The 72,089-nt window shown below is 36.9% G+C and overlaps 1 protein-coding gene across 1 annotated transcript; it reads left to right on the top strand.

Moving 5' to 3' along the window:
- The first annotated feature begins 44,253 nt into the window (after window positions 1–44,253).
- Window positions 44,254–66,370, top strand: LOC103039256 (delta-type opioid receptor-like). Its single transcript, XM_007240031.4, has 4 exons — window positions 44,254–44,408; window positions 47,237–47,554; window positions 56,122–56,474; window positions 59,112–66,370. Exons 2-4 carry the CDS (start codon window positions 47,319–47,321, stop codon window positions 59,642–59,644), a joined length of 1,122 nt encoding a protein of 373 aa, XP_007240093.1. The 5' UTR covers window positions 44,254–44,408; window positions 47,237–47,318; the 3' UTR covers window positions 59,645–66,370.
- Window positions 66,371–72,089: the final 5,719 nt, after the last annotated feature.

Genomic DNA, 72,089 nt, shown 5'->3' with positions numbered 1-72,089 from the left:
GATATTGTGGGGATGCTTTATGATCCATGGCCTTTTCTACAATTGATTGAAATGAAAGCATTTAGCAAAAGTTTTACCAATAGACTCTTATGCTAAGTTTTTAAGCCTTTAAAATCAGATGCTGAGGTTTCGTCTTCCCCACATTCCTCCCCACTGCTTAGTCCTGCCCTCCAAAGACTTAATAATACTATTCTTAAATTGTTAACTTATGCAAAATTAAATATTTAATCTTCCATGATTATCTCCAAAGTTGTACTGATGGAACTGGGAATCCTGCTCTAAAATATTCTGCAGAAAAATGTTAAGACATTCGTCCATGATCTAATACCCAAGAGATACCCAAGAGCAGTCTACCTCTAAATGGTTTAACATAAACAAAATAAAGGGGTTAGATTGCTGATTGAACAGCACTGAGAAGGCAGTTCATGCTTAAACGACTTTCACAGTGATTGAAGGGGTCACATTTTCATGCAAGGCATGAAAAAACCTGTTGACAGGTGTAATATAGTAAAGAGCATCGCAACACTCCTTGTGCAGGGTATACAATATGGCTCATGGTGTCTGTGTGTGTTTGTTTAGAGCAGGGGTGTCCAAACTTTTTTTGTTGGGGGCCAGAAGGAGAAATATATGTGCAGTCACGGGCCACAGACTCTATTATAAAACAAATAATGAAAAATACCACTCATAATAATACCTTTTCTTGATAACTATCATTTACACACCATTTTACTTAAGTTACTATCTTTATCTATCTTTGACAGAGTTGTGTAAACTAAGATTTTTCTATTTTTCTATTACTAATTACGCTACTAATTAGGCAACTGATCCCTGAAAAATTAAACATACACAATTCCCTCTGAGCTGCCTAAAATGTTCTGCATTTGTTGTCCATTTCTAATTTCTTTGAAGTTGTTAGACTACTTTGCCAGTTTTCTGCCCCACAACTGAGCACTCTCGCCGCTTTGGCCCGTTTTCTGTGCTTCCATGGCGCACTATCACCACTTTTATAGTCTTTGGCCCATTTTCTGCACTACAACTGCGCACTCTTGCTGATTCTTGAAGCTTTTAGACTCTTTAGCCCCTTTTGTTGCGCTACAACTGCACATTCTTGTCGCTTATAGACTCTTTGGTCCGTTTCCCACACTACAACTTTGGCACGTTTTCTGACACCTATCCTTTAAACTTTGAATCTCACATCATAAAAACCTGCTTAATAGCCGGCCAACTTTCATTTTTATTTCTAAAATACCTTGCGGGCCTCTTCCCGCAGGCCGTAGTTTGGACACCCCTGGTTTAGAGTCTCCGAATGTCATGTATTTGGAAGAATTGGTAACACGTACACTTATTTTACCAGCTCTTTTTTGAGTAAAAATAAAAAATACATATAAATGGAGCTATTTAGTAATAGAGTCATGTTCCATCCTGGAACTTTCTGCTTCATGCTTCTACTTCTATGAGAGTTATAAAATACTTTGTGTTGTAATTATTTGTCTGCAGAGAGGGAGTGAAATAAAACAAAGTTGCGGGTGGAAGACCCTGGAAATGAAAAACAAAATGACACAAACTTTTTTCTTACACTAATTTTCTGCCTCTGTGATTCTTGAACTTTCTTCTCTCTAGTGGCAACGACAACGAACAAAACCTGATCAGAAGAAAATCTCATCTGTATTCATCAAGAAGACAAAGCTGATTCCAATCTAACATTCTTTCAGAAGTCTCAAAGATTACTTACTCTGTGTGCAGTGGTGCGTGTGGTGTGGTGTAGCTGTAAATGTTGATTTCTATTTTTTTTAATAATATTGTGAATGCATGGAAACAATGCAATAGTATAAATGTCACATTTTCTTCCCTTTTCAAAAACAAAAAAATAATTAATTAAATTACAAGAAAATATTATACACATTAATAATGTATATTAGGAATGAATTAATGATACACAGCCTGGCTAAAAAGAAACGGTCACACTCCATTATTTGTTTAGAGAGCTTTTCAGGCTTAATTTGAGCAGATGAATCCTGACATTTTCATTTTGGAATATGGCCGGGTCATCAGGGAAGAAAAAATCCGTTGATGAAATAACCTGCTCTATATTTAGTATATTCAGGTAGTCACCTGATCTCATTCTTTCAGCACATACTGTTGCTGAACCTAGACCTGACCAACTGCAGCAACACCAGATCATAGTATGTTCTACCCATGATGGGAACTTCTTTTTGTACCCTAATGCACCAACTGAAACAGTCTAAATCTTGACTCATCAGACCACTTAACCGCGTGTCTAACGTTGTTCCAGCTGTTTAGTCCAAATCTCTTCCCATCACTTTGCGCCTGTGGCAATGCTCTTACTTTCCCTATTAAACATATAATTGAGTTATATTGCTGTTTTCTATCATTTGGTTTCCCCAAATGTTTTAATGATCACTAATCACAATCACTATTTTTTTTCTGTGTTGGACACTTCTCAAACCAATTTTAGCAGTTTCAGCAATCTCTTTGTGTTTTTTTCTTTTTGATACATGCCAATAATTTAGCCCTTCGGAAACAGATAAACATATTTTCCACAACCACAGGATGTGTTCTTCCACATGGTTGTTTAACAAATGAGAAGCTACTCACTGCATCAATTAGGGTTAAAGAGCTTGTTGCCAGCTGAAACATAAATCCCCCATTCAGTGTTTATCCAATAGGACGCTCTTAACTATTTGCTTAGGTTAATCCAGGTGGTGATGTTTTTTTACCAGGCAGTTTATAAACACTTATAAACAAAAAAAGTTGGGATTGGATGTCAATAGGTGACTGTAATTACGATTTGTTACAAAAGCAGTATCCACAAAAGACTACATGTTTAAAGAGCGAAGGTGATCAGAGGGTTATTGAAATCTTTTAAAACAGTGTTCTTTAAGAGAAAGATTAGAAGTGGTTTTCTTATCTGAATGTCTACAGTTCGAACTATCCTTAAATGTTTTAAGGAATTAGGAGGAATTGTGTTATGTGAATAGTGCAGGGGTGCAGTGCTGTAAAAGCCAATATTTGAAAAAATAAAAAGGATAATGAACAACTTATCATGATCCATGTCTATTAATTGATTTTATACAAGGTCATTGCAGAGGTCTCCTGTATTTTGATTTTGGATTCCGTTAAAGCTACATTTAAAACAAGCCCTTAATAGTTGAGACCTCTAAATAACTTTGAGGATTTTACTCACAAAAGTCTTGTCTTAGTTTAAGTAAAGTGACTGGTTGCTGTTGCGAGTCATCAGTATGCTGTTTGGAACTATTAATTGAGTAATTGGTAGCCCACTGTGGGTAGAATTACATGGACTGGCATGTGCAAAGTTCTATATTCTTATCTGTAAAACATATTTAATGTATTCAATGCCGTTTTAATGGGTCCCTGCGATTAGTGATTCTTAAAGAGCTGTCAGTAATAAAATGCACTGTGCATACTAACAAACGTTGTGCCCACCCTTCACCAAACCTCCCCCAATCCTCCATGCAGCACTGATGAGACCAAGAAGTGAATTTTTCATGCAGAAATTGAACATTTTTAGCTGAAAGGACACGCAGCGAGTGGTTTCGCTGATACCAGAATACTATTCAACATGGAAATTAAAGTCACTGGAAAGGACCTTTAATGAAAAAAAAGGAACAGAAGAGAAAAGATGGTCTTAAATGAAACCCACTGGAGAATTTGATTAACTTTGCTTTATGTCTTTCCTTTTTTTTGTTTGCCCTTAGAACTTTCCTGGAGCCACTTGCTTTAGATATGAAGTCTTAGCTAAAGGGCATAGCGGTTCACATACTAAAGGCACATATAGTTATTCCCTGTTAACTGCAGAACAGTATATTTACTGAAACTCCACCCAGACTTGAGTTTTTCCTAATAGCATGCAGAGAATGTTTGTCTCATGCTGCACAGAAAGGGTTCCAGTTGCACAACGGCAATGTCATTAGGTTTTGGAGAGCTTCATTTCTTGTCTAGGTTCAAACTAACTACTTCCTAAAAATTTCCTTCTTCCCCTCCTTCACTCCTCTATCCCATTATTTCCCTTCAATCTCCTTTAAGCCCTAACTAAAGATGTTTTTACCTTTAACTTCTATTACTTCTGTACTTCACTGTTGTAGGTCGATTTGGACAAAAGCGTCTGCCAAATGTAATGTAATGTAATGTAATGTAATGAGTTAATATCCCTCTTATCAGAGCACAGAAGTCACACAAGTTCACATAAGTTGAAAGTATGTTTTTTCCCCATCCAAACATATGATACATGATACATATTATATATGATACATATGATCTGAATAGGTTTTAAGATCAAGAACAAAACACATCTTAATATGATTTTAAAGTGATAAAAAGAATAAAGATTTTTTTACTTGAAGTGGAAGGGGTGATGTTAAAGGAATATTTCATTGTTTTTCAGTAACATCTCAAATATTAATATCTGAAGCATATAGTCATTTACCACTGGCAACAATCTCTAACTTTCTCCATATTTTGAAAACAGCCTTAAATTTGTTTGTATTTGAAGCCAATGGGACATTATAGAATTCAATCAGTTGACATTTATATCAAGAATTTAGTATTTTGTACACATATTTCAGTCAACACTATTTGCATAATCCGGTTCAATTATCTTTTCCTCCATTGTAACTTGGTCATACCTCTTATTTGTGGCTTTAACTTTCAGAGGGGGGAAGCTTGTCTAAAAGAATACAAAAATTAGAAAATTTTTATTCCGATATTCATTCACTCATGTCTCTTTCTTCTCCAGAGTTGTATTGTTAGAGTGTAATTGTTATGGTTTTTGAGTTTGTGTGACACAGTCTTGTTCTATTCAATCATTTATTCATTAAATTCAACAACAGCAGATCTGTCCTGTCCTTGTTTTGTCTGATTTTCCCTGTGTTTATTTCCCACTGGCGATGTGGTTCTTTATGTTTTGGTTCTGTGCTGTAACCCCTGCTCTCCCTCTTCCCCGTTTGTGTCATTCCCTTCACCTGTATCCAGTTCATTGTCTCTCTCTATTCTCAGGTGGTTTTAGTCTGGCCTTGTGTATTAGCAGTCTCTTTGTTGCAGTGCTTTCTTTTGTCTGATTTTGGGCTGTCTATTTTGTGGCATGTTTAGCTTAAGTTTGTTCAGGGTTTTCTCTCTTTTGCTTTCACAGTATTTCAATCAGTTTTATTAGGCCTATATCCAGCAGAAATGTCTGTCTGTTTTAGGATGATTTTAAGACTTATTTGCTCTTTTGGACAATTGCAAAAAGTCTCCCGATTTCAGGGTGATCATAAATACTGATCTTCAGGGGCGTTGCCTGGCCTGGGCTACCGGGCTTTAGCCTCAAATCATTTTATAGCAGCCCCGAATCGTTTTGCTCAGCTGAGCTGTTTTATTAATGAGGAGACAGGCCATTTGCCGTGTGTAATTAAAAAATTCTTAACGCCAATCATGGAGCCAGTTTAAGGATAAAGTTCCGCCTTTCAGGAGAAACAGCCAATCAGCTTGCTGGTATAATGTTGATGTACCTGATCAGCAAATAATTATTTCATTTTTAAGTTGTTTTTATTAATTTAGGATTTCAGGACGTACTGTAAGCTATAATTACCTAAAATTAATTTAGCTCACCAGTTAGCTAGAAGCTGGATGTTGTGGATAGCCAGAATTTAGTGCAATACTTAGTTTAAATGAGTTTCTTAACCCTGGTCTCTGCCCTAAAACTTGAATTCCAAAAAATTGTTTTCCAACTGATCAGCTAATAAGCTACACATTATAGTGTTAAACATTATATTTCAGGATACTTAATGCAATGTATATATAGCTGTAGTCTTATATATAATAAAAAATAATATAAAAAAAAATTGAATATATATAATTATCTGGGCTGAGCCCCGGATCTTTACATACCCAGGCAACTCTCCGGCTAATCTTCCCAGATTATTTTATATGAGCCTGGTGTGGAGTCTATAATCCAATCTTTACTCCTCGGATCTTCTCCCAGAGCAGTTGGGTTAACCCTGATTGGGACTCATATTCATAATCATTCATATACAGCTCTGGAAAAAATAAGAGACCACTTTAGTTTCTCAGATTTTTCTATTTATAGGTATATGTTTGAGTAAAATGAAAAAACTACAGACAACATTTATTCCAAATTCTTGCCCAAAATATTGTCATTTGGAACTGTTATTTACAGAAAATGAGAAATAATGAAATAATAAAAAGCTGCAGGGCTCTCAGACCTCAAATAATGCAAAGAAAACAAGTTCATATTCATAAAGATTTAAGAGTTCAGAAATCAATATTTGGTGGAATAACCCTGGTTTTAATTACAGACACAGGTATGTTCTTCTCCACCAGTCTTACACACTGCTTTTGGATAACCTTATGCCACTCCTGGTGCAAAAATTCAAGCAGTTCAACTTGGTTTGATGGTTTAAGATCATCCATTTTCCTCTTAGTTATATTTCAGAGGTTTTCATTTTAGGTGGTCTCTTATTTTATTTCCAGAGCTGTAGATGTGTATAGGGTGGTTTTAATTGTGATAACTTTACACCTGGTATTTAAACCAATTTTAAACCAAATACATTTAGCTACCTATAGTTAGACTCTATGTCTACAATTTATGTGTGCAGTGTATGTAGCTATGTATGTATTTGTTCTTTTTTTGTTGTTCTGCTGACTTGTTCTTTTCAGAAATGGTTTCATCCATATCCTTTTCTTTTCTCTTGGCATTCACAACTAACATAGCAATGATTTCACTTTAATCCGACATGTTAGTTTACATCCAGTTTAAAAATTTTCACCTGTTCTCGCAATGTAACAGTTTTCAAGAAACTCTTTCAAGGTTTTGAAGATCATAGTGGGTGTGCATATTCTTAATGGTGTGTGGCGTTTCATTCAGGGAAGATTATGCATGTGTGAGTGATGTCGGATCTATGGGGTCAACTATTAAAATCTGTGGAAAATATCTGACAAATACAGCTCTGGCAGAAAATAAGAGACCACTTAAAAATGATGAGTTTCTTTGGTTTTACCCAATTAAAAACTTTTGGAAAATACACAAGAGGAAGATGGATGATCACAAGCCATTAAACCAAGCTAAACTGCTTGAATTTTGCACCAGGAGTGGCATGAAGTCATCCAAAAGCAGTGTGTAAGACTGGTGGAGGAGAACACGCCAAGATACATGAAAACTGTTTGAAAACCAGGGTTATTCCACCAAATAATGATTTCTGAACTGTCTTTGCATTATTTGAGGTCTGAAAGCTCTGCATCTTTTTTGTTATTTCAGCCATTTCTCCTTTTCTGCAAATAAATGCTTTAAATGACAAATGTTGTTATTTGGAATTTGGGAGAAATGTTGTCAGTAGTTTATAGAACAAATCAACAATGTTCATTTTACTTAAACATATACCTATAACTAGCAAAGTCAGAGAAACTGAAGTGGTTTTCCAGCGCTGTATGTGGGAGTCTCACATTTTCAACATCAGTGATCATCTCATTGTCAACCGCTGGCTGCCAGGCATAGACAGCGAAAGTGATGTTTTTTCCCTCCATTGTTAGATTTGATTTAAGAAAGTTAAAGCTAATTTTGACAGTATTGTAATACTGTACTAAAGTTGACAGTTTTTAGTATGCAGAAAGGTATGTTTAATAAAAAATGATAAAAAGATATGCAAAAAATAAGGAGACTTTTATAAAACAATGTTGGTAATTTCCATTGTAGATAGAGTATTTGAATGACTGACTCAGGGTCATCTAATGAAAAACTGGTAGCAGTTTTTTTTTTTACCAATAAAGCCCTTGCACAACTAATTCCACTTATTTAATCAATTCTCAAGTCCTTAAATGTCTAATGAGTTTTAATGCTGTGCATGCAGTTGGTTGGTTGATTAGATTAAAAGCCAGTAGCCACATCAGTTTTTAGCAGATAAGATTGAATGCTGTGGCTATTGAGCACAGTGGGCATCCTGAGTATAAAACTCATTGAAATTCACAGCAACCACAACAACTTTACAGAGGTCATATCCTACATTTTTAAGGCCTATTTGTAGTGGTTGTGTGGACTGGTATTCCACAAATAGAAACAAATAAACAGTCATGGCTAAAACTGTGTTGTATTTGAACAATACAAATAACAGAGAAAAAAAGCCAAAATGTATATAATTTCACACAAACTCCCAAAAATTACTTCAAGCATGTGATGCTGTGGCAAGTAAAAGGTATGGGCAATATAAAATTCACACCTGAAACCATATAAAAAGGAGAATTTGGTGTTAAACAGTTTTGCTAGCTTTGACTAGGGCTAGCAAGGCTCTCTAGTGTGCTGGATGTAACTGCTCATTTTGGTTAAACTGGATTTTTTTTTTTTATTAAAACACAGCAGTTTTGGGTGTTTATGGTGTACACTTGTCAAGTTTGTTATTTAACTATGCCAAGATAAATACAATTTTGCATTTTAGGGCACCTTTATAGTGTACAGAAATAATAATGTTTCATATTTACCCTATTATTATATATACTAGGTTAATTATGAATTAACCTAGACAACAGTCAACTGTCAAGCGTTCATTGCTATTTTGACAACACGGATACACCCTTACTCATTACACACACACATGTACACACAGAAGTGCAAAAACCCAACTTTTACATTAACAATAAACAGAATACAAAATAAAAATAGCTTTGCTGTGCCTGTAAGTTAACTGCATATGCACCTACACAGCATCAGGAAAAGCACAGAAGAGCTGCACTGTTAAAATAGCAATCTAGAAAAGTCAGAGCGCACCTGGCTCTGAAATTAAATAGTAAGATAGTAACACACTGATTGGTTTATTTCACGTTATGCCCAAAACACACCCATGATTTATGAAGAGAATTCTTTGCTTACCTATTTTGAGCTGTACAAAGTATGTACTTTTCCCGTTGTTACGATAGCAAAGATACACTGACACCCTAAATCAAGCTGCATGGTTGACGGCTTGCCTATAGATCACTAAAATAGGGCCCATTGTCTTTTCAGACACATTGACAACTCATTGACTATGGAAAAAAGAAAAATACAAAACAGGCCAAGAAAAGTATAATGCATGAAAAAGAATGAATAATTTTAGTAACAGACCCCCTCCCCCCAAACCCATCCCTACAACAGCTGTGGGACTGATTTGATTTTATGGTTTTGAGCGGAATGTGTTTGATTTGAGCACCTTATGACTGACTTCACATAATATATTCAACAGCTGAATGTATGCGGTCACCCATGCGCAATCAGACGCTCATACACACACACACACACACACACACACACACACACACACTGAAGCACATACACACACTACTGCACAATGGACTAAAGCCTGAGCCTAAAACAAAACTCGAATCATTAAACACATTTTAAACAGGCTTTCATTTTTGTTGTAATGAATGAGCCGCACTTAATTAGCAGTATTTTAGCGAGAGGCTTAATTAAACGTCAGAGAAAGTGAGAGAGTATATGAAAGAGAGAGAGAGAGAGTGAGAAGAGAGAGAAAGAGTGATAGGGACAGGGGGAGAGGTGGTACTTCATTCTGGGTGAAGGAAATGAGAAGATGCATTTAATCCAGACATTCAATCAGTCCTCCACTGCTGTCTGCTGCACACACACGCCACGGCTGCCAGAGATAGTGTGTGTGTGTGTGTGTGTGTGTGTAGAGGGCTCTGCTGGGAGTTAGAGCAGAGCAGTATGAGAGAAGCACAGGGATTAGAGACCCAGGGAGGATGAAATGATACTCACTTTCTCTCTCTCTAAGTCATGGGCTGCCAATCCATCTCTCTAAATTAAATTCTAAAGTTGCTTTGTTGACATGGCATCACATACTGTGACAAAGACAAAGACATGGGCGAGTTTATAAGTATAAGCATATACAGTAAGTCTTCTTGTTATTCACAAAATCTGATAAGTCTTTTCACTAAGATTTATTTTTTGACCTGTCTAAACATTCATCTTTTAGCAAACCACATGCATACCTGAGATTCTTAATTGATCATATTGTCTAAAAGACATGCCACAATGCAGTTTGGTGTTTGTGTCATGTACATAGAGCTACAGCCTCTACCTATTTTATTACAATAAAACAAGAGAAATTCCAGAAAACAAAAATCAGTTTAAATCAGAAGATTTTTCTGCTCCTTTTCCCACCATCACTTAGTGGAATGCCAACTATAGCAAGTTTACTGAAAAAAAAAAAAAATATATATATATATTAATTTGAAGTCACGTCTCAATAAAGTATCAAGGTGAAATAATATATTGCAAAAACCAGTGGCATGCACAGACATTTTGGGGGGCAAGTGCTCAGGGGGGAAAGGGGCACTTTTTAGAGCACGTGACACTTCATTATAAAAAAAATGACACGCACATGTTGAACGAAATTTGACTTTTATTTGTAACATTCTCTAAACGTGAGTTTTCAATGGAAATATGTCACACCACCAACTGATAAAATACATATACAATATTAACTATATACAGTCATTGTTAAGTCCTTCAGTTAACGTCTGTTTACCTTCCACTGTCTTTAAAGCAGCATCCTCCTTGGTGCAACATGAATATCAACATGCCCACTTAATTTTACTGCCCCCCCAAGCAAGTCAGTCCAGAACCGGGGCTGTATGTGGTCGTCCTCACGTTATCTATCATTGATTTGGGCTAGAGTGGCTAGTTTATCTGGTGACCAGTCGGCTAAAGATGCTTAGTAGTTTGGGGCTGTATGAGACATTTTACTGCACAACAAACTGATTTCAGGTTGGGCTTAGAGGGCAAACGGTAGGATTTTACTTGATGTGTATGTTACCTGGCTGGTGGGACACGGGGGAGAAGAAGCCTATCTGTTGTCGTGCGTGCTCTAATTCAGCTGGAGTTGGGACAATAGAGAGTCAGAATCAGATACAGAACCAATTAGAATCTTTATTTTAGCTGGAGGTGGGACAATAGAGAGTCAAACTCAGAAGCAAAAGCAATCAGATTCTTTATTTCAGTTAGGGATTGGGCAATAGAGAGTCAAAATCAGAGACAGAACCAATTGGACTCTCTATTTTAGCTGGAGGTGGAACAATAGAGAGTCAAACCCAGAAGCAAGACCAATCAGATTCTTTATTTCAGCTGGAGGTGGGCAATAGATCAGAGAGAAACCCAATTAAAATCTCTATTTCAAAGTTCAAAGGCATCAATCAGAATGTTTATTTCAATTGGAGGTTAAACAATAGGCAGTCAAACTCAGAGACCAAACCAATCAAAATTTCTATTTTAGATAGGGGCAGACAACAGATTGTAAAACTCAGGATATAACCAATTGTAATCTCTTTTTTAGTTGGAGGTGGGACAAAAGAGAGTCAAAATCAGAGGCAGAGCCAATCAGAATTTCTAATTCAGCAGAGGGTGGGACAACCGAGTGTCAAATTAGAGTCTCTATCTTTGCTTAAAGTAGAACAACAAAAAGTCAAACTCAGAGGCAATAAACAGTTAAAATTAAAAAATAGAATCAATCAGTATCTTTATTTTATATGGGGGTGGGACAAGAGTCAAACTCAGAGGTAGAACCAATTAGTTTCTTTATTTCCGCTGGGAATGGAAAAACAAAGAGTGAAATTTCAGAGGCAGAACCAATTAGATTTGTTATTTGAGCTGGGGGTGGAACAACAAACGGTCAATATTCAGAGACAAAACTAAACAAAATCTCTTTCACAACAGGGGTGAATCAACAGAGAGTCCAGACTCAGAGGCAGAACCAATCAGAATCTCTATTTCAGCTGGGGGTGGGGCAACAAAAAATCAAAACTCAGAGACAGAACCAATTACAATCTTCATTTAAGGGAGAGGGATTTCAACATGCAAATAAGGGAGTTCCACTTTAAGCACTGTGGCTGCTTTACTGTTTAAATGTAATACGGTTATCGCATATTTATATTTTCCACAATAAAAGTTTGTAAACAAAGTAATGAGCTTTTAGCAGTTTCACATCAGAAGAAAATACCCAACAAATGTGTGGAATGGATTGAAAGAAAGTCCAAATTTCCCTGTTTGACTCTTCTTGGCAAAGATACGTTGTGCTGAAAACAGATCCTTAAAGAAATGGTTAAAGAACATAACGCAGTAACAAGAGAAATACATTACAACAGTAGATTATATTCCACATCTTAAAGGGCTTCCAGACACATATTGCGCTTTCTCTTCCACTAAATTACACAATCAATGGCACATCTCCTAAGTAAATCTGTTTTTTAGAGCTGAACTGGGCTTAAGATTGGTCCCCCTGGGCACAGCAATGGGCCAATGACTAACACAACGTTTGCCTTTGAGAGCCATCACACTCAACTGGAAGATGAGTCATACGACAGTGTCAGAAGAGCCGAATTAAGAACGGTTGATGAAACAGGGGGAGGCTCAGCAAACAGCCCACTGTATGTCTCATGAGCATCACAGTGATGTCACATATCTTACAGCTGTGGTTCCTGGGTTTACTGTCCTAGAAAAATCTTATTTCTCATCCTCATTCGTTCTCCTGAGTACACCTGTCAGAAACAGAAGCTTTATTTTTTAGCAATAAATTCACATCAGTCTTAGTTTTTAACAGTGCGTGTGTTAACATGTACTCAAAAATACTTTAAAAAAACTGAAAATTTCATGCCATTTTGCTGCACTAGATTTTTAAGTCTTGCTTTAAATCTTGAAGAAATCCAACACCAGTTGTGCCAGCTAGTAATCTGTATTTTAGATCATTCATTTTTGATTATGAAAAGTATAAAAAATGTTACCAGCTGTATCCAGGCATCATATAGTCACAATCAGCAAAACAAAACATAGCAACTTGCTCTTAAAGTCTTGAACACTGAGGCCAGGGCAGTTAGCTATTATATTACACAAAAATAAAAGCCAAGAGAAGGCAGCCTATGGAGACTAACTATGTGCAATTTTTCACAATTTGTAAATTTTGACAATACATATTATTTAGTTTGACCAACTTTTGACAAGAAACTCAATAAGTTAGTTGAGGCAATTAGTTTCTTAGATTGCAGTAATGTCTAAAATTCAGATTAAAAAAAAAAAAATAAACAGATGGATTTTAGATCAGAAATCAGATTTCTTTGTACATATATACTTATACATAAGATGAGTATTTTTTGTGTTTCTCAAACTGTGCATGACAGACCATGGATTTTCAACTTTCATCTTTTAGCTAATACAGTTCTGGAAAAAAAATAGGAGACCACTTTAAAATGATGAGTTTCTTTGATTTTACCAATTTGAAAACCTCTGAAATATAATCAAGAGGAAGATGGATGATCACAAGCCATCAAACCAAGCTAAATGATTCTTTTTTTTTTTTTTTTGGAATTTGAGAGAAATGTTGTCTGTAGTTTATAGAATAAAACAACAATGTTCATTTTACTCAAACATGAACCTATAAATAAAAAAATCAGAAAAAATAAGTGGTCTCCTATTTTTTTGGTGTATGTTCATATTGCCATTTAATATGTTAAAGAAAATATATGACACATTATGTTGTAAGTTAATTGGCAGGTCACAAATAAAAATCCAAATTACTGCCTGTCACATGTAGGCTTTACCATGACATCACCTTATTAAGCTTTAATCAATATCAGAAGGAATAAAGCACATGAAGTTTTATGTATACATATCTCTACCTCCACATCTTAAAGGGCTTCCGGACACAGATTGCACTTTCTCTTTTATTAAATTACACAGTCAATGGCACATCTTCTAAGTTAATCTGTTTCTGGAGCTCAACTGGGCTTAGTATTGGTCTCTCTGGGCACAGCGATGGGACGATGACTAACACAACGTTTGCCTTTGAGAGCCATCATACTCAACTGGAAGATGAGATTCTATCGATCGTAGCTGTGACATACAGCAAAAACAGAATTGTGCTGAAATATTAAGAATGTGGGCCCTGTCTTAAACCCTGCACAAGCCACGTCGCAATGCTCATTACTATCTTTCACCCTGCCAACAGTTTATTTTTATGTCGTCCACAAATCGTTTAAATAGCAATCACCTGTGAAGAACATTCTGACTAACTTTATGTATAAATGTAATTGTCCAATCCTATCTCTGTCCCTTTAAACATTAACACATTAAATAGGGGTCAGTCTTGTCCGTTCAGCTAACGAGAATGATGAGCAGACGTCACAGCAAACTGACACCTGGAGTGTCCTCTACTGCTCGTTTCCCTCACATTATGCTACATCACTCAATGACGCAGGGCAAGTTGCAGTGTGTGTATGCGAGTGTGTCTGTCTGTGACGGGGCTTATTACGAAGACAAATGCCCGCTGTTATGGTTTTGACCTTTGACCAAAGAACTGATTGCACAATGTAACAGTGGAAGAACACAGAATTTAAATGAAGGCTATTGCACGTCACGCAAGAACGAGGAAAAAAAATGATATGAGATGAAGAAGATAGCGTTACTTATTTTTCACCTAAATTCATCTTCTTGTTTTGTCATAGATATTTGAACAGTAAGAAAATCTTTGTTATTTTTTACCTCAGTGTACTCTAGTGCTGGGCGATATGGGAAAAATCATATATTACGATATGGATTTTTTTATGATAACCATATATATTATGATATACCACATTTGTATAAATAAATTATTAATAAATTAACAAACAGTTATTTTTCCTTTTTTCTTTTAATTACGTTTTTTATTAGTTTCAGTTAAGGAGAACTTTCTCTTTCAGTTTTTGTTATTTCGTTCATTTCCGTTAACAATAAGACTTGGTTACTTAGCTATATGGTGATTATCATACCATAGCTTTATATGAAATAAAATAGTATTAAAAAACAGATGACTACATCACAGGCTATGTCCTGGTCCGGGCAGAGAAATAAAAGTCAAATATCCTGCTATTTAAAAGAATGAAAAATTAATAATAATAATATAGTTCTGCATACTAGAGTTTGGATTGGCTGCCCCAACCCGAGCCAGAACGTCAGCCTGACTGACCCGATGCCCGAATTTGGACCGGCAAGAATTTACACCGCTTTCCTGGCGCGCTGTCGCTTCGGTGGAAGAAAATGGTCTGTGGCGTGACATAGAACTATGTTCTATGTAACAAATCACACTGTGACTTTTGTGCTGATCCAAAAGTTATAGCTCCTCCGCGCGTTTAAAGCTCCGCAGGTGGATTAATGGGTGTGCGGCTCGCTGGGATTTGGCGCTTCTTCTACTGCTTACGGGCTTCATGACGTTCAATCTCTCTGCTTGCCAGTCAGACTTTAGTGTCAGCATATAAATCGCGTGCATTTTCCTACAGCACAAACCATTCAAACATGCGGATGAGCTCTCCACACCCGATTAAAAAATTAAACAGTGTCTGCCTGGCTTAAAATAGTTAGATACAGCTATTAAATTAATAAATCAACATTCATTGAAAAGACCAGTGAGATGTTCTGTATGCTAAATAACAAAGAAGGCAACAATTGGATAAAAGTCTCTGAGCATAAAAAATAGCTCTATTTGTGTGTGTGTGGTAAGAAGTAGTGACAAGAAGGTGGGACTTAAACAGACGCACACTGTTTTAAGATGTAAACTGAATAAACTTCCCCTTCTGCACCTGCCCACCAGTTTCCTTGCTCTGATATTCAAAGTGCTCCAACCTTTCTTGTGCCTCCTTTTTAAGACTTTTAAAGTTCTTTTACTAGTTAGTTGTAATTACACTTTCCTTCTTGGGCAATTATATTTCCATCTGTGGCCACGCATTAAGTACACAGATATAGTCTTAGGATATAAATATGTCTTTCTTGATCTCTGAGCACACACATTAGGATTAGGAATTGCCCCAATTCACCCAGTAAGCTTGATCATCAATCCTGCCTCAGGGTCTTTGGAATGAAAAAACTTCAGTCATACTTTTCTGATGTCTGGACCCACTGGAAGGCCACAGTGACATATTTGCTTTGTGACAGTCTGACATATTCCCCACATTTTTTTCATTTCAATAACTCCATTACAGAGTGTCTGCAGTAAGAACACTCTGTATCATATCACATAGAATGAGTAGAGTAAACTGATGCCTCAAGTTTCTCTATTTGGACAGAGTGACCTCGGGGAGTCAATGATTCATTTAATTTTAGTAAAAATGACAAAAAAATATTGCATAAAACATTTAACATTTACGCTGAAAAACAGAGCCTAGAGACTTTAATTCCTATATTAATAGATAGCAGACATGGTCAGTTCTAAAGTATTTTTTGCACTATAAGGCGCACTTTAAATCCTTTAGTTTTTCAAAAAATTGTCAGTGCGCCTTATGTATTCTACCAGTCAGGTTGTAAGAAGCAGTAAAGCCACTCCGCTGAAGTACAGCATTACACAGGAGTTTCAGTGAAGTTTCTCCAGCACTGGGGCTAGAGCAGTATGAGCATTAGCCACAAACTGTGCTAAGCGCTAGTTCTTTCGCCGTTCAGAGGTGAGTATAATCAGAATGCAGCCTTCTGCTAACCCCGTATAGCACTGCTGGAGCAGCATTAGCATTAGCCGCTAATGGTGCTAAGTGTTAGCTCTTTTGTTTTTCAGAGGTGAGTATTATCAGACTGTAGCCTGCTGCTAACCCTGGATAGCACTGCTGGAGCAGCATTAGCATTAGCCTCTAATGGTTTAAGTGCTAGCTCTTTTGTTGTTCAGAGGTGAGTATTATCAGCCTATAGCCTGCAAGTGTACCATGTTAAAATACGCTAATATCACCCTGGCTTACCGGAACACTTCCTGTTCCTCAGTGTAGCGCTGTCAGGTGGCATTTACTAGCGCTAAACGTGGCTAGTGCTACCGGTTAGCTGCTAATGCTAATGCTAATGCTGCTGCACCCAGTCTAAGTAAAAAACTGTAAATCTAAGCTTACTGTAAATAAACGGAAGCACTTTACTCACCAAAATAAACATTTTTCAGGAATGAAATCTCTGTAGATTAACATCCAGCACTCGTTTGACTTTAAAAGAAAGTTTTTTTTTTTAAGAATTACAGTTGTTGTTTACTTAGCCTAGCTTTACTTAACTTAGTTGTTCCCCCCTCCCCACCACCCAGCGGCAAGACCTGCTGAATAAGAAGAAAAACATCCCTGTTTCTTTCTAGTGTTGCATTATGCGCCTTATAATCCGGTGCGCCTTATGTACAAAAATAGACCAGAAAATAGACCTTATAGTGGGAAAAATAATAAGTGGTAATTCAACACTTTAGTACCAGCTTTGAACCAGGGCTCAGTTTTTGCAAAACCATGTTAGTGTCATGAACCTGTTTGCATAGTGGGTATGTCTTCTCTCCTCACTTACCATCAATGTGTAGTCTTTCCCTCCAGCTACCTTCCCCTATGTTTTTTTTTTTTTTTTTTTTTAGTTTTATTTGTAATTTAGACCCATTATTACTGGAGTTTAGTTTTGGGCAACTTTCCCCACCACTATTTGCCGTATTTAATATTGGAGGAGAGTAAGCGCACCTCTGAAAAGTTTAGTCTGGATTCTATTGGGAGTGTAATAAGGACGTCTGAAACTCATTTCAAAGCTATCAATAGAACAAAGTATCCGCAGCCGTCCACAGGAAAACTGTATGCAGCCCACAACTCCTGCTTCTCTTGAGCGAGAAAGTGAAGAGGTGGTCTGTGGGGATACATACAGTATATTCCCATATCAGGAAAGCACTTCTGCCTGCAGGCACCACTGAATGAGAGCTTCATGAATCAGGATGAAATATTGCACTTCCTTATCTGTTTTTCCGAGAGAAAGCCTACCGACTTTAAGAATTCCTTCCATTCACCTTATTTTACTCTCTGAGTCACACAAAATGATGGCTTTGATCTCATAGTTCAGCCCCAACCCCCATTTGAGTTATCAGTTCTTTTGTATTCCACCCCCGCAAAACCACAAAGGAGAAGAAAAGGGAGAAAAAGGAATTAATGAGAACATGGAGCACAGCTTCGGAGTCGCTCTCGTCGTAATCAGGTTGTATTAATGTGCCATATTTATCTCATTTACAATACAAAGTGTGTGCTATAGTCTCTTTTCGATTTTCACTTATTTGTTCTTTGACAAATTAAACAAAACCGAAGTGAACTTGGAGGTAATATGTAGGTGAAATATTATGTTCTGTGTGCTGTGCTGGTTTTCTGTACAATACCTAAAGTTAATATTATATGCATGCATTGTTTTGGATTAGACATGCTATGGTAACCAGGCTATTGCAGGCACAGCAGCAGAAATGGATTAAAGGGCATTACCATTTTTTACTTATCTGCATTCCTTTTGGACTTTACCAGATGTTTGTTTGTTTCTTAATGATTACAATGTTTCTGGTTTATTTTAGAACTACATTATGATGTTTACAGGCTATTTTGTAATTTTTTGCATTAATTGGAAAAAACAAAACTGATATGTAGGGGTGTAAGAAAATACATTTCAATATGACAATATAACATTTTCACACTGTATTGATTAATGTTTACATGTAAAGCCCTGAACGCTACGTAAAAAACTTTTCTATTACTTAGATTTTCTGGCCATCTTTGCAAATCGATCAAAATCACTTTTTGATGTCATGGGCTCTGCTCTTTGCTATCTTACACCATATCAACAGTCTATTTTAGCGTAGGAGTTTAGGAATAAATCTAAACTGAGGGGCGTGGTGGTGTGGAAGTGAGGTGTGTTCAGGTACATTTCTGGCATGTCGCTATTTTGGTGGCAACACGCTTCCACCACGCTGCAGAGTGCAATAATAAACAGAATAAAGAATAAAATAACATTGCTGTTCCCTTAAATGTGCTGTTAGCGTACCTTCACAGTGTGAACGTGCAGGTCAGTGTCCTCTGCTGAGACGCGCAAAAGCACAGAGCTCACCTGCCTCTTAAAAGGAATGACAACAGGCACACTGATGTATTTTCTGCGCCCTGATTGTGTGAATTGGAATGTGTTGCAGGCCTGAAATTCAGGAATGGATGAATTTTAACAAATGAAATGAAGTTGACAAGTCAAAGATAGAATATCATGGTTTTATACTGTCTGCAATGAAATGCCATAAAAGTAAAAGTCAGAATACACTGCAAAAAAAAAAAAAAAGTAATTTCAAAGCAATACATTTTTTTTCCTGATAAGAAATTTTTGTCTTACTAAGCACTGTAAGATTATTGTGCTTGATTTTAGGAGTAATGATCTTAATCAGTCGTACTTGAACACAAAATAAGCACAAAACAAAAATCTACAGTCAAGTTATTCTGATTCTTGTGTCCAAATGTAAGCCAAAATTAGGTCTTAACTCAAGTCTTAGTTCATTTTGAGACTTTGAGAATAAGACTTTTAGATTTAGAGTTTAAGAAACCTTTATAAGGAAAAGTAGCTTAACCCTTTGGCCGTTTTTTGTTGTAGTTAATATGTGCATACAGGTCTCATTTTTTTATATATTGTGTCTAGTTTTTGCCAATTACTTTTTTGCAGTGAAGAAAGACTGTCTTTTTTAACGCTTTCCATTTAGTCTCAACGTTTTGGATTAGGGTTATAAAAAACAAAATCGAACTTTTGTTTTTAGCAGTTTGAGCAGTACTCTGAAGGTTTCAATCCATTGCTGACAAATGTTTGATCTGTTTTACACTGATACATCCTGAGAAACACTCTCACGTCTCACAGTACGTGTATTTTTGATGATGTGATGTAACACGTGGATATCTACTGCTTCCTATTTCTCTCTTGTTTCTGACTGGCATAGCGCCAAAGTGAAATGCCACAAAAAAGTGTAGGGAGGCATGGGTAAGGTGTAAGATAGATGCTTAGTGCCAATGTTTGCTTTTTTATTTAGCTGTACAGAGTATATTAATGTAATGTGTACATCATTTTCTTATGAATAAAAACTATTAAGTCTACATGCATTGCTAAAAGTGAGTAAACTAGAGGGCATAACTGTGCTGGAGTTTTATATTTTATTCATGTGGAAAGGAATGTAGAATGGAGTAGTTTAATTTGGTACTGTTTCACAATGCAGTCTGTCTGCGGCCTTTTCTTCAAACTGGGCTCAGGAAGGAGGTTTAAAAAAAACGTGGGGAACACAAACACAAACATACAGAACACAGAGTGTAATTTAACTCCCGGTGCGTGACGCTAGATGTGCTAAAGATGATATGAATTCTTCATAAACGCTGTCTGACATTTATAAATGATGTAGGTTTATGAGTGTATTTGTGGGTGTGGAAGCCAAGAGGCATTTAAATGCAAGCTTTACACTCAGGCACTTCTATGGGCATTCTACTAAACTGAGCACGAGTAGTCAAACTTAATTAAATATCGATGAGCGTTTTCTTTTTCAACCCTGTTTAATTATTCACGATTTCCTCCTTGGCCCAGGCCCACGCCTGTACTTCCTGTCTCCGGAGGTCACTGGAAGTGGATGACCCTCTGTAGATTTTTGTGTTGGGTACGTATATACGAGTGTCTGTGTGTTGCATGCGTGTATTGTCTACTCGCCTCCAGCTTTGTATCTATGTTCTACCTGTCAGGGTTTGCTGAAGATGAAACTGTTGAATTATAGATGCCTCCTCAATTTTTTTGTTTTGACGCAGTGAGGTAAGGATAGTCAACAGGCCTCAAAGAATCTGTGTGTGTGTGTTAGTGTGTGTGTGTGTCTATCTGAAAGGTACACAGAACCTTGCAGCAGCGTGTTTTAAACCACTATTAATAAATTCACCCTTGTTCTTGTTGTTTGCAGGGCAGCACACACTTCCCCAGAAGCACAATGCCTCTCCTTCACACACAGACACACACAGACACACACACACACACACACACATCACAGCAGGCACATGACTGACCTTCATGTTGGAATGCAGTTGAAAAAAAGTCAGTTAAAGTTTTAGCTCTACAAAATAGCAAAACAACATTTAGGGCCCTATTCTTGTGTATCCCTTGTGCAGATTTAGAGTACTAATTCTCTTAATTAATTAAAGGTGTGTTTTGTTCCTAATGTAAAATAAACCAATCAGCTTGTCACATATATATTCATATGCTCCACTGTTGTGTATAAACGACGCAGGTGTAACAGGCTTAATAATAACCTTAAAAATAACCTTAATAATTAGTTGTAAATTCAACCAGAATTATAAAAAATTCAGCAAATATTTTCATAATGATCCTTATTTTTAAATAATTACTAATTTCTGTTCACTATTTTAATGTTTAGCCTTACCACCCTCTTGCCTTACTCTGGCACGGACAAAACAAATCAACATTGAAATTTAAACCCCTAAGAGCCTAGAGCCATTTCTGAATATTGATGCCAAATTTAAAATTGAATGAGATAAATTCAGTGAGAAGCTCATTCATGATTTTGTCTTATTGTGGGCACATGACTGTAAATATAATTATTTTATTAGGTTAAAATTTTGATGCCAAATAAATGTCACAATAAAAATTTAATTTAATTAAAGTGTTTGAATTGTTTGAACTGGTTTGAAACGTTTATATTTGGTAAATTTGGTAAACATGGTCACACATTCTCACACTGCCCTGCTATGAGGCACTTGGGAGGTTTAATATGTGCCACTTCTAGGGGTTGGCGAAATGACCCTAAAATAATGTTACAGTATTTCATGATATTATCATGATAACAATACTCTTGACGATATGACGAAATACGAATTAAAATAAATTATTTCAAGAATACACTACTGCACCAAAATGAATATTACATTTTCGTATTGCATATGATATGATATGGCAATATACACCCCTAACGAGATATTAAAAAATACAAGAAATTTATCAGATTTGTAACAAAAGTCAATGATCCAGAATGGCATGGCACTAATAATGCACTCCAAATATCTCCATATATCCAGTATTAAATAAAAAAATAAATGATACTGGACAGAATCTGTTTCTAGTAGATATATAATGGAAATGAGAACAGTGTGAATTTTTCTTTTGCTAAAAACAGCAAAAAAGTAGCACCCTGATGTGATAATTAGCGGTGGTCATACGGCACAATATTTCAGGGTAAAATATCATTCACGATATAAAAAAATTGCCGATATTATCGTGTACGATATGATATGGCACACCCCTAGTCACTTTCTCAATTAAAATGAAGGATAGAGTGCTGTAAGGGACTGTAATAATCTTTTAAAGGGTCTGTGACACATACATCATGAAAGTCACTTTTGGGTTAAATGTAAACCAATGTCATGTATTTGTTTTCATAAATATATTGATTTGTATGATGCAGTCAGCATGTTAATATATTTTGATCAAAAGATCACTTAAAATATCAATTTATGTTTAGAAATATGTGGAAAAACAACAACAACCAACTAGAAAGTTTTTTTTGCTTTGCTTTAATTTGAAGAACCTTTTACCCTGCAAATGTTTTTTATTGAGTGTTTATGGTTCATGGAAAGAAAGAAAGAAAGAAAGAAAAGAGATTGATCTGCAGTTATTTAAATGTTAAAAAAGTAAGATGTTGAAACAACATTGCAAAATCAACATTGATTCAACTTTCAAAATACAAAGATAATTCAGTATTGATTTCAACTTTAACATGATGTTTATTCAACAGTGAATAAATGTTCAAATGCCAGCCTGGACACACACACACACACACACACACACACGGTAAGGGAGAGTGATTCACACAAAGTCTGCGGTGCTGGCATGTCTTGTAGTTTTGTGGGGGATTCTAAATGCCAGGGCTCCATCTGCTCCTGCGAATGTTTGCTTGAACCAATGAGATCCGTGCCGTCTGGGCCTTAATAAGATTCCCATGCAGTTCAGCCTCAAATAAACATGCCAGCTGTACAGTTACTGAAATATCACTGAGATCAATATACAGTAATGGCATGAAACGGTGTTAATGTGTGTGTGTGTGTGTGTGTATGTGTGTGTAGGCTTATTTGTGTGTAAATTAGGATAGATGATGCATGGTCACACTCCACCTTACAGATTAATCAAGTTATGATAATTATCCTTGCGGAAACACTCAGCTATTCAGAATCCTTCATTCATCTTTACCTAAACTATGTGGACAAAATATTGGTACATCTGATCTTTCATTGTTTCCTCTGAAACCAAGGGTACTAGCAAAGTCTTAATAGGCAATATACTTTATTGTGCAGTTATATCCACTCTACAACTGCCAGACCAGCTTCCCATCTCTTTGAATAGAAGGAAACCACAATACTATGTGAAATTATTACTTTATTATGACATTTGACAAAATGATCATGCATGATTTATAGCGTTTAGAACAACAATGCACAAAAAACGTGATTCTTCAGCATGTTATGACTACTGCACTTGCGCAGATCTCCACATTACTGGGTTGAGCATTACAGGAACTTCCATTTATATTTTATTTAGTGGCTGGTCTCCCTATTAATAATATAGTACAATACAAAATACACAGAAATAGTACTAGACAACACACACACCCCTGTGCACCAGCACCCCTAACAAACCCCCTTCACTGCTCTTCCCAAAAAAATCTCACTCTGAACTGATGTCAGAACTTGAAAGCACTGTTTTAACAGTGACATCAGATTAAACATAATTTTTTTTGTTATTGTGTGTCTGACCTTTAATACAACACCTGTATCACCTATGTGTTATTTTTTAAAGGTGAGGGCAACACTGGGTTGGTTTGGGTTAATCACTATGGACCCTATCTATAGCACACTGGTCATTTGCGCAGACTGATTTAGGGGCGTGTCCTGTGTCTTTGGTATCATTAAGCACAAAAAATACACTTTGCAGCTCTAAACGCACAAAAGCCATGTACTAATTCTCTTAATTAATCATGGGTGTTTTGGTCGTAACTTGAAATAAACCAGCTCTCAGTGTGTCACTTGCCATTTCCTTTTAAGAGCCAGATGTGCTCTGACTTTGGCACGTTCTTATCCTAAAAGCACTGTCCTTTGTGCATCTCAGCAGTGGAAACTAACCTTCGCCTTTACGCTGTAAAGGTACGCCAGCAGCTCATTTAAGGGAAGAGCAATGTTATTTTATTATTTATTCATATGTTTTATTGTTTATTGCTTATGTAAAAGCCGGGTTTCTTCACACTGACTAACTGATATAAGTTTCACTGTCAAATTGTGGAAACAGCGCACCAAAACCTCAACATATCCTTTATATTTGACAATATTTGATGAGCTTTACAGGTCCTTACTCATCTTAAGTTTATTTAACTGAACTGCGTTTTATATCTGTACACTATCTGTAGCATTTTCTTTTTGTTTACAGAGAAGCAACTTACAACTTACAGCTACTGTGCACATTTAAGTATATTTTATTTTATATTTGATTGCTAAAGGCTCTGGGGAGTTTTTTTTTAATGTGGTAAAGAAGTGATGGAATATGGTATTGTGCTTGGGGTGCGCAGTGTGCACGGTGATCCAGTCATGGTTGCGCGGCTTAATGTTGACTTTTAAGGGTTTTAATCAGTTAATGGCGCACCTGCGTTTCCTGCCACCAAGATAGAAACACACCAGAAATTTACCTGAACACATCTCACTTCCAGACCACCACGCCCATCAGCGTTTATATATTTCTAAACTCTAACAATATTTTAATGACGCACGTGCAATGCGTAAAAACAGACTGTTGACAGGGTGTAAGATGGCAAAGAGCATCACAACACACCTTTCACGGGGTGTACGATATGGCTCTATGTGTTAACTGCTAAAAGGTGTGATCTGAGAGCTTGCTAAGTGATTGCTGATGCCTTTCTAGCTCTCTAAAATATTTAGCAGGTTTAATATCTAGGCCACATCTGTCAGCAACTCTGAATCAGGCAAATACCCAGCAAAAGAAGAGATAAACATTTTTAAAAAGTTTTTATTCAAGTGTGCAACACCAGAGGCCCTACCTTACACCCTGTGCAAGAGGGGTTTTGCTGCTCTTTGCTATTTTACACCTCGCCAACAGTCTATTTTCACATCTTTTGTCAGCATCATTTAAATAGCAACGGAAATGTCGAATGTATCTATGTGAATGAGTATTGTGGTCTGAAACTGAGATGTGTTTAGGTACATTTCTGACATATTGCTATTTTGCCACTGACTGATTTGGACGTCAGATGTTTATTGCTACCTTGGCAACACAGTTGCACTGTATGCATTTAATGCACACAAACCCCTGCTCGTTACGCACACAGGGACGTGCAGAAGTGCACAAACCCAACTTTTACTTCTACTGCTAGAGAATTCCGCTAGGGACAATGCGCCGCAATACACTTCCAGCACATGTTCACTGTAAAAACAACATCATTCAGTCAGTATTTATTTAACAGTAACAATAAATTATGTTCAAAAGTCAGTTATTGGAGGGATCACATACATTTTACCTGGATACAATGAAGATATGTTTTGATTGGCTAATGGGAAGCTACATTTTACTTGCCTGTTGCGTGGCAAGTTTCTTTGAAACTCTGCAGGAAAATGCTTGATGCTGTTTTTCCTCCACAGTAAAAAAAACGTGGTGCAACTTGTTGGGTGTTTTTTTTAATAATATCTGTGTGTGAGAGTGTGTTGTCTGTGTGTGTGAACTGCTTGAAATGCGTTTGTATCCTGCCCAATGCCTGAGACTTAAGAGTCTTGGTTACCAAAAAAGATGCTTTGGATTTCTGCAAAAAAAAAAAAAAAACATTTTTGAAAAACGTTTAGTATCGATTCAAGTGCAAGTGCAAGTTTTATTAGTAGCCATATTGAAAACAAACAAAGTAACAAATAACACTTAGACAAAACGACAAACTATACTAAGACTAGATTGACAAAAATATATACTGACTAAATCATAAGTCAATAAAATAGAATACAGATAACAAATTATTCCAGATACAAGGAAGACCACACCAAGCACAACACAGGATGGAAAGTAAACATGGGGTATTAATTACAGAATAACATGGCGTATTAGTAACAGGAAAACATGAGGTATTAGTAGGGTTAAGGAAACAAGAAACACCTGGGGAAGATAATGAGGGGGCATGGTAACAAAGACACATGTGAGAAGACAAGACAACAACAAAACAGGGCCTGAGACTTTAAGAGCACATGGGAAAGAAAACAAACAAGCTAAGAAAATCACAGAAACTGACTGGCAGCATAAGTAAGATAAGAACAAAGTAGGAAGGACAAAGAAAGGAAGGAAACAAGACAGACAATGGCTAATGGATGGTTCATTTAAAAATATTTTTTTAAGAGTGGAAACCTTTATAAAGTTTAAAGATCTTTATTTTCGTCTACATAGCCTGTAAATCTAGCATATTTTGCTCTATAACAATTAGCCTAGTAGAGAAAAGCATTTGGTTTTGAATAACCAAGAAATAATATAATAATATAATAACATAATATGATCAGTTATAGGTAGAAATATTATCCATCTGAAATGCAAAAGTTCTCTGGAATCTTTATCACTTTCTTCTGTACACAGGAGCAGTGTCTAACCTCATCTTTACATCTCCACAGTAAGAGTGAGCTTCCTCAGGGCTCCATGCTGGGCTTTCGTTCCGCTCATTATGGTCAGTGATTCTGAGTTTTGATCATTCCCAGTGTAGGTTACTGCAGGGCTCTCATTCTTGCACTGGGTTACGTCACTAGTTGCCTTCAATGGCAGCAGTTTTTTTTTCATGGTCAGCCTTGGCAGACAAGGCTTTGTTTTCACTCTTACCTAAGTGTAAGAGTAATATATTTAATATATATATCTTTTTTTATTTCTTTCTCTTGTTTCCACTCTCACACACACAGACACACGTTCACAATAACTGCCCATTCAGCGATTTGGGATTTAGTAGCTGACACCCCGAGGGCCATGAATCAAACACAGCCAGTGTGTGTGTGTGTGTGTGTGTGTGTAGTGTAGTGATGCCCAACTCTGCCTCAGGTTTTAAGCTGCTCTGCTGCTCTATTGAGGATATTCGATTTTTAGGGTCTTTAGGGTCAGGCCCATCATTCACTCAAAAGAAGACATAAAGATCCATCACTCTGTTTTCCTCCATTCCCTCACTTTTCTCAACCTCTGCAGTAGCTCCACAAATCACTCACTAACATAAATAATCCCCATCCAATCATGATCCCATCATTCAGGTTTTACTCACATGCAACAAAAATTACTGCAATTTAATATGACAATTAAACATGTATTATTTGGTTGCTATACAGAAACACATTTCAAATGCTGGCAGGTTTTTATTTGAAACAAAATATATATATATTAAGGAATGTGTGTGATGTTTTTGATGAAATAGGACAAGGAGATCTTGTAGGCTATTTTTGATGTATTTCTATGTTTAGAAGCTTCTACAAGTAGAAAACATGATATAATGTTTATCATCATTTCTGTGGTCCATCTACCTATAACTGTCAAAAGGAGTGCATAAAAAAGGATAAAGGATTCTACAGGCCTGTAGTAAATTATTATGTCCATGCTACAGCATCTGTGGACCAGAGGGAGTTACATATCTTGCCCAAGGCCCAAACAATGAGTACTGAACTCACAAGAATATCATCAAAAGCTTAGTGTTCTAACCACTGAGGCATCCCTGCCTTCAGAAACAAGATGCTGCCTCATCAAAACCGGAATTTTACCCACGTTATGGTTTTGATTTTAAACAGGATATAAAATAAAATATCGTAAAAATAGTCTATGTTCACATAACCAGGCCTGAAAACAGGCTTACAATGTCAGGGATAGGTGCACAGTGTTGCCTATTAAAAGAAATGGCTATTTTTACACCATTAACAAGCTCAAAGGAGCTCCACATTTCATTGGTAGATTTCTCATGGCCCTGACATTTAAAATGAGGCACTGAGAGCTTTGAAAGTGCACAGACAGTTTATTTAAAAAGACCGTGCTAAAAATATCTCTATAATAATCATTCATTTCCATGAAATTTATTTTACAATCTGTTCCTCCATCGTACCTATTTGTTTATGCTTGTCAGTCGACTTATTGCGCCTTAATTTTAGGATAGTAGCACCTGAAGAACTACCTGAAGGTACTGTTTGAATAAATAGTTTTTTTTTTTAATAAACTACCTTTGCACTTTCAATGGTCTCAGTGCCACATTCTATTAATCAGGGTCCTCAGAATTTAACCAACAAAGTGTGGAGCAACTTTGAGCTTTTTAATGGTGTAAAAATTGTGATTTCTTTGAGATGGAAACATTATGCCCCATTAGCTAGCGTTGTAAGCCTGTTGGGAGCATTGGTTAAAAGTGGTGTATTTTGGAATGCTGTGGATGATGGAGGTGGGAAGTGGAGGTGGGCTATTTGAAAAAAGTTTGTACTCTATATCATGTTTCACTACACCCCAAGTGTCATGGTTTGCACAGAATTGCAGACACGTGCAGATACTGATAAAAATATATGTTTATTATAAAATAAACAGATGTAAACGTAGTCGATACAGAAACAATGGGTAATCACCAGTAAACAGAGCAATGAAGGCAAAACCATACCATAAACGAGAAACAGTCCAGAGTTCATACACGAGAGATCCAATGTCAGTTATGTTCCCCGTGCGGCACTGGTGACGTCACGAGGTTGGTTTGTTAAAGAGTCCAGGTATAAAGCTAGAGGAAAAGAGCTTGTTGTTTGTGGAGATTATGGATGAAGACGAAGCTAAACTAGGCTAATGTGGACCATTTGCTCAGAGATCTTTCCTGTATAAACCTGAGCAGAACGTTTCAGAGGCTTTTCTGAGAGCGAGGGGTTTTGGGAGTGTTTATTCTCTCTCTACGTGGAGCAGTGCAGAAACCCTGCAGTGCGTCCACAGCAGGTACTGCCATCCCCTTAACTAGCTTGTTTATATAACTTACATTTAGCTATTTAACATGTAAAGTCCAGAGTTCATTGAGACTGGATGAAACATACATGATTTAAGTGGATATTGAAACACCCAGCCGCTGTTTGGTTGATAAACTGTTCAGTTTGGAAGTTAGAAGGCTTGCTGGGTAGCTAGCTTCATCTAGTTAGCGCTAGTTAGTTAGCTAGCGTTGGCTAGCTATGGTAAGATAGCTAGATAAGTAGCTAACGCTAGCTTTGTTAACTGTCAGCCTATCTAGACTTTCGGTAACGGTACCTCTCGGTGCTCTGCTGGGTGGGCGCGTTGTTTGGCTCGTACAGCTGCTGCTTTCATAGTAACGTTACCCTCAGTCGGATGGTCTGTACATCCCAGTTGTTCAGAGGAAAAATAAAAAAGGGAGGAAAAAAGCCTCGGACTTCAGCTTATTTATCCGGCGCTAATGCTCCCGACTCAAACCCCTCTCCTCCACATAGTCCTGGTCTAGAAAGTGCTCGCTCCTAACCCCTAGCATTGCAGATAACCGGAGGATTCTCGCGTTTCAGCGCTGCGAGCCACCGCCAAAGAACAGCTGTCCTTAGAGGCAAGGAATGAAAGTTAAAGTGAATCTTTCTCATTCTTCAGCCTATAAAACTTATTCATACACCCAGTATTACTACACGCAGGGGCAATACAAAAGTGCCCCTCCCCTTTGCAACGATTTTTGGTTTGGCTTTTATTATCTATTGAGGAACTAAATTACTGTAGACTAATAGTTTATGTTAGTGAGGCGTGCGAGAACCAACCTCTGACTTCACTTTCAGCGCTGGGACAAGATGGTGCTGCGCTTACTTAAAAAAATGACATTTAGATTGCTTATTATTTTAATTCAGTTTCACTGACAGCTGTTAAACATATAAGATTTTTTAGAGTGAAAATACATCTTGTGAATTATACTAAATACTTGAAGTGTTTCATGTCCACTTTAAGGTGCGATTTTTCACTGTAGTGAATATGTAGTCAGTGCTATAATTAGGCGCGTGTGTGCCACTCACCCCACAGCAGCACGAATAAGGTAGGTAAGGTAGGAAAAATAGGTTGACTAAGGCTACCAACCTTTACCTCAGACTTGGTGATTTGGTACTTGAGCAGTTTCACCGTGTCGAAGAACCAGAGTCCACTCTATATCATAAAATCCGACTCAAACAGCGCCCTCATTGACAGGTGTTCTGTCTGGTTGAGCTGCCTTGTCAAATCGTGCTTCCAGAAAAACGAAGAATCAACCGGAGATCCGATTTTAAAACTACAGTTCCTTACATAAGATAGCTAACGTTAACTAGCTCTGTAAACAGAAGCTGTAAACAGAGTAAACAGAGCTGTTAGCTCCTCCTTAGCTATATCTCTTAGTGCTGTAGCCCGGGTTCAGCGCTGTTTGTGGGTGGTCCTAAGTCGAGGTGGGCGAGGCCATGAAGTCACTGATTGACGTAGACACCCTAACGTCTCTCTGATTGACTCTTTTTCTGAATATTTTCTTTTACTAGCTTTTGCAGACAAGGGAGGGTGAGGAACCGTCCCATATGCAGCATGCATAAACAACTCAGAGAGACCTATAGTATTTCACAATGAACAAGAAAAAGTGGATTTTAGCGGAATGAGACCTTTAAATGTATCTATATGTGCATGCATGCTATTTCTCTGAGAGATTCATTCACCCTGACATTCATTAACATTCACAGGGAACATACATTTATGTATGTGAATAATGATGATGTACAAATCCGATCTGAGCAAGAAATTGGAATTGATTATTAAGGCTTGAATTGTTAATAAACCTTAACCTGGAAAATGGGTGTAATGCACAGCAATGCAATTTTAGACAGGTTTAAACTGTGATTTAATCAAATACACTGTGAAAAACATATGTTTTGATCCATTTTACAATAAAGTCAAAGGACAAACTGATCATCAGCAGGGTTTAGATGTTCAAATATGCACACATCGTACCGGCTGTGATTTGCATTGATAACTTTGTGCTCACATTCATGATGCTCTCATGTGATGTTCATTGATTTGGCACACACCCTTAGAGAACTGTTGTGAAGCTCTTTATCTCATACACTTGCACCCACAGCTGGATCATTTGCCCCGGAGTACTGACCCACTGTGAGCAGCACATTTACAGACAGATCAGATTTTATTGTCTGAACTTCGATGCACATCTAGCTTTTATATGCCAATAAAGGTTAAGATCATAAATTCACCTCCTGCAGGGCCTACATCAACATAAATCTCCTATATTAACAGGAAGTGTATTCGGTGAGACTGTAGTGGAACTATACTTACTACAGAGTTGCTTAACTAACACAATTACCTAGATTTTTAATTAATTCATCAATTAGTTAACTAGTACTTAGCGTGCTAGTGCTTGCAAGACAAAAACGAATATAAAATTTAAAAGAAAAAATTTTATTAGATAGATGATATTTTTTTTATAACAAATAAAGATCTTCAAGCATCATCCTGACAGCACATTTAGACACACAGAAGGAACATTAACATATAAAAGTATAATTAAAATATTCAATATGTATTACTGTGTATAAAAGCACAAGATAGACAAAGAAAAAGACAGAGAGAAGTTGAGTTTATCCACTGTAATCATTATATCCACATTGTTTAATCTACAGGCAGTCTGGCATGCAAACACGCATTCTTATCCACTCTCTTGTGTTTTGTTAATCCCTCGCTTTTTCTATTTTAACCATGTTGGAGTTGGGCAACTGCAGGCCATTCCTTTACTTCCATAGCAACGTCACAAAAACTGGATAGAGATTCTATGACTTGGATAAAACTTGGGTTTTGGGTTTTAGAACGATTTCTGAGACAATGATAAATGGCCTATAAAGCAAAAAAATAATTGAGAAATTTTTATAGAAATAATAAGCAAGTAATACTTTCTTTTACTTGTGGGCGGATGCAAGTGTTTCAGGGTGCCTCAGTGTCCATGTTTACCTTTTTCTTCTTTTGGTTAGGAGTCATTAGACACATTCTGATAATATTTTATGTTTTTTGTTTTACATAAATACAGTAAAAACTAATTTCATGTTTCTGTCTTCCTCCTAGTTACTGACTGCCCACCTGTCTGACCCGATACCAATGGATGTTGGACCTTCAGGATCTCATGTCCCCTGTCCGGCCAGACTGATGGAAGTTTCTTTCCAATCACCTACCACATTTCAGCTGCCTATCGTCCAGTTTGTTCCACATGCCTCGGACTAGCTGTTCACTCTCCACTACTGATCAAAGTTTACATGAACTCCACTTGCTTTCATATACACATGGATATATTTATTTAAAAGCTGTTTGACCAGTGGTAGGATGGTCCCCCCTTACATGTGCATCTTGGTCACCCCAAGATTTCTTCCTCCTACAGCTCTGAGGGAATTTTTCCTTGCCTCTGCGCTCACTGGGGGTTCTTAGTTGTAAAAAAGCTCTATATTAATAAATTCGATTTGATATGATTTTACTTTTAAAACAACCTCAATTCTTTGCATCAGAAAGTGTGCACTTTTGGTGTTGTTTTAAATGTCAGGGCTCTCATGATTCAATCAAGGAGGTGTGAAGCTACTTTTAACCCAAACAACGGTGGAAAAAACAATTTATCAGTGCAAATTATGCCCTGTGTCATCCAGTCTGAAGGGTGTTTAGACAAACTGTTAAAATTTCTAGATCTCTGAAAGCTGCGTGAAAAAGGATGTGTGTGATTCATCAAAGGTAAGTACTTTTTTATCATGTTTTACTACATCAAAATCCATTTTACACCGGAGTTCTCCTTTAACTTTGACTTTTAATGTTAAAACTTTACACTTACTTAGTGGACAAACTGGGCATTAAGCAGAAAAACACACCTTGCTGCTCTGTCAACTCGGTTAAGACAGTCCGAGAGGCTTGTTCTAAAAGAAGGGGGCAGGTCTATCAAATGATTAGGCAAGTCTGGCCCAGACTCTAGATTCCACTATGCAGAATTTGGTTGTCAATTTGAGATGATGGACATTTTTGGTTTCATTTCAGTAGAACGGAAGGAAATGGAACACTATCTTTGCACAGACAGGACTCTCTGTTATGGATGGTTACCATGCATTCCTTTCCACCCTGAGAGTAATTAGGGAAATCATTAATGAATATGTATTACTTCTTGTGCAGCACCTTCAACAACAACATGTGCATTGCATATAGAACCTGAACTGACCTGGAAAATGCATAGCATCTAGTATTTTTTGTTGCTTTTTTGCTTTAATAATACTTACTTTGCTCCATTGTTGAGTTGATGAGATAAGCAATCTTTTCATGTTACCTGTGAAAGGTAATAATGTTTTGGCTCATAAAAGGTCAATACAGACCTGGGATTTTTCTGTGATATGGATCCTTTATGGTTAATAACAAGTAATTCATTTATTTGTTTATTTTTTAAAGGAATGCAGAATATGGGTTTATTTTTTATTTTTTTTCCCATTCAAATCATATGTGAGTTTTCTGTGTCTCTTCTTTTTCTAAAAATATGGAATTTTTAGAATTAATAATTAAATGAGTTATATATAATATGTATTACAAATAAGGTGTATTTCAAATGACAAAACTTAAGTTTATATTTGTATATTCTTAAAATGAACAAATATGATTGAAATCAGCTCTACTGCTTTTCTTAACTGTGATCGAAAGTGTAAGTGTCCTTATGTTCTGGGTGCTATATATATATATATATATATATATATATATATATATATATATATATATATCTTCTTATTCAACAGGATGCACAGCAAGATCATAATTTATCACAGTTCCATCCACCACCCTCACACACACGACTCATTACTCCCCTCATTACTCCCCCTCCTGACTCCTGTCTGATTTACCTGTACATTAACATGTGTGAGTCACATAAATGAGTGATGAATGTGTGTGTGATGGAGGGAGTGAGCGTGCTGGATTTGTAATGGAGAGAGTGAGTGATGTAAGCCACGCTGAGAAGGACATCTGTGGGGGTATGCTGAATTTATCACACTTACACACCCACATTTTTACACACACACACGCATGCACGCACATACATGTGCATGTCTGGTTTAGATCTTGTTTAATAATATTGTAATTTATAGAGCTCTGTCCAAGAGGGATCCCTTTCTTGTCATTGTTGTTTTGGAATATGCTCGTGCCATCAGGGAAGAAAAATTCTATTGAATTGAATAACCTGGTGGTTCATTTTTAATTCTATATTAAATACATTTTATGTATATAAAAATAAATGTGTCATCTTTAACATTTTGCCGTTAAAATTTCCGGAGTGCCCAAAATGTGCCTCTCACTGTAATCATGCTTATAGTATGACCATTACAAATAATAAAGTTCAGACATCATTTTTTTTTTTAAATAAAGGGAACAACATGGTTTATTTAGTTATTGAGTTTATTTAGTATTCCCTAAAGCCAAGTTATGGTATAGTATGTAGCTAGACAACCAAACTTTTATAATAACTTTGGAATAAGACACATTAAAGATAACATGTACTCATCAACCATTACTCAGAAAATGAGTAATGATATATTTCAAATAATTAATGATTTCTTTATGTTAATTTTCTTGATTTGTTTGTTTGTTTTTTTGTTTTGTGTTGTTTTGTGCCACTATATTTTGTAATAAACATGTGTATATGTATGTGTATGTATATGTATGTACATATATATATTGGTACACATACCAATATATACAGTGCCCTCCATAATTATTGGCACCCCTGGTTAAGATGTGTTCTTTAGCTTCTCATAAATTGAGTTTTGTTCAAAATAATATAGGACCACGATGGAAAAAAAAAGTAAAGTCCAACCTTTAACTCAAGTAAATTTTAAGGGGGAAATAAAATCCCTGACTAAGAAATAATTATTCTTCATAAAATCACCTGTTCCACAATTATTGGCACCCCTAACAATTCTTAGGAAATAAATTTAATAAAAGTATTTCTGTCACTTCTACAGTAGTTTACGAGGTTGATCAGAGTATGTAGGAACATTTAATTAGTAATTCACAACTTCCTGTTTCCCTGGGGTATAAATATGACGTGACACAGAGGCCATTTATCTTCAACATGGGAAAGACAAAGGAACATACCATTCAAGTGAGGCAGATGTGTGTTGTTGAGCCGTCAGGCAATGGCTACAAGAAAATCGCTACTCGCCTACACCTGTCCATATCTACTGTCAGAGGAATTATTAAGAAGTTTAAAACAACTGGAACAGTGGTAAACAAGCCTGGACGAGGACGCAAGTTTATTTTGCCACCACGCACAGTGAGGAGGATGATAAGAGAAATAAAAAGTTCTCCAAAGCTCACTGTTACAGAATTGCAACAAATGGTAGCTTCTTGGGGTCACAAAGTCTCCAAAACAACCATCAGGCGCTATCTACATGCCAACAAGCTGTTTGGGAGGCATGCACGGAAGAAACCATTTCTCACTCACAATCATAAACGCAAACGTTTGGAGTTTGCTAAGCGGTACTATGACTTCAACTGGGACCGTGTGCTTTGGTCAGATGAAACAAAGATAGAGCTTTTTGGCAACAAATGCTCTAAGTGGGTCTGGCGTAACACAAGAGCTGAGTATGCAGAAAAGCACCTCATGCCCACTGTGAAATACGGCGGGGGATCAGTGATGCTGTGGGCCTGTTTCTCTTTTAAAGGCCCCGGTGAACCTTGTTAGGGTGCATGGCATCATGAATGCTCTAAAATACCAGGACATTTTAAAACAAAATCTGGTGGCTTCTGCCCGAAAGCTGAAGATGGGTCGTCACTGGGTCTTTCAGCAAGATAATGACCCTAAACATGTGGCCAAATCTACACAGAAATGGTTCACCGCACACAGAATCAAGCTCCTCCCATGGCCATCTCAGTCCCCAGACCTCAACCCCATTGAAAACCTGTGGGGTGAGCTGAAGAGGAGAGTGCAGAGGAGAGGACCCAGGTCGTTGGATGATTTAGAGAGAATGTGCAAAGAGGAATGGTCAAAGATCCCTCTTTCTGTATTCTCCCATCTTGTGAAACATTACAGGAGAAGATTAGGTGCTGTTTTGTTGGCAAAAGGGGGTTGTACAAAGTATTAACATCAGGGGTGCTAATAATTGTGGCACACATGATTTGATGTTAAATAATTATTTCTTAATGTGGGATTTTTTTCCTACTGAATAAATTCACTTGAGTTAAAGGTTGTATTTTACTTTTTTTTCCATCGTGGTCCTATATTATTTTGAACAAAACTCAATTTATGAGAAGCTAAAGAACACATCTTAACCAGGGGTGCCAATAATTATGGAGGGCACTGTATGTACATACTTTTTTTTTTTTTTTTTTTGCACGAGTTTAAATGCAAGATACAGGATGTGATTTTTCTTTATTATCTGTTTTTATTTGTGTATATGTAAACCAAAATAAAAAATCCTGACCGTGCAAAAGTTTTAGCTTTGTGTTTATATAGTATATAATAAACTACAAATCATAAAACTTCAACATCTGCACACATATAGCAGGTTTTAGGTTTCTACATATACATGTCAAATACATTTAAATCATTTTACTTTTTACAAATGTATAATGACCTATTTAGATTTAAAGTATGTAATTTTATGATTTGCCTAGTACAATACACTCTAACCAATTCCTGTATTTTTTTACAGTAAAATAATACAGTATATAACTGTTTAACAATGTTGTTTTGTAAAACTGTAGAATGCAATGCATCATGGGATGTCCTATGAAAACAATCACCTGTACATACAACTGTAACATTTGTGGGAATTTTTTAATAGATATTTACTGCTTTGTTGTGAGACTAGAAACAGCCTACAAACATCCATAATTTGCATAACGGGTATGTCACCATCAGTGTGGACTCTTGCCTACCAGGACTACCTTCCTGTTGGGTATTCAGTTGTATTTCATATAATGGTTGCTTGCCTGGACACCGGGTTGTAGGTCTTAAGAGCACGTTGCCATTTACTTTACTGCCAAGCATGACTTTATGCGTTGTATTAGTTATGTTACAGTGAGAGTCTTTACAGTATTATGTCAGTAATAATTTTGCAATATTGGCAACTAAAGACCCCAAACATTCAAAGTATAATATTTACAATATTATAATGTATTTATCTTACCTAAGAAACCTGTAATACCCTATAATCCAATTACAGTAAACTACTGTTCTTAGTATTCAGTAATTTGCTGTAATCTTTCTTCACAGTGAATTACTGTTATTTTACTATCTTTTATTGGCAACTTGTTTGCCGTTAACTTACTGTAAAATTTACTGTAAAATAATCTATCACTCTATACAGACCTAGAACGCTTATACACACATCTTTTCCACTGTATGGACAGTAATATTTTTGAAAATGCTGAAAACTGTCTGCGTCACTAGAACGTGTGGTTACATTTCTGTTGAGGTGTGTGTCAGGCTGCAGCACAGGGTACCAAGATATGTGTAGGTCACAGCATAGATTTGACACAAAAAAATACATTGACCTTAAGGCTGCGCTGTTAGGTCAATCAAGGCAGTCAGAGATGTTTGGTTTTGGGAGAAGGTGGCGGGTCTACAAAAACCAGTAGACATGTTTTTGTTTCACTTCTGGGCTGTAGTTTCAAATTTGACAATATGGCAGGCATTTTTGTCTTTATTTCTATAGAACGTATGGGAATGAATTCATTTTGGCCATGTTTTCTGAAGTCTTTGGTCTCAATGTTCTAGTTCTAGAATGAGGCCAAGAAAATAGCTGAGCTACATCTGGTGACAAAGCTCCCTGATTATACCAGCTAAACACCAGAATTAGGAAAAAAATCTTCAGAAAAATTAACTAATAACGAGACTGGACACTATTAGCAGTTCGGCCAAAAGCTTCATGTGACTGGAGAAGAGCTCATGTTCACAGCATGTAAGACAAATGGTACATTTCTGCCTAACATTAGAACAGTTTAAATGTCATTTTTAAATAAATATGTGTGGGTCTGTGGTAATACTGGGCAGTATGGCCAAAAATTCATATCACGGTATTTTTCTAGATTCTGTTTCACTGCATATCACAGTATTTATTTATATATTTTTTTTTTATATATATAATTTTTGCATGACTGGGCTTTAATATAGATTTGTGAGTTACTGTACTGTTATGAGTACATATAATATAAAACACCAAGGCTTTGAATTAAGACTTTTATTACCATTGTGTTTACTTTATCCCACAAAATTACGCAATACATGAAGAAATCAGACTTCATTATCAGAAAAACAGCTGAAGAATATAAACAGTAGGCCTTAAAAGGGGATATGCCAACAACTTTAACACTGCTTTTTTTTTTTTTTTTACAAAATGTTAAAAATATTTTAAATTGTTCCAAACACTATAAATGGACATATAAAATATGTTTAAGTATTTAAAGAAATATTTCTCATAAGCTCTATTGCACATGTAAAAATACAAGTTTAATATTAATTTACTATATATTGTTTCTAAAGCCATTAGAGGATTACAGTATTAAAATCAGCCAAAATGTTCCTTTTTCTCCAGGCAAAAAAATACATTCAAATCATCCTTCAAGCTACAGTATTAATATATTTAAAAGGGCTGTAGTTACTGCTCTATTTTCCTGGCAGGGCACTCCACAGTGCCCTCTAGTTGTGTGGCGGTATGAGAGAAACACATACTGATTCAAGTTCACCCCACGGTATACTGAATGAACCAGTATACCGCCCAGCACTAGTCTATAGTTTTTCTTTGTAAAATATATAGAGGAGTCTGAAAAACCTTTTAAAGTGTAGAAAACCTGTATAGAACTCACCTATAGGTTCTACATCAATTACCAAATATATTTTTCTCCATAGACTCTGGAAGAATACAGAAAAAAAACTTGGTCATGAGTTTTTTATATGTGCTATTATACAACTCTGTGAATAAATAGCCTAAAGTATCTGTAATGGAGTTCCACACAGAGTTGGAGTGTAATGATGTGTGTCTGGTGTGTGAGGGCTGATGAGAAAGCAGTCTGCTGGTGATAATAATGCTTTCATTTCAGCTCATTACAGCCTGTAAGTGTGGCTGCATGAGTCAATATTCAATACGTATAAAGTCCGTCTCCATTGTAGCCCCATTCCGGGGTGAGGCTGTTTGTTGCAGGATGTGAGAGATGTGAGAACGCACATAAGCGCACAGGGTGAAATGCAATTGCGAGTACAGAAATGAAACAAATATTGCTTGCTGGCATGATAGAAGGACTGCTCATCAATTATTATTCTGTGAAGAACTAGGAACCCTGAGAACATGTTGAGGCATTGCCTTAACCTGAATATAAACATGTTTTATTACATATTTTACAGAAGGAACTGTCTATACACTCGGACCAAAGGACACCCAAAATAAATAAATAAATAAATACAAATAACAGAAATGATGACTAGATCACGACTTAATAAATCCTAATTTGAGGTGCCCCTTGGGATAAATGGAGTCATTAAATTAATCAAGGATGTCTAATGGCTTTAATGGCAAGCCCTAGTTGCCTGTCAATCAAAACCCCCCTGAAAGAACACCACCCTAAACATTTCCGCAGATAAATACACAGTAAATTATATGTGCACTGATTTCTCCATCAAACTACACATATAGTCATACTGTATACAGTTATATAATGACCTAAATTGAAGTAAATTGTTTAATAAGATTCATATTTTATTATTTTATTAATATTAATATGTGTTTATAGTTGTAAAACAAACTCAATTACAAAAAAGTTAGAACACGGTATAAAATAAATTAATGCAGTGACTTGTAAATCTCAGAAACCTATATTTTATTTACAACAGAACTTAGAACACGAATCAGATAAAAATGAATCAGTTAAAAATGAGACCTTTTGTTAAAAACATTGTTTAGATCAATCTTAGAAAGCTGGTAAAGGTGCAAAAAAAAAGGAAAACAAAGTGTTACTAATATTAATCCAGGAGGAAAAGCAAAGCCAATGGTCAGTTTTGGATGCTGGTGATCTTCTGGGCCTGAGGCAACACATCATTAAACAGAGGAATGGTTATGTGCTGGAAATCATTACATGAACTCAGGAAACCTTGTGGAAATCATTGTCTGTGGACAAGGTTCACTATGCAATCCACAAAATGAAGAAACCATTCATATCAACCCAATCAACAAATGATGTCATCTGCTAATTAAAAATGGACTGAGGTAAAAATAAAAGCTCGGTTCTTTGGTTCTTTGGTTTGATTAATCAAAATGTTTTTATTCCTTTTTGAAACCACACATGCAGACTCAAAAAAGAGGGACCATCCAGCTTATTATTAGTACACAATTCAAAAGCCTGCATCTCTAAATCACTTCACCTAATGACCAGGAAACCATTTCTATTTAGAACGTTTGTAGCAAAGGTAAAATTAAATTAAAATCAGTATATAAATTGGGTTTTATGAACCAGGCATTAAATCAATACTTGAGAGGTAAACCTTAACTATCAGGCCTATCGGCCCTTATTTTAGGTCACAAATGTCAAATCTTTGTGTGGCTAAAACAAAAAGCAATTTTTTCAGAGGAAACTGAAACATCATTGGTAATTGTTTATTTCAGTTCCTTATTTTGTTAGTAGTTAACATGCTGCTTTAGGTCTTCATATGAAAGCCTATTTAGCTAAATATAGATCTGGAAAAAAATAAAGTATGTGTAGTAATGTAGTAATGTTTGAGTAAAATAACATTGTTGTTTTATAACAACTATTTATAATTATAAATAGTTTATAAACATTTAATAAACTATGGACAAAATCTCTCAAACATTCCAAATAAAAATATTGTAATTTAGAGCATTTATTCACAGAAAATGTGAAATGGGTGAAATAATAAAAAAGATGCAGAGCTTTCAGATCTTAAAGAATGCAGCGAAAACCAATTCGTATTTATAAAGTTTTAGTGGAATAACCCTGGTTTTTAATCACAGTTTTTCTGCATCTTGGCATGTTCTCCTCCACCGATCTTACACACTGCTTTTGGATAACTTTATGCCACTCCTAGCGCAAATATTCAAGCAGTTCAGCTTGGTGTGATGGCTTGTGATCATTCATCTTCCTCTTGATTATATTCTAAAGCATTTCAATTTGGAAAAATCAAAGAAACTCATCATTATTAAGTGGTCTCTTATTTTTTCTAGACCTGTATATTGCCTTAGATGTCAGTTTAAGTGTCAGTTTTTGAAATTGATGTGCAAGCAGGAAAATAGGCAAGCCTAAAAATATAACCAATTCTGCCAAGAGCCAGGTCAATTACTAGGTCAGAGCATCTTCAATTGGGGTGTTTTAATGCAAGATACCACAGGGCTTGTTATGTCAATGATTCACAGTTGATTTGGTGTGGGTGGGGTGGAAGCTATACAGTGTGAGGCAGATGGTTTGTATTGTAAATTTTGTTGCCTCGACAACAGAACCCACATACTGTGTTCCAGTTCCAGTTCATCTAAAATGTATGTATTATAAACCTTAATGAGTCCTGTATATCAAAAATCCATTTTCATTAGGAGTTTAATGAATTATCAGAAAACACTGAAATCCTGTATTGATTATTAAATACACAGTATTGAGTTTTAAATTGGGCTCCATGCTGGTATTCTAGGTTTTAATAACTCAGGATCTGAGTAACCTGCTGACATGATACACATATAGCAACAGACTCACCCTATCATAAATGTCTGAGCACATCAGAGTGCACAGCACAGCATGTGTGTTTACTTAGGGGGGTACATCTTACACTCTGCTCACCTGGGGCCCTATTTCCATTATATACAGTATAATACAGTATATAGTTAAATATCTGCACATAGCTCCTCCATACACACTCAGTACTGGAGCCCTGGCTGGGGTGCCGGGGTCCCCAAACTTTTGATCAGCATCTGTTCCATACAGCAGCTCGTCCATACACACACAGTACTGGAGAGCAGGGGACAGAAAGGGTTCCGTGCACAGAGCTGCTGATGTGCGAGATTGAAGGATGGGCCCCCCATTCATTCCTATAAGGGAAAATTCTATAAGGGCTTTACTGTAGGACATATGGAGTGTGCTTTCGTGCCTCAGCTAAATTAAAAAAGTCCTGAACTCATAGAATGTCTGCGAGTTTAAACAGACATGTGCTATAAATAACATAATATATGTAATATCCAGGTAACGTTACGAGGCTGAATGCAGCAAAAGTAGCCTTCCAGCTAGTAGTTGTCAGGTCATATTTATCAGGGCTGTTTACAGTCACTGGCCAGGGCGTAGGAGTGGGTTTGATATTGGGGTGGAAACATTTTTCTAATACGAACCAAATCCCACCATATAATTTCCTAGAAAAACATTAAAAGAATTACTTAACATTAGACGTCAGGACATGTGGTCTTACTGTCGTCGTACTGTGAACTACAAATGAACAGAAGTCAGGTTAAAGCAGTGTTTCTACACCCTGTTCTTACATAGTCAACTGCATATTCCCACTGTTCTGTATTATTCTAGCTTTCTCTACTTTAAATGCACTTAATAAAGTAAGAAGTGGTATGATGTGTTTAATTCACTGCTGCATATACATAATGATTGATTTATGGTCCATAGGGGGCTAAAGGATTTTTAACAGGTAAACTGTAAAAGACTGTTTATTAGCTAATCAGTTGGATCTGGTGGAAAACACAGTTTTAGGACACCAGGGTTAAGAAACTGCTTTAAACTACAAACATAAAGTATTGTACTAAATTATAGCTATCCACTACATCCAGCTTCTAGCAAACTATTTTGCTAAATTCATTTTTGTTCATTATAGCTTAAAGTAAGTCCTGCAATCCTAAATGAATAAACACAGTTTAAAAATGTAATAGTGATTAGCTGATCAGGAACAGGGCAAGTTGAACATTACATAAATAGTTAATTTTTTTCTTAAACCTTGACTCCCTATCTAACTAATTCCAAAGTAAAGCTAAATGACTAACACAGCTGCAGTTTATTAATCACAGTGGGTTTAAAATGTTTGCTGATTCAGAGATGTCTTTTTACAAGCTATCAGTCACAGTCTACATGGTTAGATACCGGTACCTTTCTTTTATAAAAATCTCCGTATATCCATACCTGTTTTAAAATCAGCTGCTGCTAAATCCTGATCCCTCTGCTAAATCTTACTGCAAGGTAGGGGCTTCCCCCCACCAGCACGCTGACTTCTCCTCGTGCTGCAAAACCAGCAAGCTGATTGGCTGTTTCTCCTGAGAGGCGGAACCTAATTCCTGAATCAGCTCCGTGATTGGCGTTAAGAGATTTCCCATTCACACACAACGGTGTGTCTCCTCATTAATAGTACAGCTGAACTGAGCGAAACGATATAGTTTTTGGGGGGGACAAATCCACCCGTTTCTAATACCCATCCCCCCGGTTCCTACGCCAATGGTCACTGGCATCCTCGCTCAGCTTGTCCGGAGGAGCTATTTCCTAATTATATTACCTATTGCTTTAGAATTAATAGGGTTTTTAAAAACCTGCCTCTGTCACATTCTGTGATAAATAAATCTGTTCAGGAGCGTTCCTTGCTACATTCAAGAAACTCCTAAACACAGAGCTCTTCAAAAAATGCTTACTGTCCTAACCCCCCTTACAAACAACCCAACCACATTCCCTGCTCCAACTCCTCCTTTCTTCCTCTATCTCAGTATTACCCTTCTGGCCTTTTTCACACCCTGCTAAATGTTTAAAATTTTGCTTGGATTTTTTCCCACTTTTTGGTGACCTTATACATAGTAAACACACGTGACTGTAAATGACAGATACAACACACAGGAAGAAGATGGAGGGCATGGCCAAAATAATCCTTGACTAACCCGTTGGCTGGTCTTTAGCTCTGTCTGTGGGCGGTCCCAAGCTAAGGTGGGCGAGGCCGTGAACTCAGGAGTTGAAGTAGACACAGTGCTTTTCCTGATCAACTCATTTTTCTAAACATTTCCTTTTACTAGCTACTGCAGACTGTGGGGGGTTAAAGAACAGTTTCATATGCAGCATGCGTTTACAATTCAGAGAGACCTATTGTATTTCACAAAGAGAAAAAAGTGTATTTTAGCGAAAGGACACCTTTAAGATGTTTTTTAGAGCAGAGGAATTAAACACAGACTTTTCTAAGGTTCTGAGTGGAATTGCTGTGCTTTTGTGTCTTTTACCCTGTAAAGAGGAGAGAGAGGGGAGGAGCAGGGACACTGATGTCATGTTTTGGAGAAGGAGGAGGATGATGATGATGAGGATGAAGAGGTAGAAGAGGGGGAGGATGAAGAGGTAGAAGAGGGGGAGGATGATGAGGAAGAGAGAGAAGAGGAGGAGGAGGAGAAGGATGAAGAGGGGGAGGGGGGATACTGGTGCGCTCTGCAGGCTCCACGCTCCCATCCAGTCCTGCTCGCTCGCGCTCACACACAGACTCACTCTCTCAGCACCGCGGCGGCGGCGGCGGAGAAGTTTCCCGCGCAAACAACTGGCACGCGCGAGCATCGCCTGTTGCTACAGCACAGAGGTAAAGATACATATTATATTTATCAGATTAGAACGAGAAAAAAGCTGTAAAACAGTGGCGTGGGGTGATGAGAGGGTGATTTATAAAAGGAAGATTGTGTAAAAGAGTGTGCTGTGTACTGAAAAGAGATGAGGTAACCTGAAAAGAGTTAAATTTACCCAATTAAAAGACGGAATTACACAATTCCACATTTAATAAAAAAGTTCAACACGGTTACTAACTTAAATGTAGGTTTTCTTCAGGTAGGCTACTAAGTGGGAGTATATTTTTTTTGTTGAAAAGCTGTTGAGACCTAGACTTAGAGGTTTAATTCATGTTGTTATTTAATTTAGCTTTGGTGTGTAATTTATGTTAAGGTTAATTTAGTTAGTTAGCTATATGGGTTAATTTCACACTGTATAGGTATTATTCTACTTCATAATAGTTGTGGATTGTTTTTTGCAATACTGTATATCATTTATTAGGCCACAGTTTTTACTTAAGTACTTTGTCGTGTTTGTTTCATATGCACAGAATATTCAGCAACAGAAAATATTCGGCTGAAATTGACAAAAAATTGACTGTTGGTGTTTAGTCAAATAAATAAAAACACAAAAGCTTTGATGTCCAATAAAAAATTAAGTGTCTCTAAAACACTAACTTTACAGGAGAGAAATATTTTTATTTTTTACATTTCAGTGGAAGCCAATGTAAAATGATTATATTTCAGGTAATCTTGAAGAATTGTATTGGTCTTTTAAACAAGATTTTTTATACAGTATTAGGTGTATTTGTGTGTTCCAATTATGTACCTAGTAAACCAAAATACACAAAATGTAGATACTTGTTGATGTAAAAATATTCAAAAAAACTTTTTCTTTATATTTTTGGAGCTAATTGTTTTTTCTTCTAAAAGCAAGACAGAAATACATATAGGTTAGTTAATTTATGTAATGGTAAAAAAGTGGCAAAAACAATGAAAGCATGTTAAAAAACATATTTGGTGTTTGGCTTTCAGCCAGATGCTGTAATTTGCACAATAGCTTTTTTTTATTTCTGCACTGCTTTAAGTTAAGTCAAATATGGTATATGGTTCATTTCCACACTAATGCCAGCCATACAAGAGTAGATTTTGAAAATATTCTTAAATTATTTAAAAAGACGTAGAATCTTACAGTCTCACTGTTTGCAAAACTGCGACTAGATTTTGTTTAAGAGTATCTCCCAGCATGCCTCCTGACATTTATGTGAAACTGCTTAAGTATAACCACAAACAGAAGCAGTTTTTGGCCACAGCTGTACTTGTGTGTTCTTTGCTTTTTGTAATCAGTCACATTTAAAATCACTGTCAAACTCAGAGTGTTGCTACCTATCATTGATATCTCTACTGTAGATACTTACTGTATTGGGCCTAAAATTGTACTTCAGTTAATAGTGTCAATGTATTTACTCTGATTTTCCTATAAGGAACGTTAGTTGTACACATTCTACTAGTATGTTTCACTCAAATGTGGTGAAAATGGCCATAGTAGTGACATCCAGCACTCTGAGTGGATTTCAACACTGGTTTAATGGTTGGGTTAATAATTGGGTTGATTAGTGGGAAACCAAAGCAATTATATAGAAAGCCAATTGGCCCTGGAGGCACGTAACAGTATTAGACATTATCCTGACCAAAAATTTTTGGCATCTGACATCATGACAAACATTGAACCTGAAATTAATGTTTACTGACGTTGGTGGCCAGCTGGGGAAAAAGCATAGCAACTGCCTAGCAACCCTATATGAATCACCAATCGATATGCAGAACCTTAAATAACCTTCTGCTTAAACATGTCCTGTCATTTGCTATTTTGAATGTTCATTATAGACTATACTTAATAATGTAACAGTGTCATGCTGCCATCACCATTTACTGAATTAACTTACTCTAAAATGTCATGACCTTTACTCTGCCTGATGTGACACCTAGCTTCAAAATTGTGTTACCAGTTGTGCTAACATAACACATGATCTGTCATGGAGTATCCATGTCATGGAGTATTCAAATACTGTAGAGCTTATCTAGTGCTGAATGTGAATCAGTATCAGGCTGATTTTGCAAACAATGGTAGATTAATTATTAGAGTAAAATAAATAACTTCATATTATTATATTTGGCAGTTACTTACTAAAAAGCCGATAGATTACTAGTTTTTTTAAATATATATAATTTTAATATCACTAGCTGTATCTAAAAATGTGGGACTTTTCATCCTCAGTTTGAATAGGGTTTAATATTTAATATTGTTTAATTCAGTACTGTAATATCATGTCAGCACGGTAAGCATGTATTCAATTTTGTTTAGGCATATTTACAACACCACCGAGGTTAACAACATAATGAGAGAAATAATGCAACTGTAAGCAAAATTCAGATTTTACCAGTAATGGTACTAATCAACGTATTTATGTATGCACTTGGGTAGTTAAATAATGGGAAAACTTCGCATGAGTTACTGTCATGGCTTTTTGTAAACATGGAGTAAAATTACCAAAAAACAAATAAGTTTTTACTAGTTCGAAACTCTGACCTATCAGATAACTGCAAAAATGTGATTTTGGTCCGATTTTTTAATTGCATTTAAATGCACTTACTGTTAGAGTTAATTCAGCTTTGTGGGACTAAATGAACAGTAAAGTACTGTAACACAGTTAATAATGTAGGACTTAAACTAGCTCTGGCGGTTCTAATGCAATGATGTCATAATTACTTCAGCACTATTGAGTTTAATTAATTTCTGAAGATTTTGCAGTGTATTCTATGTTATATGCATTCATTCTAACATTTCTGTTTACTGTCTCCTCAGGAGCGACACTGAAAACTTGAACTCTTAGAACCGTCCTCCATCCTTGAGTTTCTCCTCCTCTCTCACACTCCTGGATTCAAACATGGATTCCAACCTGGTGGAAATACTTAAAGGAGACAAGTGCCTTTCCACAAACGACTGTGAGTTTAACTCTTCCCTACCTGGAGACCCTGAGCTCAGGAACCTGACCCCCAGCCCTGGCTGGAACCAAGAGTCCGAGCCCCTGTCCTTCCTCAGCCCAGCCATCACAGCCGTCTACTCTGTGGTGTTTGTGGTTGGACTGGTGGGAAACTGTCTCGTCATGTATGTCATTATCAGGTATGATTAAATGTGTTTCCAAATAAATCTGAGGTTTCTTATGTGGCAGCTCACATCAATCATCAGTCTACTTCGGTTTTCATTAGTGTCAGCAAAAGATTGGCTTGAAATCAGATGTTCAAATATTTTGTCAACAAAGGAGATGTGCTTCGTAGATGGAGAAGCATAGTTAATAATTCAGTGGTGTTCCTGTTGAAGAATTGTCAAAAAAAGCATCTCAGTCATTTTATAGTAATTCTAAAGTGAATAACAGCTGGGTTAAAACATTGGGTATAAATTCTTAGGCTGTAAATTTTTACATATGAATTTTAGTACAGTCTTACTCCTTGCAGCTCCAGCGATTTTTTTTATTACTTTACAAAGTTTAATGGTTGACTGAACTTGGCCTGCTTACCAGATATAAAATTCATATTTAAATACATCTATTTCATTTTTTCTTGTTTTTTCATATTGGCATCTGTGTTTGGACAGAAACTGGCTGTATGTGTGTATGATTTAAAGCAGTGGTTCCCTTCTCTAATTCACCAAATGCTGATGCAGGGCTTTTTAATAGCACTGCTGTAGAAGCCTTCCCCTAGAGCTCTATTTATGAGTCAACTCTCAAGTAAATCAAAACTAAGACTTGATGAAAGGCTTGTGGAGGGAGCAAGAACGAGAGACTTATAGAGGAACAGAGAGATCTGGTCTTCCTCAGAGACAACCAGGTGTTACTCAGTGGTGATTCTTTACAGATTCCATCACTATGAACCTGTCAATATTGGAACGTTTAATCATCTGCCAAGCCTTTTCTGAATTGTCTCTTTGGGGCATTTTTTTGTGCTGGGTATTTTTATAATTAGAATTGATCCTACATACCTAGGCCTGGACAATAATTCGATATCGGTATTTATCGCGATAAGAAATGTTTCAATAACGGTGATATCACTTTTGTGGTATATCGATATGTATTATGTACAGAATCTGTCACGGACAGGCGTTTTTTACTGGCGTCAGCTCGCCGCAGAGCCAAACACATTCAGCCCCCATAGCTGTGCTACCTCAGTGCGTGATGACGCAATCACACAGGCACGTAGCCAGATAGGCTAGGCTAGGCTAGGTTAAAATGGCTAGGCTAGGCTAGGCTAGGTTCAGGTCCGCTCCGCTACGCATCTAAAATGTCTCGAAACGGAGCCAGGACGAGCGGATCCAAGGCTAGGGTAGACTCGGTTCGGTCAGCCGCTGTTTCGCTCGCCCATTCGCGCGTCCGCTCGCTCATCCGCGGCTCCGCTCGCTCGTCCGCTCGCTCATCCGCGGCTCCGCTGGCCCAGCCGCGGGTCCGCTCGCTCATCCGCGCCTCCGCTCGCTCATCCGCGCCTCCGCTCGCTCATCCGCGGCTCCGCTCGCCCAGCCGCGGGTCCGCTCGCCCAGCCGCGGGTCCGCTCGCTTGCCGCTTTGCTGCAAATTGTGCCGGTGAGTGGAGCCGACAAGCAGCGTAACGTTAATACATCTAATCTGTTCCACCACCTCAAGCATCTTCACTACATACAATATTTTCCTTATACTGACTGAAGCACTTTAATAGGTTATGTTGAAACTAAGTTATTTAAAGTTTATGAATCCTTTAGGTTTGTTTATTTGCCGTTGATATCATGTTGAATACCTCTTGTATTCTGGCTGAAGCACTTTAATAGATTATGTTGTCACTAAGTTATTTATAGTTGAAAAATCCTATAGGTTTGTTTATTTGACGGGAAAATCTTGTTGCTTTTATGTATATAAAGGCTTCTTGTATTATATATCCTAGTTAAACACTTTTGTTTTAATCTGTTAAATTTGTTTACAATGAATAAGAAGCTCTGCCTCTGTTGTCATTTAAAGTTATTTTTATTTGTAATAGTTATATAGGCTTATGTTTGACAGGGATGTCATGTTATTATTTTGCTATATGCAAATAAAATTGAGCATTGATTTATTTTGACTACTTTTATTTCTAAAGTATTAAAGTTTTTGTGAAAGGAGGTTTCAAAGACTTAAAAAACATTTTCATACAGTAGTAGGTACAGATTTCCATTAGATAGATTGATACAAAAAGTGCAAATACACAGTTAAATAATCATTTAAATTTGCAGTGCAAGCTGCAGAGATTGCAGGGATTCTTTTTCTGAGGCCTTCAAAGTATTTATCGATATCGAAATTATATCGTATCGACCGAAATTTAAGGAATATATCGTGATATAAATTTTGGCCATATCGTCCAGCACTATACATACCTATATTTCAAAGTTAACTGGACAAAAACTAAATAGATTGTATTTTTTCTGCACTTCAACTCTAAACCACAAAGTTTATAGTTTGATGAGTACAGCAGTATTATTATTTTTTTTTTTTTTCAATTTTAGTGTAGGTGTGAATTCCAGAAGGTACAGCTAAAAATATATCTTCTCCTATCCATTTGAAAATGCATTTATGTGCATATATAGGTTGCGTACTTACAGTGCTTTCCAAAAAAATCGAATTAAAACAAATTATCCTTACAAAGAAGTTTAATTTTATATATTTTTATTCTACAAACAAATGTGCTCTTGTTAAAAACAAATACACTTGCCAACAGATCTTACTATATAATACAATTTTAAAAATTGCATATACACATCCTCAATTTAGCATAGTCATTTGACTCACCCACTCACCATGGTCCCCCCTGTCATCTGCAGTTCTCCTGATACTAGCAGTGTTAGGACAAGTACTGGTCTTCACTACTAGGGGTGGGAATCACAGGGCATCCTATGATACAATATCAGCACAATACCTCGCCCACAATAACGATAATATCATAATACTGTGATTCTGCGATACTCACAGCATCTGTGTTACTGAAGAGAATAAAATACTCCTAAATAAGAAAATACAAAAAAATATTAATTATGTATTTATTCTTGTCAGTTTTACAGAATTCGCCAATGTTTTTTACCACAGCTTTATCCTATTTGTTTGATTAGTGCTACCATGTGGAATAATAAACGAAAAAAAAAAACAATGTAATATATTACAATATCTATCTCTTTTGTCCCGCCCATATTTAATACGTCAATCACACCTCTTTTAGACTAATATAAAGTTGTCAATGTGCTCTGAGGAAAGCACCAGCTCCCCAACATACAACTGTGCCAGACAGCATAACAATGGATACGGTGAGGGGAGAGAGAGTGCCATCTATCCACCACCCATAGAGTGGAGCATGGGCAATTGAGTTCTCTTGGGCTCTGGTTGTTGTGGCAAAATAGTCTTAAGCACTACCTGGACGGGGTTAGTTTTTCAGGGGGATGTCTGTGAAAAATATTTCACACTTCTACTCAGTGATAAAACTCTTACATACGGACTGCATTTGAAAAAAATAGGAGGACCAGTGAGTTTTTAGGCTTTCTCGGTCACATGACATCGTGTTCAGTAGCTCCTCCATTTCCACCCACTGTTGTGTTTGCGTGGATCCGGACGGGACTAAAATGAATTAATTCAGCATGCAATTTACTCAGAGGGCGTCTGTGAAAAACACATACATGGTTGCACCGGACAGGAATAAAATCACAGAGGACCCCTCATAAAAGAGAAAATTACCCACAGGACCCCCTGCATCCCATCTACAGATAGCGCTTTAGTCTGCTGAGACCCTTGGAGACTGCTTTAAAGCTATCACTAAACTACACACTTTTAGCACGCATTGTACAAGAAATGTAAAATGCATGTATAGTGAAATAGTGTTGAAATGCTTTATACTTTATGTCTGTTGGGGTAAGTTTCTATCAGCTTTGCTTACAGTTTATTATGAATATGTTTTGGTAGATTTGCTAGAGGTTTTTCAGTTTTGTTGAATTACAGTTGTTAACCGCAACTTTCAAATAGTGCTGATTGAACTGATTCTAGGTTGGACTTTGAGCTATACTTTATCTTTACCACTGAATAACATTTAAATTTTGTTTTCTAAGTACTGCTTTGTTGTTTGGAATCATTGAGTGAAGCTGGTTGTCTTGTCCTATCTCCTTTTTTGTGCCATCTATCCATGCTATCCGTGTTTAAATGGTGTTGGAAAAATGAGCAGTGTTTGTTAGGGTATGCAGAGCTCATGATATCATTGGCTAATGCATCTTTACTCCAGCCTTTACTGTAACTCTGTAGGCCTGTTATAGTGATTGTTGGCCTTACTGCTTTAGAGTTTGGTTTCTGATACAGCTCTCATTTCCTCGCAATTGCCATTTAACTAACTGTCTGACCAATAGTACTTTAACTAACTACTTTGTGCAAAAAGATCCAAGACCATTTTAACATTCATAGATTGATAACACTTATAAGCCAGTTGTGTCAATGTAAAGGAATATTAAATCCCTTACAGCACAAGGATTATGCAGCACTTCGACGGCATTTTATTTAGTTTTTTGTCCCAGATTTCTTTATTTTCTTACATAAAACCAGTATTACACTATTATTATCAATTTATAATACATTCATAATTACTTATTTCTGGTGTAAGAAGTTGTTACTGTATCTCTTGTTATTTCTTGATCTGTTTTTTTAAACCCTTTTCCCAAACTGATTCAGACATACCTTCTAATTAGTGAATTCAACTGCTTTAATTTGCACCCACTGCTGCAGGCTTTTAACTGCGCACACACAGCTTGTACAATCTCCACATGAGTCTAAGGTCACCTTATGCAGTGCTAAACAATGAATTGAGAGGTGTAAAGCCTCCCCAGTGTGGGGCTGGGGCCTTGCCTTCTCAGTAGTAATGGAATATTGTACCTTGTTGTGGTGTTGTTGTCAAAAAGAAAAAAACCCAAAGGGTCACGTAGGTTTGATTTTTTTATTTAAAAACTGCATTTTGAGATTATTGTGTTGTTTTAGACTAATTTTTTTTTTTATGATTTGAAACATTTGTAAGTGACAAACATGCAACAAAAAAATGATTCATGAAGGGGCAACCACAGTACATGTTTACAAACCTTGGACTGTGAGCTGCTGTTTTGTTAAGGTGGACAAATATATCTAAATTGAGTCCACAATTGTTGATTATCACATTTTTGTGCAAACAGTGCACAACCCACATTCATTATTCGGACAAAGAAACAAGCTCACTGATAGTCTTTATTGCCGTTGTTGAGAGAAAACATATTTTCAGCCAAATCCATTTGTTATTCTGTTTATGGAAGCTGTTAAATTAGATTATTTGTGTCTATTTCCAGTTAAGTGGCCCAGCATATGTTATAACAGATTAAAAAAGTCTATACAAATGTAATGTTAATGTAGGGTGAACGCATTTAGATTTTTTGTTTTTTATGAAAGAGAACATGGAGGGCTGTGTACATCACTGATTTAGTTATTCATTTGAAACTTAAAGCTTGTATACCTTTCAGAAAAGTTCGGCATGATTATATATAACTGATATGTATTTATTTACATTAACACGTATGTTAACACATTTTAGGCTGTTGAAAATGTCCATCTTTTGCTCTTTCTCTCTCTCTCTCTTTGGGAAGCAGTTTTATGAAACCAATGGTTGATGTAGAGTCAGGTGCATGTTGGCAAGTGGCCATGAGGCCAGAATAAGGATCCCAAAAAGAGAACATTTATGAGTAAAAAAGAATGTATGGTCACCCTATGCACAATGTTGAAATGAAAGCGAGGCTGGTGGGTATGCTCCTACACCGGAAATTCCAAGGCAGAGAGGGAGCTGGAAGAATATCCACCAGTTTAAATTGCAGTGCCTGTGTGGACAACTAACCTCGCACACCTCCCTGAATTACCTGTGAAAGTTGTCAAAAATGGGCAGAAAAAAAGTTCAAGATTCCCCGGATTGATCACACATAAAATTAATGTTAACACGACCGTTAAATGCCAAATAAAGTTCAGCTAAGCATGCAAGTGTACACTCTTGTAAAACCAGACTCCCCATGGTAGGATATTCACTATCTAGCTAGCTAAGCAGGTTAGGCTAAAGAGCTATGGCTTGATTGATGTTACCCTCCACTGGTTTGACGTTAAAATGAGAAAATAAACTGTTCAGGGTTAATCAAGTCATAGCCAGAGAACTGGGTATAAGATAAGATAAGATAAGATAAGATAAGATAAGATAAGACTTTATTGATCCCCCAAGGGGGAAATTAACTTGTTACAGCAGCAGGACAAAATCAAGGTGCATATCCAGTAACTAAAAACTAGCTAGCTTGCTGTCTCTCTGCTAACCTTCATCTGGCTAGATTTGCTGGCTGGGTAATATTAATATGGCTAGCCTTAGCTAGCTAGCACTGATTTTGTGAATCCATTCACGGTGAAAGACGGGATATTTGGGGAAACTATATATATATATATATATATTTATAAGACATACGTGAATAAATCGTATATCATTCGGCAAAGGAGGCTTGGTAAAAAAAAAGAGAAATCAAATGTGTACAAAATTAAGTCTGTCACTTTTTCACCTGCCTCAACAGGTGAGGCTCTGATTTGTTTCTTGTGGGAACCAAAATGTCCCATCACCTGTGGGGTCTGTCCTTCAAACAATCAGAAACCAAACCTTGCCTGTCCAAAACTGTGTGCCAATTATGTTAACCTGCTTTTGTTTGACTGAAGATTAAGTGTTTTATAAGGAAATACTATGCAGATGATGGATAAACTATGTCAGGAAATTTATCATGCATGCAATTTTGGCTAAATTTATGCCAGAAAAGAGGTCTTATGTCCCCCTTTGCCCACAAACGTTAATGTTATTCACATTAAAAATTCATCCAACTCAAATACTGCATTCAGCTTTCACATTACTGTAAGCAGTGCAGTTTGTTTTGCCTTCACATATTCAATCATATTCAAAAATATTTATTTCTTTAGCTTTCACCTGATGGGTAAAATTAAAATAGTTTCTCTGTTGGCAGGAGATTTGACAGGTGATTTGGATAAAGGGAATGTGAGAGGAATTAACTGAAATGATCAAAGGAATGATGAAGTTATGGGAACAGCACACTCAAATAGATAGCAGATTGTGCTGACACTTTTATCCAGAATGACTTAATATTTAATCATATTAGACATATGATGGTGTGCTTTCCACAATCTGCCACAGGGACAAGCATGCCAATGGTTTTCCAAGTACTACTAGTGTATCATTATATAGAATGTATTTTAGATAAAATTGTGATTTTGCCGAATTCATCAGATATGTATCCCTATTATTCGTCAACTGTAGTAGCCTGTGTTTAATATTTTTATTTAATGAGTATTCACACAGGTTAATTAAAACAGTTTTAAAATGTGGGGAACTTTATGTACTATAGGCCGATCCATGGGCCGTTACATGTTTATGCCTCTGCAGCAGTCACTGTAATTTCTCCTAGAAAGCAATTCTGCTGAATGCTGTTACAGGAGACTGATTTCTGAATTTTCACCTTTCCTTATACCTGATTTATATTATGTGGTCCATAAAACTAAAGGACTTAATTTAGTATTTGCCCTGAAGTGCAAGTCTGCCAATTCTGGATTGAGAGTTTAATAGTATATCAATGATTAGTGACAGGTCATTTTTTCTTGTAATTGGCCTGTTTGGTGTGACTTGTGTTGTTTTCTGATTTTTTTTTCTTTTGGATGGGATTAGAATTTGAATTATTTTAAGGTTGGTGCCTTAAATTATTTAAAATATTATAAAAAAAATTAAATTTACATTATTAAAATATTATAATTAAATAAAAGAAAGTGCGCAAATTGAATTATTTGTTTTTGGTATGTATCAGTTGCAGAAATAGTTCGTTTTTCTGCCCATATAATAATATATTTTTATATTTAACATTTTTTAAAAGCCTTTCTTTGAAAAAAATATTCTGCATTCCTTCTACACAGTGCTTTTCATTGAAAAAGTATACCTATTACCTATAAGTCCTGCCTTATTATTATCTGTCCATCTATCCATATTACCCATAAATACTGTCTGTTTTCTTCTACAGTTGGCTTTCACTTTTGTACACATCATTCCAGAACTCAAAGCCATTCCCAGCCTTTGGCAGCAATCTTGATGGAGTGAGTGGAAAGAGAAAAAACGCATGAGCAGATGCATCTGTCACTCTAACTTTACTTGAAAAGATCTAATCAGGGCTTCTGTCTCTCTCTTTCTTTTCCCTAATCGCTGTGATATATTTATTCACTAGGAGACATCAAATGAAGTGCTGTCATGTTCTGCCGCTGGCTCACTTTTTACAAGAGAATAAACAAAATCATCTGTATGTGAAGACAGTGATGTAGAAAAAGATGTAATTACATAATGTGAAGGTTCAATCTATTTTAGTAATACTTCCGTTTACAGCTACTTAGTAATAAAGAATAAAGGGTCTAATTTCTAAAAAGGTCTAAAATTACAGTATTTTATTCCAGCGTCTAAATGGCATTGTATACTAAATAATGAAATGGTATAGTTTGGTAAACCTGTTTTTTAGAGCTTTACATCATACTATTCATAGGTAATTTCTGTCCTTTAAAACTATGTGTTTATTTACAGTGACAGGATAAGTTCCCCTGAATATGACATTTTCGCTCCCTTGCCCTTCTCTCCTCAGATACACCAAAATGAAGACTGCGACCAACATCTACATCTTCAACTTGGCCTTGGCTGATGCTCTGGTTACCACCACAATGCCGTTTCAAAGTGCAGACTATCTGCTGAACACCTGGCCATTTGGTGAAGTTGTATGCAAGGTCTTCATCTCTATCGACTACTACAACATGTTCACCAGTATTTTCACACTAACCATGATGAGTGTCGATCGTTATGTGGCCGTGTGTCATCCAGTCAAAGCGCTGGACTTCCGTACTCCACTCATGGCAAAATGCATTAACGTGGGTATCTGGGTGCTCTCTTCAGCTGCGGGAGTGCCAGCCATGGTGCTGGGAAGCACACAGACCAATAATGGTAAGTTATGCTTACATAAAAAAAATATATAGATTTTATACTGTATGATCAGTACAGTATGATCATTCTGACCTTGGAGTCATTTTCCCCTGAATGTCATTGAATCCTTTAAATTGCAATGTCAGTTAGAATTATGGGGTGCAAATATGCAAAAATAAGTTAAAATTGATTATGTACCAAGAGAAAAATATGCATTAGTGCATTAAAAGTAACTAATTAGGTAATTTACTAATTATTTTGACGATTAAGTTTTCTTTTAAGGCCAAGCAATATAAATATGCTTAATTTTTTCTGCATAAACCGTCCCTTTGTAAATGACCTAAAAACTTGACTTTCCATCTTAGACATACATGATATGTCAGATGTTTGTGGACAGTCCTTTTGATGAATGCATTCAGCTACTTTAAGTTGAATTTACTGAAGACACAGATGTGTACAGAGAGACATTGCTAAAATAATAGGACCTAAAACCCCTTAGCATTGAGCTCATGCTGGTGTTTTATCATCCAATATTTAGCAATCTGGCCTTGAGGCATGTGATTTTCAATTCTGGTATTAATTTCTTTAAAATAAAATGTAATAATATTTATAAAAGGGATTTCAAACCTATGAACAGTAATGTAATTTACATTGCTCAGTTGCCCCATTAGGTCACGTAGACCGAGTGTGTGAGTTAATACTTTGCTCTTCCTCTTGATGTGTTTGCTGTTTAATGCTGTGTGGGTGGCAGTTTGAGAAAGATTTGATCTTTCAACTGGCTTCACACTGTGGAAACATGTCAGCTGAAGCTTCCAGGTTAATTGATATGATACAAAAGAGATGACTCTATGTTGACACTGGCTAGACTAAACTTTTAAGTCAGTCTGACCTCTTTCATCTCACATCATATCTGTGTTTCTGTTACCTTTTCTTAGCCACGCCGGGGGAGTGGTGTGGGTGTTCGGTGTCAGAACATCTATGAGGGAAAGAAGCTGAGGAATGAATGCCAGCATTGAGAGTTCCACAGCTTTTATGTGTGACATACCTTCATCACCTTGCCCCAAAAAATCACTCTTAAACCCCCAATCTCTAAGTGGCCAATAAAATTATTTGGGTTTGTGGTCACATCAGAACACATTTTGTACATGACTTGTACATTTTGTGTTCCTGTTTGACTTTTATGTTTAAACACTTTTAAATATTTATGAGCAGAATGTAATAGTCTTGAGAGATTATGACCATATCTTAGCAGGTATGGGTGATGATCAGTGCTGTAGATAGCTCATGTGTTCAATAAGGAACCACTGCTAGTTAGTTATATTAGGCAAACAAACAGTGGTTGTAAAAAATGTTAAATGTTAAATATTTCAGTGTAGTTTTTGAACATACAACATACAATACATAATAAGGTAATCACTGGCTGAGAAATCTGCATTGCAATAATGTGTAAACATGCTTGAGAATGGGTTTCAGAGGCTCGGTAATGGAATTGCATAATTCCAGAAGGCCTTACTGCAACCAGGCTGATGTGCATGCATTTCTAATACAGCTCAAACAACTTTCTAATTTCCATGTTGATCAGTTCTCATCACTGTGGTATTTATCAGTCATATCTAAAACAACAGTGAATCTGAATAATTCAAAGTGTAATTCAGAGTGTCTGAGAAGCTGCCTCCACCTAAATAACTATTACAGAGAAATGTAACAGCTAAAAAGCAGCAAAATAAACAAAATCTAAACTATCAGTTCCATAACACTGTACACTATCAAAGAAAAATATTAACCAAATTAAACATCTAATTACGGTAACTTTCAACAGTTTCTGCTATAACATCTGATTCTAAAACCATTCTACTAATAACTAATAAAAAATATTATGTAGATGTGTTTTGTGTGTAGTTCATAGTACAATTGCTATGAATGTACATGATAAAAATATAGCTCAAACCACAAACAAAAAAATTATAATAAATTATTGACATCCCTGAATGGATGGAACTTACAAATTAATCACAAATTTTAAGTTAGTCCCAATTTCTACATTTTATAAATGTTTATGTTTTACAAAATTAGTGCATCCCATATATAGTAACATGTTAAAAGTTGTGGGAATAGACTGACTAAAGAAAACAATAGAGCACTGCAATGACCTGCAAAATATGTGTGCGGAGCCTCATACTTTGAGTGTGGATGTGAATCACATGGACAGTTCTAGGCAGATATCGCAAGTCACAATAATTATCACCCACTGTTCTGTTCACTGTGGATGGTAATGATTGCTATGGCATATTTCTAGTACACACAGTACAGGAGGAATATAGATTGAGAGATGTTAAATGCCCACTCAACATCAGATATGGAATATCCCACCCATCCGGCACCCACTCTCAGTCCTCCCTCAGTCCAAGTAATCTGGATAATGAACTTCACCCAGTCATGAGCATGCTGGGCAGTGATTAGTGTCACACACAAGATATCACCTTACAAATTAAATGGTTGTGGGTGTTTCCAAGCTGTTCGCTGAGGTAACATTTTGTGGTCAATTTACATACTGTTATCGCATGACTTTAGGCATGTCAGCATATTTTTAATACAGAGTTAAATGTGACATTAATAACTATTCAAGCCTGCTAAGATTTGTTTTTAATTTCTTTCCAGGCACCACAGAGTGTGCCCTGCAGTTCCCTGAACCGTACGAGTACTGGGACACCCTGATGAAGATCTGTGTCTTCGTCTTTGGTTTTGTCATCCCTGTCCTCATCATCAGCGTCTGCTACTCCCTCATGCTCCTGCGCCTCCGCAGTGTCCGCTTGCTTTCTGGTTCCAGAGAGAAAGACCGCAACCTTCGCCGCATCACGCGCTTGGTGCTGGTGGTTGTGGCAGCTTTCATCATCTGCTGGACTCCCATTCATATCTTCATTTTGCTCAAAGCTATAGTGTCCATTCCTGAGACCACGGCCGTGATGGCTGCATACTTTCTCTGTGTTGCTCTTGGATACACCAACAGCAGCCTCAACCCCATTCTCTACGCATTTCTGGACGAGAATTTTAAGCGTTGCTTTAAGGACTTCTGCCTGCCGACGAGGGGAAGGGGGGATAGGGGTCTGGTTGGGAACAGGGGAGGGAGGAGTGCGTGCAGGCAGCTCCCACAGGCTGCAGAGAGCCCCCCAAGGACAGCAAAGCCAGCATGACTAGGCATGGAACTGTCCTCCATCACACAGACTGGGAAGGAGGACTCAAACACTCTTGGACTGACGCAGGTGTCGTCAGCCCTCTGACCACAGTGCAGCCGCCAGACGATATTGGTGTGACTGACTAGGAAAACCTTCCGTCTCTCATGAGAATTGTGCGAGACATGTTACCTAACATTAGATTCAGACTAGTGTAATGGTGACAGAAGGAGATGAAGTCTGGTGAGAATTCTATCTGGGGCTGTCAGTATTGGTTTCGCTTTTTTTGTAAACGTACTGCATATTTACATGTCTTTTGTCACTGTTATATAAAATCTGAAAACATCATTATTTTTTGCTCCATTTGATAACAGAAGCTCCCTTTTTTACACTGTGTGAAAAATTTCATGATTACAGACCACTAGAGCAAACTTGTGAAGAATCAGGAGATAAAAGATTTTCGTATGACAGTGACAATGTAAATCTCTGATCTCACAACACAATTATATTTCCTTAGATAATAAATGAAATCTCAAATGTTTATAAATGAAATCTCAAATGGCAACATATTCAGAATGTTTTAAATCCTATATAATGGAGTTTAATTATTTATGTTTTATTTTATATTTTTTTACCCACTTTTCCCAGCAAAATCTTTTGAGTTTGTTGATTTTCTTAGTCCATCTTGCATCTAGTCTGTTTTAAGATGTACCCAGAGATTTTAATGATGTCTAAGCCAGGAGAATGCCAGGAGCAGTGATTAAAAAAAAATATGGATAGGTCTAGGCCTCTTCTGGCTGGTAACAGTATGATGTGAAGCTTTGTCCCCATCCCCATATGTTTTAATAACAAAACATCTCTTTTATCTACTCTAAACTCCTTTAAACAAATCTTCAGCATCTAATTCCAGCAGTTATATCTTCCTAGGATTTCCCTATGTATATTTTGTCCCTTAAAAAATAGATTTTAAAGTTATTCTGTTGTATTGTAGATATAGTTTAATAACACACTTGTCAGCACTTCATTTCCAGTTCTACTTAGGAATTAAGTGATTCATAGCCTTGGCTGGAAAAGACCACCTTCAGAACCTGTATTGTGCACTTCTTAGCTGAGTTGTAGTGGAACTTACATCAGCTGCACTTTTACTGTTAAAAACAAAAAAACACACAAAAATGACCCTTACCAGACCTGGTGTAAAAATCCACTATGAGTAGGTGAGTCTGTCTCCACATCTGGTCTCCACTGCTTGGGTGGCACATTTGACAACAAAGTAGACAACAAAGATATGTTGGGCTTGGAACTACAATGTCCATTGTTTTACAGTCATTTCAGCTTGTTATTTTCCTGATTGTTTGGTTACTTGTTGATTTGCTTCCAGAATTGATTATTATTTAATGAAATCCATTTTATCATCTACCTGTGAAGTGTATTTTGGTGCCTCTAGATGTCACACAAGCACAAAGCAGAATACATCCACTCCCAAGATTAACGTGATAGTGAATTTTGTCAAATATACCAGATCTACAGCCAACTGCTTAGAGAAGCACATGGTTGTTGAGTTTTAGCACAAGGTTTAATATCAGCTGACAATTGTTGATCAACAAGTCAACTAAGCACTAATATGAGTTATTTCAGCTCTGAGACTTGTCCATATTTTGTGTACTATTCTGAGGTCTTCTTAAGTTCAAAACAAAAAAATGAGCACATATTTTATTGAATATTATTTTCCATTTGATCCTTATGGATTCCGGAATCTCTGTGGTTAAATCACTTTTTTACACCATTAATTTCTTTTAATTGTTTCTGCGTTGCTGTTTCTGGAGACCTTGACCTTGAGTTACCTCTAAACATATAAGTCAATCCAGCCCTTTGGCTTCTCATTTATTTCCATTCAGAGACTCACTGAAGCATACGTGTATCATTAGGTGATTTATTGATGTGGTTTGGGGGAAAGGGTTTTGCATTCTGAACACCTATACGTTTTACCCTTTACATATTTTCCAATAAATTGATGAGTCTGGTGTAAGTTTCGTTTAAAGTGTTGAACTGTTATAATGTATTTCTCAGGGATTGTAAGTTGTTTTCTAATCAACATAAATGCCTTTGTGTATTGTCTTTCTGTTAGCTGTGGTGGATTCTATTGTTAATTGATTTTCTCCTATAACTGTAACTCTTACTATAAGGGTCGCCAAGTCGCTTTCAGAATCCTGGCAATCATATAAGTTGAATGTCTTGTGTTTTGTTTGGGGTTTACTGATGTACTCATCGGCATATATCTATAATCTCCCTTTTTACATCTGTTTTTAAGCAGGAATTTCTGTCTATCAGTTTTCTGATATATGAAGAATTCATTTGCAAAACAGATATGTGTTATCCTTTAAACATTCATTTATCTGTTTTTGTAAATTAACTCTTCATGTATAACTGTAGGTGTATTAGCAATGTGTGTGTATGTGGTTATATTGCAGTCCTGCACTGTTTCTGTCTTTCTGTATTATATACAGATATAAGTGCACTTTAAAGGCCAGGATCTATGACCCCTCCAGCATAGTTTTGCCGATAACAGAAAGCACAACATGCATCAAAGCACATACTGGACATTAATATTTTTTAACAGTAAACTGGTAATCACTGACCCCTGATAAGCTCATTATTTTTCAATACAAGTAATTCTGTGATTGGGTGACAGGTTTCAGATTATTGAGGCTCAGTTTGGGGTAGTATTTAGAGCTGCTTAATGTACAGGGTCCTGTATAGTGTTTCTGGAATAGGCGCATATAAGTTAAATATGTGTATCCTTGATTAACTAACATAGGAAATCAATGTTTATGGTTTAAGACCTATTTTTGAAAAAGAGATATATGGGTCAATGACCATTTAAAGATTTTACGTAGTTCATGTAAAGGTTAATTCCCCATCTAAAGATTTTTCAAAGTCTCTTTTACAACCCTAAATCATAAGAAGCAAATAAAAAAAATGGTTTTAAAAAAAATCTTATTCAATTGCAGATAGTATTAACCCAAGATATTTCAAATTTCATTTGTTAATATACATCCATTTTTGCATTTCTGTCGAGCAACATGTTCCAAAAGACAAATGTAAAAGACAGTGTAACATTTACTACTTTGTAATGTAGCCCTTTCTTATCATAGAACTTAAAATATATTTTAGGAGCAAGGATACTAAGAGAGAAAGTGTTTCAGGAGTTCTTTGTCCCATTCTTCTGTAAGATATGAAACAATATGCGGTGTTTATAGCACTTTTCATTTTAAAATTCTTCACACATTGTTTATTGTGGGTGGGTCAGGATTGCTGGCTGGACAGTCTGGTTCTGTGTTTATTATAGATCACACAGCAACTTCTTCCAAAATACTGATTCTTTTGACAAATATATGTTTCCACTGTGTGATGGTCAATCAGATATGCCAAAAGTGTCAAAAATATTAACACAAATTAAAAAATATTAAGTAGAAGTATAGATACCAGGGTTTAATTTAAAAAGGGTATTAACCAAACTAAAAGTGTAAAAGTACTGGTTTCATAAAAGTAAAAGTAATGTAAGGAGAAAAAACATCCATTAAGGAGAAAAGCTTAGGCTGCCCCACATGAGCCTGTAGTGCACTAGTAGCCTTCCCAATGCACATTTTTCTAAAAGTCATAATGACAATAATGTTATATTTTAAATGTTAATACTGATATATTTGAGATGCACTAGGCTGCCTGTTTCAGCTACATATATGCAAAATGGCAGCAATTCCATATTTTGGTGCTTGACAAAGGTTTGCTTAAGTAATCGTATTGCCTATGTCATTTAATCAACATAACAGCCATTATAATTACAGATATTAATTGTTGGAAATCACTTTTTTTTTGCTTCTCGTCCAACTTTTTTTTGGAATTTATCGCTAGTAAAAATGCATGGTCTAAAAGTTACCAGACATAAAATATCAAACATGAAATATCTTGGATTTATTCTGTCTTTAATGAAACATAAATGTAAGGAACTCTGCATTTTAATTTGCATTTTCCATACTGTCTCAACTCCTCTATGGGTTCCTCTATGGAATCACTCAAAATGAACCCTTGATTTTTTTAAAAGATGGACTCCAAGCTTGATGGTTTATATATGATAACCAGTAAGAGAAAGGTCTGATTTGTGATGTCATAAATGTCAGTAAATTTAAATATAACTACCTATTCAGCAAACGCAATGGCATTCACAGTAAAATCTCTTTTTAATCAGGACAGCCAATGTACAGGCAAATCAGAATGGATGCCATGTTTTCTATAAAGACACAGTGAGAAATAATGCCTAAAATAGAGGTAACATCATAAAATACAAAAACATATAATAAAAATATAATATAAAAAAATCCTATAAAATATATGTTTTAATATGATATTTGTTATATTATATTTATATTTTATCTTATATTATATTTTATTACATAAACCTATACAAATGTTGTAAATGGACATCATGGGGAAAATATAAAGAAAAAATGTATAGTATTATGTGCAATTTAAACTTCCATACAGTGCAAACCAGTTTTAACAATTATGTCATTACCTTAATTATCATCCATTAAATAATTATCACATAATCCACATAATTATCAGAATTATCACGGTTAGCTTAAAGCTATTTTTGGCCTGATGCTGGAGGGTGAGAGTGAGAAATGAGTCAGACGGGCTTGTGTGTGGATTTACTGCTTGTGGTTAAGAGCATGTGTGTGTGTGTTGATGGACGGGTCCACACTGGAGAAAGGAGCAAGCCGGCATCATCTGTGATTGTTTTTGTAAATCCTGACCTGAATGTTTTCAAATTTGGCAGAGGGCTTAATCTCGACATGCTGGAAATCTCCGGGTCGAGCAACATTACATAATGTCACAGAACGTGTGACATCACTGAAATTAGAAAGTAGATTACAAGCTGCGGATTAGCGGACAGTGACTTCATTTGCGTTGTTTTGTCTTCGTACTGCAGCAGATTGGATTTTGACTGTGAGGTCAAGAGGGGAATTCCATCGAGTTTTCAAAATTGCTGTGTAATTCAGTTGTTGAGATTTGAGACGGTCGTTTGTGTGATTTGATGGAGCACTGCAGAGAAACTTACTGACTGATATTTTTACAGTAGTGATAATGGCAAATAGAAGACAAAATGTCTACGGTAAAAAAACCTTATATCTTAAAAAATGCATAAGAAATCTCTTGAAAAATAAATGCGTAGTTTTGACAATGTAAAAATAACTGCAGACTGAAATTTTGCATGACATCAGCTATGTTTTATTACAAAACCATAAAATCATTGTAAAATAATATATTGGGAACAGTTATTTCTTTACCTCAAACCACTCAAAATAAAATAATGCATACATTTAGAAAAAAATATGGAATTCTTTTTTTATGAGAATAATTTATTTTGAGTGTATTTAATTTAATTTAACGATAACTGAGGTTCTAAACTTTGTGACCGTATATTTATTATTTCACTGTTTCAATCCAATGTGCTGCAGTTCTCAAAACAACAGTGTGAAAACAACAGTGTATCCAAATAATTCTCAATGCATTTTTCACTGTATATTATTATTGTCTGCATTCCTGTGAATAGCATATACAGCACAAAAACATATTTATTGTACTTCCAGCATGTAAATAACAGTGTATTATTTGTTCTCTGCTGGGCATTATGATTATTGTAGTGTACTTGTATTTTCTTTTCTTTCTTGTGCTCGGTCGGAATGTGTTAATATGCTTTATGTGACATTGAAGTCCATTTGAGACTGAATACATCATTACCAGCTGATTTGTATTTCAGCTCCTGCTTAAACTACAATCTGAATGAGCCCTTGTGCTGTTCTAACATGAATGTATTAGCAGCAGGTTGTTTATTTAAGTAGGCTGTTTACATTTATTAACATTTATTTTTGTACTATAAGATAACCACAGTTTAGCAGCTGAAAATTCCAATATTGAATTGTATCCTTGTATAATTCTATCAGATACTTTGAGTTTTATCAGCAAGGTATTTCTCTAGATATTTCTAATGCAAACTGAATTAAGTAAAGTCAAACTAGCCAAAATATTGTTTTTAATCATTTCTAAATTGTAGATTAATATTGAAGACATTTTTATTTATAGTTTTGAGTTTATCATCATCTTTATTAATCTACAATTTAAAAACTAAATTGAATGACAATTTGTCCAATGTCCAGATATAGCTGGTACATTTAAATGACTGGTATATGTATAAATAAACAGATAAAACTGGCCACGCAAAAGGTAATTTTTCTTTTTATAATCTCTAGCCTTAATGTAAATGATTCTATAAATATCTGTTTTCTTTCAGTTATTGCTTGTGCTTTTCAGGCCTTATATCTCCTTTATTTGTAATGAGAGAATTTATTTATGCTACAATAAGAAGCAACATTACAATTAGAAATATATTTGTCTTTTTGTAATGTATCTTTTTTGTTGGGATATATATGTGCATTTTGTGTGTAATGCATAGTGTAACGGGGGGATGACAAGGAAATTAATATGTGTGAGTGTGTGTGTTCTCACACTAACATACAGCGTTGGTGTATCTGTGCTGTAAAAAGACATTGTTTCTATTACTGACAAGATCGGCTGTCTAACATTCATTTCTGCAGTTAAAAATGCTGTTGCATGAAATTAACTCTTGTCCTTGTGTAAAACGATCTGCCTGAGAATCTCCTACCTGAAAATAAAAGTAAATAACCACTACATTGTTGATTATATGGGTACAAACATTTTAGTTTTTGTTTTAAGTAGGGCTGTCAACATTAATGCGTTAATGTATTCATTTAACCTGGAAACTATAATTAATAATGTGACAAAATGGAAAGAGCCTAGTACTTTTATTTAGTAATGCTTACTGAATTCAAAAGGTAGATTACTTTTTATTTATGCTCTCTCTCTCTCTCTCTCTCTCTCTTTCTCTCCCACTCATACAAATAAGAATGACCATTTATTAATAATATATTGTAAACCAATAGTACAATATTCCTGAAGACTCCGCATTCTTTTTAATTCATCATCTTAATAATAACACTCAAATTAATAATATCAAAAATACACTTTTGTACATGCCCCGGACACAAATAGCATCAACCGATTAGGAACTTATTAATGCTCTGTTTCTAAAGCCATCTTTTAAAAGGCTAAAAACCAAAGGCTACAGCTAAAAACATAATCCATAGCAATGAATCAGTTTCTGACTCAGTTTTAAAAAATGTGAAAAAGTGACATTAAGAGCTTCACAGTGTAGGAATTTATGGCAGGTCTGCAGTTCAGAAACTGTCTGCATTCAAGGTCAACACGCACAAATACATAACCTGGTGTGAGGAGCATTAAACCTGCACTGCTGAGCAAACTCACTCTGCCAAGTACTAACTGTAAAACATGGTAGCAGATCCATAATGATCACAAGCAACCTTGTGGTCGCCATTCCATCACTTATTCTTGAAAGGTGGCACTGTTTTTTTGATATACATTTATTGACCAAAAAGGCACCAAAAAGGTGTTGTTGAAATGAAACCTTAAATGTGGCAAAGAAATAATGATTTACTATGATGCTGTTGGGCCACCTCTAGCCTTGATAGATAGATAGATAGATAGATAGATAGATAGATAGATAGATAGATAGATAGATAGATAGATAGATAGATAGATAGATAGATAGATAGATAGATAGATAGATAGATACTTTATTTATCCCGAAGGAAATTTAGGCATCCAGCAGCAACAACACAATACAATAAGAAACAGATTCAAACATAAATTAAAACAGAAGAATAGAGAAAAAGAAGAAGAAAAGAGAAAAAAAAAATATATATATATATATATACGTATATATATATATATAAGGCTATACAAAAACGTACTATACAAGGTAAGATACATATCTGTAAACAGAGCAGTGCAGTTGTTGCTGATGTTCATTAAATAATTAACAGAGCAAAGTGCAGTGTGCAATGACATTGATTATGAAAGTGGCTGATGTGACATAGAAATAAATATAAATATGCAACTGTAACAAATATAGTTCTAAAAGGAGATTGTGAATATGTGAATACCCAATCATGAGTAAAGTGTACTTGAACGTAAGTGAGGTTGGGGAAGTGTTAATGTAAATAATTAAGTGGTGGAGTAATAAAGTCCATGTGGTGTGACTGAGTTAAACTCAGTCAGTAGCAGCATCCCGTCCCCGATGGGAGGAGTTAAAGAGTCTGATGGCTCTCGGAATGAAGGATTTTCTGAGTCTGTCTGTTGTGCAGCTCTGTGACAGCAGTCTGCCACTGAACACACTCCTCTGCTTCATGATGGTGGTGTGAAGTGGGTGACTATCATTGTTCATGATAGAAAGCAGTTTATCCAAAGTCCTTCTCTCAGCTATTGTAACCAGAGAGTCCAGCTCCATTCCAACCACTGCCCCGGCCCTCCTGACCAGCTTGTCCAGCCGTGATGCATCTCTCCTCTTCATGTTGCCTCCCCAGCACACCACAGCGTAGAAGAGAATGCTGGCCACGATTGATTGGTAGAACATCTGCAGAAGCTTCTTACAGATGTTAAAGGACCGCAGTCTCCTCAAGAAATAGAGCCGGCTCTGTCCCTTCCTGTACAGGGTGTCTGTGTTTGTTGACCAGTCCAGTTTGTTGTCCAGCTGCAGACCAAGGTACTTGTAGGTCTTCACTGTCTCCACGTCAACCCCCTCGATGGAGACTGGCTGCAAGGGTAGTCCAGACCTACGAAAGTCAACCACCATCTCCTTGGTCTTGGATATGTTTAACTGCAGTTGGTTCAGTCGGCACCAAGCAACAAAGTCATCCACCTTTCTCCTGTACTCCTCCTCCTGACCACCCTTCACACACCCAACGATGGCAGTGTCATCCGAGAATTTCTGCAGATGGCACATCTCAGAGTTGTACTGGAAGTCTGATGTGTAGAGAGTGAAGAGGAAGGGGGAGAGCACAGTCCCCTGTGGTGCTCCAGTGCTACTGACCACAGTCTCTGATGTGCCGTCAGTGAGCCTCACATACTGTGGCCTGCAGGTGAGGTAGTCTGTGATCCAGGACACCAGGTGAGGATCCACATGCATCTTCACCAGCTTGTCTCTGAGAAGTGGAGGCTGGATGGTGTTAAAAGCACTGGAGAAATCAAAAAACATGATTCTCACAGCACTACTGCCCTTGTCCAGATGAGAGTAGGTTCGGTGGAGGAGGTAGATGATGGCATCCTCAACACCAATCTTCTTGCGATATGCAAACTGGAGAGGGTCCAGTGCATGCTGTACCTGGGGTCTGAGGAGTGGGAGAAGCAGTCGTTCCATGGTCTTCATAATGTGGGAGGTCAAAGCTACTGGCCTGAAGTCATTGAGCTCACTGGGGCGAGGTTTCTTGGGAACAGGGACCAGGCATGAGGTTTTCCACAGCGTTGGAACCCTCCCCAACTGCAGGCTCATGTTGAAGATGTTAGACAGGGGTAATCCAAGTTCAAAGGCGCAAGCCTTGAGAAGTCTTGGGCTCACCTCGTCAGGTCCAGCTGCTTTCCTTGAGCGGAGTCTCCTCAGCGCCCCTGTGACCTGGTCTGCAGAGAGGTGGAGGGTGGAGGTGGGGGGTGGCAGACTGGATGTGCTGACAGTCTGTGGGAGGGAGACCGGTGTAGCACTCAGAAGAGGTAGGGAGGTGTCCAGTGGGGCAGAGGCTGAGGTTGCTGAGATAGCAGGACAGACAGAAGCAGGTGAGGATGAAACAGGGCAATCAAACCGGTTATAGAAGAGATTGAGTTCGTTCGCTCTCTCCACACCACCAGCTGTTGCACTATCACTCTTTGGCTTGCACCCTGTGATTGTCCTCATACCGTCCCAGACCTCCTTCATGTTGTTAACTTGTAACTTCTGCTCAACCTTCTTCCTGTAGGTCTCCTTAGCCTCCTTTAAGCAGGACTTGAGTTCACGCTGGATGTTCTTCAACTCCTCCTGGTTCTTGTCTTTAAAGGCCCTCTTCTTTTTGTTTAAAAGGTCCTTTACGTCACTTGTAATCCAGGGCTTGTTATTAGCAAAGCAGCGAACAGTTCTTACAGGAACCACATTGTCCATGCAAAAGTTCAGATAGTCAGTTGTGCAGTCTGTTACCCCCTCAATGTCCTCACCGTGAGAGTCCTGCAGAACACTCCAATCTGTGGATGCAAAGCAGTCCTTCAGGGTCTCCTCTGCCTCCTGAGACCACTTCCTGAAGGAGCGTGTTGTGGTTGGTTGCCTCATCACACAGGGTTTGTACTGAGGCTGCAGGTAAACCAGGTTGTGGTCAGATTTTCCAAGTGGGGGCAGTGGGATGGCGGTGTATGCATCACTGATGTTAGCATACAGGAGGTCAATTGTCCTGTTTTTTCTGGTTGGACAGTCCACATACTGGGTGAAAGAAGTCAGTGTGGAGTCCAGCGTGACGTGGTTGAAGTCACCAGACAGAGCGACAAAAGCATCCTGGTGTTGTGTCTGGAGCCTAGCGTTGGTCGCGTGTATGACGTCACACGCAGCCTCCGCGTCCGCTCGGGGGGGCACGTACACACAAACAACAATGGCGTGTGAGAACTCCCGCGGGACGTAATATGGTCTTAAACTCACCGCGAGCAGTTCAACATCCCGGCAGCAGATAGTCTCTTTAACAGTCACATGCCCAGGATTACACCATCTGTTGTTAATGAGGATAGCGAGCCCACCGCCCTTAGATTTGCCGCTCCGCGCGCTGTCTCTGTCCGCTCTCACAGTGACGAATCCGGGGATGTTTACATTAGCGTCGGGGATGTTAGCGGTTAGCCAAGTCTCAGTGAAGCAGAAGAGACTGCACTCCCGGTAGGTCCTCTGGTTTCTCACTAATGCTGCGAGCTCGTCCGTCTTGTTAACCAGCGAGTTCACGTTCCCCATCACCACTGCTGGAATACAGGGCTTGTATCTCCAGCGGTTTTCCCGTCTTTTAGCCTTTAGCTTAGCTCCGGCTTTACAGCCCCTGGAGCGTCGCTTAAGCTCCGTCGGAATGGGGTGCCTCGCGCCCGCGCGGCTCTTTGTTCTCAGCACGAGAAGTTCTTCCCTCGAGTAAACAAAGTTTCTGCAGCCCATGTGCAGAGTTTGGCGATCCGTATCCATGGGATACATATTAACACACACTACAGCGTAGTAAGAGACGAAAAAAAGAAAGTAAACAAAGAAAAAAGTTCACTTATGGTGAAACGCTACACGGAGCTGCTGGAAGGCTGCCGCTCTCGTCAGCGCCGGAACAGGCCTGTTGTTTCAGGCTGAGCTATATATAAGATTAAATAAAGTTGGGCACGAAGACAAACAGGCAACAATTTCTCACCAAGAGGTACACTATCCCAAAATAGCCTCTGAGAGCCCTTTTATAGGCCACACCTGTAATCATTTACATATCCGCGTGAGACATAGCTGTGCATTCAGCAAATAGGGCATATATATTTATTTTGTCTATGAGTATATTTACAGTAAATATGAGACTTTATTAGTTGCTGGCAGTAGCCAGCCAGCCAGGTTCAGGATTCCTGCAGTCAGTAAAATATGAAACTTCAGCAATCATGAAGCGAAGTTATCCATCAGGAAGCCAGAAAAGAAATGAATGAAAGAAAGAGGAAGAAAATAAATAACAAAACAAAGGTAAGTCATCAATTGCACTGAATCAATTTTGCTTTGAAACGGCCCTAAATATGTGTATATTTTTAATTGGCCACATAATCTAGGCTACACCAGCTTCTTAAAATTATGCACATTTCTATAAAGTTTCAGTTTTTTATACATATAATATAGATATGTACATATATACATATTGGAATGGAAGTGCTTTATGTCACCTGCAAAGCTGCTTAAGATGCAGCAGCTAAGAGGCATTTAAAATGTCTAATTCTCTCAGTAGAGCATGTTGTAGTAGTCCCAGTAGGTGAATATAAAAATCTCTGTTGGGGACTGTTCTAATGCATGCATTAACAGATATATTGCTACTTAAAAACAAGTGTTTTCTGACTCATTTGTCCCACAGACCTTCTTAAGACCTGTTAGCATTTAAATATACTGTTTCTGGGAATTTCCACTTTTGGTTTGTTTATATGACTTTTTTTTTTAATTAACACCTGTTTTTTACTAATGTCTGTCATAATGTTTGATACACTAAATTTAGGAGAGGTGCAAATGTGCCTAACATCTGGTTTAGGTGAAATTTGTGTAGACAAGCAACACATATCGTATTTTTTACACTATAAGGCGCAGTGTTGTGCCAGTTCACAGCTTTTCTGAACTAGTTCAAGTTCAATTCATACACGCTCAAAGTGAACAGTTCACGTTCAAAATTCACAATTTTAATTCTGAACTAGTTCGATTCATTTTACTTTTTTCGTGAGATATTCAAATAAATACTTTTTTCACACTACAGGCAAGAAATTA

This window comes from Astyanax mexicanus, chromosome 8 (genome assembly GCF_023375975.1).
Source record: "Astyanax mexicanus isolate ESR-SI-001 chromosome 8, AstMex3_surface, whole genome shotgun sequence".
Taxonomy (NCBI): domain Eukaryota; kingdom Metazoa; phylum Chordata; class Actinopteri; order Characiformes; family Acestrorhamphidae; genus Astyanax; species Astyanax mexicanus.
The sequence above is the reverse complement of the archived record's forward strand: the minus strand, read 5'-3'. Positions and strand labels throughout refer to the sequence as shown.

What these genes read in the sequence shown, in the direction of transcription:
- LOC103039256 (XM_007240031.4), top strand. Translation starts at nt 47,319, where the DNA reads ATGGATTCCAACCTGGTGGAAATACTTAAAGGAGACAAGTGCCTTTCC. An exon ending in GTCATGTATGTCATTATCAG is followed by an intron (nt 47,555 to 56,121) that starts GTATGATTAAAT and finishes TTCTCTCCTCAG; the next exon opens with ATACACCAAAATGAAGACTG. An exon ending in AAGCACACAGACCAATAATG is followed by an intron (nt 56,475 to 59,111) that starts GTAAGTTATGCT and finishes ATTTCTTTCCAG; the next exon opens with GCACCACAGAGTGTGCCCTG.